General features: G+C 39.0%; 5 protein-coding genes across 13 annotated transcripts in view; 2 read left to right on the top strand and 3 right to left on the bottom strand.

The window, feature by feature from the left end:
* The window catches only part of grip2a (glutamate receptor interacting protein 2a), a 37,074-nt gene extending 25,774 nt beyond the window's left edge, over positions 1–11,300 (bottom strand). Inside the window, exons 1-4 of one of the 4 annotated variants that reach the window (XM_053625743.1) lie at positions 6,708–7,484; positions 3,949–4,218; positions 1,474–1,554; positions 327–462 (exon numbers count right to left, since the gene is read on the bottom strand). In XM_053625743.1, the coding sequence (XP_053481718.1) occupies positions 327–462; positions 1,474–1,554; positions 3,949–3,982 (251 nt within the window). In that variant the 5' untranslated portion in view covers positions 3,983–4,218; positions 6,708–7,484. Of the gene's footprint in view, positions 1–326; positions 463–1,473; positions 1,555–3,948; positions 4,219–6,707; positions 7,485–11,137 lie in introns of those variants that run through there. The other 3 variants (XM_053625744.1, XM_053625746.1, XM_053625742.1) reach the window with 3 other exon arrangements.
* A 3,839-nt stretch (positions 11,301–15,139) lies between these two features.
* ssuh2rs1 (ssu-2 homolog, related sequence 1) lies at positions 15,140–26,841 on the top strand. 2 transcript variants are annotated; one of them, XM_053625739.1, is made up of 13 exons: positions 15,140–15,526; positions 15,633–15,697; positions 17,709–17,801; positions 18,898–18,973; positions 20,231–20,360; positions 20,742–20,802; positions 21,867–21,988; positions 23,581–23,643; positions 23,740–23,822; positions 23,979–24,071; positions 24,617–24,722; positions 24,857–24,964; positions 25,231–26,841. In XM_053625739.1, exons 1-13 carry the CDS (start codon positions 15,504–15,506, stop codon positions 25,369–25,371), a joined length of 1,164 nt encoding a protein of 387 aa, XP_053481714.1. In that variant the 5' UTR covers positions 15,140–15,503; the 3' UTR covers positions 25,372–26,841. The 2 variants fall into 2 exon arrangements, with proteins under 2 accessions (XP_053481714.1, XP_053481715.1); XM_053625740.1 differs by lacking the exons at positions 15,140–15,526; positions 15,633–15,697 and adding an exon at positions 17,121–17,235.
* Positions 26,842–29,545: 2,704 nt separating this feature from the next.
* On the top strand, positions 29,546–40,276 carry pcsk1nl (proprotein convertase subtilisin/kexin type 1 inhibitor, like). Its single transcript, XM_053625738.1, has 3 exons — positions 29,546–29,823; positions 37,882–38,351; positions 39,738–40,276. Exons 1-3 carry the CDS (start codon positions 29,746–29,748, stop codon positions 40,123–40,125), a joined length of 936 nt encoding a protein of 311 aa, XP_053481713.1. The 5' UTR covers positions 29,546–29,745; the 3' UTR covers positions 40,126–40,276.
* Positions 40,277–41,343: 1,067 nt separating this feature from the next.
* lhfpl4b (LHFPL tetraspan subfamily member 4b) lies at positions 41,344–46,078 on the bottom strand. Of its 3 annotated transcripts, XM_053625737.1 has the most exons (4): positions 45,647–46,078; positions 44,310–44,543; positions 44,167–44,216; positions 41,344–43,240 (listed from the first exon to the last, which is right to left on the bottom strand). In XM_053625737.1, exons 1-3 carry the CDS (start codon positions 46,074–46,076, stop codon positions 44,191–44,193), a joined length of 690 nt encoding a protein of 229 aa, XP_053481712.1. In that variant the 5' UTR covers positions 46,077–46,078; the 3' UTR covers positions 41,344–43,240; positions 44,167–44,190. The 3 variants fall into 3 exon arrangements, with proteins under 3 accessions (XP_053481712.1, XP_053481710.1, XP_053481709.1); XM_053625735.1 differs by having other exon boundaries at positions 44,167–44,543; XM_053625734.1 differs by having other exon boundaries at positions 41,344–44,543.
* A 3,508-nt stretch (positions 46,079–49,586) lies between these two features.
* On the bottom strand, positions 49,587–68,502 carry hdac6 (histone deacetylase 6). 3 transcript variants are annotated; one of them, XM_053625732.1, is made up of 28 exons: positions 68,138–68,502; positions 66,693–66,809; positions 66,142–66,252; positions 65,478–65,563; positions 65,229–65,313; positions 65,002–65,042; positions 64,807–64,903; positions 64,582–64,679; positions 62,811–62,915; positions 62,651–62,719; positions 61,966–62,092; positions 61,792–61,857; positions 60,683–60,742; positions 60,442–60,531; positions 60,075–60,181; positions 59,915–59,982; positions 58,884–59,013; positions 58,592–58,720; positions 58,285–58,453; positions 57,538–57,740; positions 56,369–56,561; positions 56,119–56,268; positions 55,573–55,747; positions 55,086–55,486; positions 54,847–54,978; positions 52,382–52,528; positions 51,569–51,697; positions 49,587–50,865 (listed from the first exon to the last, which is right to left on the bottom strand). In XM_053625732.1, exons 2-28 carry the CDS (start codon positions 66,765–66,767, stop codon positions 50,797–50,799), a joined length of 3,312 nt encoding a protein of 1,103 aa, XP_053481707.1. In that variant the 5' UTR covers positions 66,768–66,809; positions 68,138–68,502; the 3' UTR covers positions 49,587–50,796. The 3 variants fall into 3 exon arrangements, with proteins under 3 accessions (XP_053481707.1, XP_053481706.1, XP_053481708.1); XM_053625731.1 differs by having other exon boundaries at positions 66,693–66,806; XM_053625733.1 differs by having other exon boundaries at positions 66,142–66,249; positions 66,693–66,806.
* Between the last annotated feature and the right edge of the window lie 2,885 nt (positions 68,503–71,387).

Below are 71,387 nucleotides of genomic sequence, written 5' to 3'. Positions count from 1 at the left end.
TATAGTGTCGCCTCATTGTATAAGCAACTTACTAGGTACAAAATACTGGGCGGATATTATTTTAACAAATTCCAATTGACCAGAACGTACTCTTGTGAATACGAGCGGTATTAAACATCCATGGACGGTTCTTTTCTGTGCAAACTTGGCTGAAACATTGATAGCTTGTATTATGTCCAGTCATTGATCAAATCAATTTGCAAACACCTGCATGGCTGCATTATTACAGAGGAGTGTGTGTGTGTGTGTGTGTGTGTGTGTGTGTTGAGAGAGAGAGAACGAGAGAGAGAGCGAGAGAGAAAGAGAGAGAGAGAGTAGCGTCTCACCTGGCTGCCAGGCCTCCTGGCCTAAGGTTTGATACTCGAGGCTTGCCATCTTTGTCCGAACCTCCAGAGATGGTGAGGCCGAGACTGGATCCTTCTCTCTTTATCAGCTCCACGGTGGTTAGCCCTCGAATCTCATCTACACACACACACACACACACACACACAAATCCGGACAGCATTTCAGCCTGCATCCTGATCATTTAGGGAAAACATTTAAGAAATTTTATCAACACTGCTTAGAGGTAGGAATCTCACAATATGATAGAGATGGACGAGCACAATAAATGCATTTTCATAGCTAGTCAATCGAATAGGCCACGCCCTTGTTCATGACATCACATTGCCTGACTAATACTGTGTCAAATGCTCACGATGTTTTTTTGGAAGATAAGATGGGAACGGTTGTCCGTAATTTCACCGGTGTTGCTTTTTAAAACAATTTACACCACAGCGCTGTTGAATTCTTGAATCTGATTGGTCAGAAGTTGATTCATTTAACATAACAGCAGCTCTGACAGTAGTTTCTATTGCAAGGTTTATATTAATGTGATTGCAGTACATGTACACAGGAACTTGCATGACAGATGCTCCACAGAAATGTGTCTACAAAACATGTGTCCACAACACACTACCTTGCCGCTGATTATTTTCCTCTAACCGCATGCCCCGTTGTGTTGATCCTTCATGAAAAGCACCAGGGTTATTGTCTTTGGATCAGAGATATCTGGTACTGTTGAGCGTTTTCATTCCGATATGAAAGTCAGAGTGTGACGTGTTATACATGGATTCGGAATACTTTGAGATCATTTCTGAGAAATGATTATTTTCCCTGTCTTTGCTGATCTGTAAACAGAAGCTCATTTGCTCTCACAAATCCTTCGAGAGCAAGAAAGCGTGAGAGGAAAACTGCGTGAAGGAAAAGGGGGATGAGCTGGGTGTAGAGCTACTGATTACTAGTTACTAAGCAGAGATACTGTAAAGAGACTCGAAAGTTCAGCATCAGTACCAGCACAGACGAGCTGTCTGTTCACCTCGAGCACACAAGACTATCATGACATCTGTGTGTGTGTGTGTGTGTGTGTGTGTTGAACCTCTCATAAGACATTTCATACAGAATCCTGTTAATCTTACTTAATGAGCATTTTACCTGGAATGCTACGCCTCTTTGAGACCACGCTGTTGTCGTTGGCTGAGCAGTCTTTATTCCCTTTTGAATAAGGGCCGTCATCTGGAACGATAAAATAATAACCGTTGTAAGTGCTGCAGGAACATCTGGCAACCTTTCCTCACTGATCCAGGGCATGAATTAAAGGAACAGTTTGGACAAAAATAAAATGTACACAATTTCCAATGTACCCTGGGGCACGTGGGAGACGTCATTTCTTCTCTGCAAAAAAAAAAATTACCTCAGCAAGTGAAAATATCTTGAACGTAGTAATAGATATCTAGTATTTTATAATATAAGATTACCGTAAGCCCATTAGAAGATTATTAACTCTTTTTACCAGAGACCATCACACTCCGCAGTAGTGATTAATGCCTCATATGAAACTAGACACTCGGGGCTTTACGGATTAGCCGTTTTTCATAAGTATTTCTTTTTTTTTTTTTGTTTACCTAGCGTGCTAGTTTTAAATATTATAATTTCATTGTGGCAGTTGTATACAGTGTTTAACTATCAAAAAAGCTTTAGTTCTGCTGTCCAGTGTTATTATGTAGAGGTGTGAACTGTTTGCCCAGCAGCTAAACACAGAGTCACGATACTCTACACACAGAAACCCAACAGTGTCCTGCTTAATCTTATAATCTTATAACACTTGCGTCAATAAATCAATTCATTTGTTTATACCGATTGAAAATATCCCGATAAGTCGATTTCCATACCGCCGGCAGAATTATTTCTAGATTTTTTTTTTTTTTTTTACAGCATGAAATAGTTCTATTTTCAGATCATTTTTGATTGGGAATAAAAAATTTTAAACCTTGAAATTAGTTGTAATGTCTGAAAATAGGTTTGGTAATCTTGTAGTTAGTTTACTGTAATTCTTTAATAGAAAATACTAGATCTATTTGATTATTGAAGATTTTCACATTTATTGCAGTGTTTACAGGAGATTTGCATCAGAGATAATCAAGTGATTCAGATGATAAAACAGTTCCACTTCGTTTTTGGTGGTTACATTTTTAATACCGAGGTATTCTCCTGGCTCATGAGTCACATGGTATAAATGGTGTTACTGCACCAGAGTCTTTTAAGGAGAGTGGGTGGGGATTTAGACATGCAGGTTGCGCAATGCTAAACTTAAAAAAAAATAAACCAAAAGTCAGACGACAAACATTTCGGTTTGTGAGTAAATTGTGTACAGTTCATTTTTGGCAACAGTATTTCTAACCACCAGTAAAACTCCCTGGTATATAAGGCAATATAAATAAATGCCCAGGGCGCCAACTTGCCAGGGGCGACACTGACACACCATGTTTTATATAGACACTTGTGAAATCTGCCCCGTTGTGCCCCAGTGATGCTGCTTACTGGATGCTGCCTGTCGCCTTACCCCGCCATACCCCTCAGTCTCCAGGTGAAATTTCACCAAGCGTGCCAAATAGGTCAGAGTTATCATTGCTACACACACACACACACACACACAGTGCAAGGAAGCACATATGAAACCTGAGGAACTCCAGACTGGCATTTTTTCTACATTAGAACAAACAAGAACTTATTTTAATTTTGATTTCAAACCCAAATCCAAAGTCCCAAACTATCCAAATGTTCCTTCAGATGTTCTACAAATATTACATTACGGCTTGTTACCCTAGTAAAACCCTATTAATACTAGAGCTATTTTATATTTGTATCTATTTATGATTCCTTTCTCGTTTTTTTTTTTTTTTTTTTTTTTTAACGTGCTGTATAGTATTTCATACATGACACAGAGACACAAAGTCTCTGAAACACATGCTTCATGAGTTCATAAAAAAAAAAAAAGTTTCATAATTCATTTTTGGCATGCACAACTCATTTTACAAGTCAATTAAAAAGTCACGAAGTAATTTAGAGCGTTCTGCTCCGGCAGCCCAGCTCGTGATGACACCATTCCTGATGTAGGTTAAACACCGGATGTTCCTACAATGCTGGTGGGCCTATTTTCAGACTTGGTTTATTTATAGAGCCGACACAAGACCTGGTTAATACTTCTCTCCCAGATCACCACAGTTTTCCATGAGCACCTACAAACATCAATGAGGAACTTTCTAGACAGATGGTTTAGTGGTTAAAAAAAAAACAATAAGTTTGTTTGATCAGTCAATAATGAGCCAGTCTAGTCATTGATCACATAGCAGTGAGGCTTTCAAACACAGAAAATGCAACAAGAAGACCCATTTTAGTGTAATAATCATCATAGTATTAATGGTAATATATTAATCTCAGTTTCAATTAAAAAGACTAGTAGAGGGTTGCCAGGTATGCAGTAAAATACCCAATCAGACAAATAAAACCATTCCAATACCAAAAACTAAAAATATGTTCAAATAAAGCTGTGTTATCACCTGTTTTGGTATAGTGAAGTGTGATAGGCAAATAGAGATGGATAGATGAAGATGTAAAAGATAGACTCACCATTGCGGCCTTCTCTCCGTAAACCGCACAGCATGGCTGCGGTGTCACGTCTCCATGCTATTCCACACCGGAGTATTAGACACGTCTATATGGTCTGCATACACTTTTGCTAACCCGCACTGCAGTTTACAGCATTACTTCCAAAATCACATTGAGCATGCTACAGCATACCCTCTCCAAAAGCACGCCAAAGCTCCTCAATGTGCCCGCTTTAGAATACATTTGGCTTGTGTGTCTTCGATCACATATCATCCATGGTACCATTCGACTCTGCAAATGTATACAAGGAATTTACACTTTTCTAAAAAAAATCTGCGGTCAGTTAATGGGTGAGTATTTATATAGTTTGAATGACTAAATGTAATCATGTATGTTTTTACATGTGCTTGTATTTCCCTCAAAGTGCAAATGATCTCATTGTCTAAACATCTCTACAGTATATATGATGGTCTCCTTTTTCAACTTCCTGTAGGCTACATCCAAGTACTAGTTTCTAAAGAGATACAAATTGGAGCAGTACTCACTATCTATACCTCAATAACTCTAGTCCTGGGAAAAAGTACTGGCTATTCATACTCAAGTACCGAATTGTACTTTCTAAAGAGATACTGTCTATTCATAATCTAATATCCAAACTCTAGTCTCTAAAGAGATCCTGTCTATACATAATCCAATATCCAAACTATAGTCTCTGAAGAGATACTGTCTATTCATAATCCAATATCCAAACTATAGTCTCTAATGAGATACTGTATATTCATAATCCAATATCCAAACTCTAGTCTCTAAAGAGATCCTGTCTATACATAATCCAATATCAAAATTCTAGTCTCTAAAGAGATCCTGTCTATTCATAATCCAATATCCAAACTCTAGTCTCTAAAGAGATACTGTCTATTCATAATCCAATATCCAAACTATAGTCTCTAAAGAGATACTGTCTATTCATAATCCAATATCCAAACTCTAGTCTCTAAAGAGATACTGTCTATTCATAATCCAATATCCAAACTATAGTCTCTAAAGAGATACTGTCTATTCATAATCCAATATCCAAACTCTAGTCTCTAAAGAGATCCTGTCTATACATAATCCAATATCCAAACTCTAGTCTCTGAAGAGATACTGTCTATTCATAATCCAATATCCAAACTATAGTCTCTAAAGAGATACTGTCTATTCATAATCCAATATCAAAAATTTAGTCTCTAAAGAGATACTGTCTATTCATAATCCAATATTAAAAATCTAGTCTCTAATGAGATACTGTCTATTCATAATCCAATATCCAGATTCTAGTCTCTAAAGAGATAGTGTCTATTCATAATCCAATATCCAAACTATAGTCTCTAAAGAGATACTGTCTATTCATAATCCAATATCCAAACTATAGTCTCTAAAGAGATACTGTCTATTCATAATCCAATATCAAAAATCTAGTCTCTAAAGAGATACTGTCTATTCATAATCCAATATCAAAAATCTAGTCTCTAATGAGATACTGTCTATTCATAATCCAATATCCAGATTCTAGTCTCTAAAGAGATAGTGTCTATTCATAATCCAATATCCAAACTATAGTCTCTGAAGAGATACTGGCTATTCATTATCCAATATCCAGATTCTAGTCTCTAAAGAGATACTGTCTATTCATAATCCAATATCAAAACTCTAGTCTCTAATGAGATACTGTCTATTCATAATCCAATATCCAGATTCTAGTCTCTAAAGAGATACTGGCTATTCATAATCCAATATCCAAACTATAGTCTCTGAAGAGATACTGACTATTCATACCCCAATATCTAAGTTCTAGCCCTAAAGAGATGCTGGTTATACGTACAGCAATACCCACACTGCAGTCTGTGAAGTGATATTGTTTTGTATAGTACAATATCCAAACTGTAGTCTCTATAGAGATTCTGGCTATTCATGCTCCAATATCTAAGAAATTGTCAGAGATGCACCAAGAGTATTTATACTTCAAGGTCTGAATCTAATATTCAACAGCCAAATTAGCTCGAGATGCTGCTGGTAGAGATACTGACAATTCATGCCTCGACACAACTAGTTTCCAAACGGGAATTCATATTCATACTCCAATGTCCAAACTCTAATGTCTAAACATTCACTATTCATACACCAATATCCAAACTCTAGTCTCCAAAGAGATACCAGCTGTCCAATGAAATATCTAGAAATCATATTCCAAAATCCAACCTCTAATGTCTGACTATGTATACATCAATATCTAAACTAGTGTCGATACTTCAATATCAAAAAAACTCTTGTTTCCATAGAGATACTGTCCAATACATAATATTCATACTCTAGTATCCAGACTTATCCATATCCGTATACTCCAATATTAAAACTCTAGTGTCCAATATGAAATAAATATTCATACTACAGTATGCAAAATCTAATGTACAAAGATATACAGACTATCTGTGCTTCAATATACAGACTCTAGTGAATATTCATGTTTGTTTATCTGAACTCTAATGTTTAGAGAAGTACTTCTCCAAGGAGACTCCTAATATCCATACTCCAATGTCCAAACTCTTGTGGATATCCATACTCTAATGTCCAAACTCTAGAGTTAAAAAAAAAAAACCCCAGCTATCTCTATTTTTCAATATCCAAACTGAGATATTGTATAGTCATACAACAATATACCTTAAGTGTCTAACAATGTACTAACTATCTATACTCCTATATGCAAATATGCAAACTACAATGTTCAGAAAGGTACTCACTATCCATACTTCAGTATCCAAACTCTATTGTCCAAAAAAAGGCTATCCATGCCACAACGTCCAAACTCCAGAGTCCACTGACTATTGCTTCCCCAATCCACAATATTATTACCAAAATTTAATATCCAAGCAGATTTTTCACCCACAATGCAACGTCCAAACTGTAGAATCCAAACAGGTAATGAATGTCCAGACTGCAAAACCACAACATCCAGTCAGTAACTGATCTGTTCCTCTATCTGTGCCTCAGTCTTCAAACTCTAGTCTCCAAACTCAGTGTCTTACTTCACACTGGCTGATCCATGTGTGGAAACCAGCACGAGTGGGAAGCTCCAGCTGTTACGGAGCTGTAACATGAGGCTGGAATAAAATCACTGCTGCAATGAGACTCCAAGTGACAAAGCAGAGTCTATCTATCCCCCTCTTTCTCTCCTCCTCTCATTCCTTTCGCTCCTCCCTCTCTTCCTCTCTTCCCAGGCTCCTGAGATGTTCACACTCATTTCTGTCCTTCCTTAATTTCCATATTAATCATCTCTGGTCACACACACACACACGCACACACACACACACACACACACACCAACATAAACACATGTAACATAGTGAGTTTCTTCCTGACGGGTGTTAGGAGTCATACACCTCATTGTGCTGGGTCACACATAATAATTATATAATAAGCATGAACACTTATCTCAACAGACCTCTAAAGGTTTTGGCATCTATAAAAAAAAAAGAAAAAAAAAAAGAAGAAGATATTTTAGAAAATAATAATAATAATAATAATATAATATTCTAGATATTTTAAAAGTAATTAATTTTTTTTTTATTCATTAAGTACAAATTACTTAATGAAATAGTTTGGTAAATGTGCTTTTTTTGGCCAAACTATTTCATTAATTAATTTGTACCTGGGACTAAAAAAATGCCCAGGCTGATCAACTACACTAATTAATTACTGCAAATGTAGTGGATTAACGAAGACATGTTTGCCGTCTGATTTGTGCGTCTTTATTTTTCCACTGGAATTATGAAGCTAATGTCATTAACAGGTAAGTCTGGAAGTCTAGGGTTAGCATTAGCAAGATTGTGTGACATCACTGTACTGAAGAACTGGATGCAGATTCAGATGAATAAAAGCTCTTCGGTGAAAAACTAAAGAACCAAACATCAGACAGCAATGATCTTGTCTGACTGCTGATGTAATACATTGTGTTTAATCCGCCTAGTCGATTGCTTAAACCAGTAGTTCTTAAACAGGGGTCCGGGGACCTAAAGAAGTCTGTGAAGTATAGCCAAGGGGTCCGGGATTTTTTTTTAAAAAAATGTTAAAATGGTAGAAATCATACAGTTATTAGCTTATTTGACTGGTCGCTTAAATGGATTTAATCCAAAACTTAATAACTCCAAAACAATTAGGCCTATACAATATATACATGGAGTCTAATGACAGTTTTATAAAAATGTGTTCTGTAGATAAAAAGTGCAGGAATAAAAATCACAATCACTACAATAAATAATAAAGCTACCATTTGAATAGCTGGATTATGCTGGTTTAAAAAAAAAAAAAATGTAAGTGCTAACGGGTGCCAGGATTTTCTTTTGTAGTTAAGCAGGTCCAATACTGCCTACGTTTTTATGCATACCCACTTTTTCCTTTTATCTCTATTAAATAGGTTCTCTCAATGCTCAATTACACTCAGGACTTACGAGTAAATTTTCATTGCTCTCACTATCACTATCAATTACACACATTATTGCTTTAAATTTCAGCCCCCTGGAGAACAGTAAAGTACAACTGCTGGATGGAAATTCACTTTACTCACTCTTACACTACTCTGTTTATCAGTGACTGCTCTCATGTTTCATTGTCTCAGAAGATCTTTCAGCCAGTGACAGCAACTGGGTTCTTCCCTGACAGTGTGTGTGTGTGTGTGTGTGTGTGTGTGTGTGTGTGATGATGATGATGTTGATGTAGGCTCTCCAGTGCTCACACCTGTCTTTCCATTTGTCCATTTGTCACTTGAACATACCAGACCTTCCCCCCACACACCCATTTCCCTTAACCACACATACACACAGTCAGCTCCAATACAGTCACTGCGTGCTCCCTGTCCTCTCTCTGACATGTAGAGCAAGGACAATGAGATCAAAGAGACATGTCCTTCTTCTCTTAGTTCTCTTCTGTGATTTTGTCAGACAGAGATCTGAATCTGCAGCTACTCCCTACTCATCTGGCTCATCCACCTGATCACTGGTTTAGTATTATGGGGAAAAAGCAATAGATCTTAAGAGACTTGTTGCAGTTCATTAATAAGAGGTACTGACAGAATGACTGAATGCTAGCTGTTGCTTTTGATCTTTATAAAGCATCTTATTTATGTATTTACTTATTTATTTTAGATATGAGAATTGGGGAATTGGGGAAAATGGTAGCAGCGCTAATATCTGAATGATGTCATGATATCATGATAAGCACTCTATATTAGTAAAGTGGACTGTAACTCTTTTATCACAATGTTGATACTATATTGTCGGATTGCCCAGCCCACAAGCCAATTATAAACAATCATATCTCATATCTCAGACATATGAGATAAAAGTGTGCCAAGAAAGCATTCCCCACACCATTACATAACCTCCACCAGCCTGGACAGTTGACACCAGGCAAGTTGGGTCCATGGATTCATGCTGTTGGTGCCAAATTCTGGCCCTACCATCTGTGTGCTCAGCAGAAATCGAGATTCATGAGACCAGGCTACATTTTACCTGATGTGGTCTTCTGTTGTTCCGCCCCAAGTTTCGATGCGTTTTGCATTCTGAGATGCTTTTCTGCTCACCACAATTGTACAGAGTGATTATCTGAGTAACTGTAGCCTTTCTGTCAGCTCGACCCAGTCTGGCCAATCTCCGTTGGCCTCTCTCATCAACAAGGCGTTTCCAACCACAGAACTGCCGCTCACTGGATGGTTTTTCTTCATTGCACCATTCTGAGTAAATGCTGTGAGACTGAGAGACTGTTGTGTGTGAAAATCCCAGGATATCATCAGTGATCACTGAGATCACATTTTTTCCCCATTCAGATGGTCGGTGTGAACATTACCTGAAGCCGCCGGCCCACATCTGCATGATTTTATGCGTTGCACTGCTGCCACACGATTGGCTGATTAGAAAGTTGCATGAATGTGTAGATGTAGAGGTGTTCCTAATAAAGTGCTCAGTGAATGCATGTCCCAGTGTTGCTTCAAACAACATTGTTAAGCATCATCAACTCATGAGGAAATTCAGGGTCTAAGATGGCCGTCCCCATAAGGTTACAGCGTTTAGATACACAGTTAGATTTTGTCATGTTTATATACAACGGTAAGTTCAACTGTATCCTAAAACACATCAGTGAGTCTGAGAGACTGAAGAACCGTATGAGGTTTGTGGTGAATATTTACAGAAAAGACTCATCACAGATGGGCTACACTTCTGTTACCTTCCATTAGCCTTGTAGCGCTAGTGCAAATGTAGAGAGTCGGAAAGAAGGTATTTTGGAGTTATATCTTGGTGTGTTCTTGGAAACTTTGGCCTAGGAAGTGAAGTTCTTCTAGGTTCTTCTCTCAATAATCTCTCGATTTAAAATAACAGGATTACCTGGTTCAGTTTAAGTGGTGAATATTTGATATATTTATTTTTTAATGAAACTCTGTGCTCCACTTAATTTCTTCTCTCAACATGAGAAGATGGTCCGGTGGTTAAAATTACAAGAACACTGTTGCTAGCCAGCTGGAACATATGGATGCTGAGCAGAAACTAGCTAATGACTGAGGCTAATGTTTTACCTAGCACATTCTGTAGCTGCTAAGTCTCTTATACAGACAGGATGTAAAGACAAGATAACTATCCAAAATATCAACATTTTCCACAGATGTGTTGGTAAATTATTATTATTATTTGTGTTTAAAAAGAAAAAGAAAAAGAAAAAAAAGGCTTAGCATGGCTAAACTTGTACTCTAATTACACTTAACAAACTCCCATAAGCGCCGCCAAATTGTAATTCCACACTAAGTTACAATTCAGACCATTTCAGCTACCAAAATCGTTGTTTGAAAATGTGAAATCTTTCCATAAATGTAGTAAACACCCAAACAAAAATGGGCACGTTCAAGAATTCTTGCTAAATTGATTGTTTTGGGATTATTTTGATAGCAACGCTGCCATCTTGTGGTATGGATGGACTCCAAAACAGGTGTGTGTTGAGACTTACAGACAATGAACATGACCTTTTACTTTCTAATACTGGGAGACATCAGAATGAAAGCATGAAAACTTTTCACACACACACACACACACACACACACACACACACACACTTATTTTTGAATATCATATTCACTCTGTCACCTTACCTTCATTCCCATTTCAAACACACATACACTCACAGGTACCTTTCACTCTTCCTTTGATGACTCCCATGCGGCAGCGCAGCGAGAAGAACACCCTCCTCTTCCCCTTCACTCCTCCACCCGATCCCTTTTTCACCGAGCTGACAGAGGAGGAAACTCCATCGGGAAAGCGTTTGGGGTTGATGCTGCAACTCAGCCGCCACATCTCAACTTAGAAGCTTCTGAACACACAACCAGGCATCTCTATTCTTCACACACTTTCTTGCCTCTCCTCCGTTTCTTTGTCCCATCTCACAGTCAGAAGATACACAGGGGATCCCACTTTATTTATTGTCACGTCGTCACTTGATGGGGAAAAAATGATCAACGTCAACTCCACAAGACAAAAATGCTGGTGGGACTGTGATTGTCAGTGTGCGCGTTTGTGTGTGTGTGTGTGTGTGTTTGTGTTTATGTGAGAATATTTCTGGCCTGTAGAGTAGAAAGCAGATGGAGAACAGCTTCTCTCTGCAGAGATCCGGTCTGGCCAAACCACAGGAGCAATTCCATCCTGAGAACACGGCTCACAGCTGACTTCATCTATTACACATTAGGAGAACCTGCACAGTAGAAGAACTGACTTTATTATTAGTAATATTAATATGAGATAATCTGTGTCAGTATTAGTACTACTAGTACTAATATGCTTATATTATTCCGCTGACAAAGATTCTAAACATAATGAATTATCAGAGGAATGTACACAGCTATTAAAGTTGTGCTCAGGCTTTTTTTTTTTTTTTTTTGTAAAGCCTAATATCTATATCAACAGTACTGCATGTGTAGCAACTGTGTGATTACCACAGACAAGAATTTCAACATGTTTTCCTGCACTTGAGGAAAGAAAAGATAACACATTTACGTCAACCTCACTTAGTCTTAAGGGCAGTTGGGACATCAGTGGCACTCATTCAAAAAACACATTTCTTGACAAATGATTTATGGTTATTGTGATTTGCGGCTCCTTTTGCGTATTTGTCCGAAATTTAGAGATTGAGCTTCTGTTTCAGATTAAATCATTTGGTTAGGCAATGTAGCAGTACGGCGGTGCGGATGCTAACGTTCGTTCCCCACTTCAATCATGAGCTCGGGTTACTGTCTTTGTAGCGTTTTATGTGTTCTACCAATATCCATTTGGGTTTCATCTGGGTTCTCTGGTTTCCTCCTACCTCTCAAAAACATGCTAGTAGGTGGATTGGCTGCTAAAAATTGCCCCTAAGTGCGAATGAGTGTGTCAATGTGTGTGTACATGGTACCCTACGATGGACTGGCAACGCATCCGGGGTGTATTCCCAACTCACATCCAGTGTTCCTTATTCACTGTGACACTGATCAAGATCAAATCTCTTACTGAAGATGAATGAATGAATGACCATCAGCTAGAAAAGTGTAAGTAACCAGAAATAATTTTACTGTTTGACTTCAGTGTTGGAAAGACCGTTATGAATGGTACTGAAGATCCCCAACACCTTTCACCTTTCCACTTTCCCTCAATTAAAAATGGGCGAATGGTGGCCACCCTGTTGACGTTGGCAGTGTCTGTTTTAAATACTGTGATAAATATGTGTCATATTTACTTCCTATATTGAGTTTGTATGTAGATTTTAGCATTATGATTGTAGTGTAATGTCCATGAATTTCAGTATCACGCTGTCCTGTGGACAATACGGACATGAACTTGTTATCTGTGTATTAAATGGATTGAATTGGTTATTTGGAGAGATAATAAACAACCATCTATGATTTACGTAAATGTAATATACTACAATTATTTGGCTGGTGGGGTTTTTTTTTAATAGATGGTATTACATTTGGTGATGAACAGACATAAGATTTGCATATTTTTGAAAAAGCTTGACTTGGTGGAGACAGTGGCGAAGAAATCCCCCAACACTCCCCCACTTCCTTCCACCAGACAACATGATCTGGGTGTGATTATAAATCATTACAGTATTCAAACAGTACTTCAAACAGTACTTAAGTGTCTTTTAAGAATGTTGCGTATAAGCAGATTGTGAATTAGAGTCCTGGGACTGACATGAGCACAGGACAGTAATGTAATAAAAGTGTGTGTAAGAGTGTATATTAAACAGACAAAACCACACTGGTGACTGAAATAAAGGAAGTGAGAGCTGTTCTGATTTCAACATCACTTTAATCACACGTGATTAAATAAAATCTCCACTCCTTACTGAGGTTATTTGCCACCAGGGGTGTAAAACACTCGGGTAGTTGTACTTTGCTACTATACTTAAGTGTTATTTTTGTATGTCCTGTATATTTTACTTGAAAATTACTGAAATTGAATGCATGTAGTCTTACTTAATTACATTGTGACAAGAAAAAGAAAAGAAAAAAAAAAACCTTTTTACTCCTCTCCTTCTTTTAATATTTAGACCTTCAAAATATTTGGTACAAATCTTGAAGGATTCTTCTCTTGTCCAGCCAATGACTGCATGCTACTGTATACATCAATCAAATGGGCGTAGTTTACATTTATGCCATTTTTGGCAGATGCCCTTATCCAGAGCGACTTACATTTATCTCATTTATTCAACTGAGCAATTGAGGGTTAAGAGCCAGAGCCTCTCTGCCCCATTTAGTATCCAGTCATTTAATTTTAAACCTAATACCAGGTTAGACTAGTATCGATTCCAGTAGTTAATAATAAGCAGTAGGTCAAATCCAAACTGAATGGGGTTATCAAGCAAAATAGCGTAATTGCTTTAAAACAAAAATCATCTTCTAACAGTTCTGACTACATTCGAACAATGTAATTTACCTGCGTCGTGTCTCAAGCATTTCAATGTACAAAACACCCTGACATACTATGTAAACGATACATAATATACTTTATAATGTTTTCTTTATTGTAGTAGAGAAGTACATGTATGTACACTGAAGGATGCGATTGGACAGTATGATTTTAGAGCTCTTATTCAATTAGAAGCCAGGAGTCTTGAACAGCATCTTAGTGTTCACCGGTCAATGAGCAAAGTGGATTTCTGCTTACTGTCGAAAAAATGCACAGACGGTTGTCACATCCGTGGCAGGAGCACAGGACAGCAATCGCTGGCCACATGATCTGAAGACACAGACAACCTATTCTATTCCTTCCATTAACTCAAAGTATTAGACAAGATACTGTTGTTCTCAGTGTAGGACACAACCTCGAGAACTATGATGAGCAGAGTGAGGGACAGAAAATTGGCTCATAACGAACTTATAGTGTGCAGAAATCACTCTGTATTTAATTCTCATCTGGTTATTGAACATGCATGATTTCCTGGTGTAAAACAATGTGTTATGAGTCTGTGTGTTCATAAAGAAAAGTTATACAAAAGGTGTGTTGTGTCCATCCATCCATCCATCTTCTACCGCTTACTCCTTTTCAGGGTCACGGGGAACCTGGAGACTATCCCAGGGAGCATCGGGCACAAGGCGGGGTACACCCTGGACAGGGTGCCAGTCCATCGTAGGGCACACTGTGTATTGTGTATATATGGAAATTGGGATAAATCTATGCTTGGATGTAAATAATTCCATCATTTACTGCATTGAAAACGCAGTTTTGTTGTTGTTGTTGTTGTTTTAATGCAAAAGAGTTTATGTTGTCCTAGATTGGCAGTCAATAAATTAAGATTAGGGGGTTCTCAAAGAAGGAAATAGAATTTTTTATTATTATTATTATTTTTTTTTTTTTTAAATCCTATAAAATAAAATGGAAATAATTTAAATTCCTCATAGACTTTAATCTGATTGGATGTGACTAGGGTGGATTATTTTCAGGCTCCAGTGGTTCCATGGTTTACAAAAAAAAACAAAAGTGATACTAAAACATCCTTTTTAGTTAAGATACTAAAGCCAACTTTTTATAAAAAATAAAAAAAAGAAGAAAACACCTTATCTGTTATATCAGCACAACAAACCTGAGACATATTCAAGATTACGAAGACGATAAAAGAAAAACAAAACAAACAAACAAAAAAAAAAAACAATAACCCCATTTCCTCTGGCAGTTAGTCAAGATTTTCATTGACATGCAAATATATTCCAAAACTAGCTCGCTGATTGGATGGAATCGCTCAAAGCGTCACGACGCCTACTTCCTTTAAAGAGTATACAGATCAAATTTGACTTTTATACACGTGATATATAGCACGGATACATTTATAAGCTTGAGATATATATATATACACATATATATTTTAATCTTGTAATGAATTGTAATCGTGTTTTTAATGTAATGTTCTGCTCTTATGCGTGGATGAGTCAAATTGTGGTCACATGAGTGAAAGGGAAGTTGAAGGACTTTCACACTGCAAACTTCTCCACACCAGAGTAGTTTAGATCTTCTGGACCTGAGGACATGGAGAGGAGACCAGTCTTTAAGTAAGATCAACACTTCACACATTTGTAGTGTGTAAATGTGGAGGTTTAAACGGTGATGTGATGATTTATTTTTTTACATTTTTTTTAAATTTTTTTTTTTGGAAAGTGATTATGGAGCCACACATGGCACAGACAACCCTGGCTACATGCCTTCAGCATCTTCAACACCAGGTAAAGCTATTTAAATTTTCCTAAAGTAAATATATGAAATGATCAGACCTCTCTATTTATTCTCTTTCATCTAAAATGGAGGACGCGTCATTTTTGCTTGTCAGCTTTACCCTTAAAGAGACAGTGTGCTCATGAGTGTCATTTGTTTTCACCTTTATAACATTTGTGTCTTTTCCGCTGTAAAGTAACTCGTGATCAGTGTGATCATTTGTTGTGCCCTTGCTTTCATAACCTATGATCATAACCGTCAGCCAGGTCGATCACGTGACTTGTAATAGATTTCCTGGTTTTTATTGCAGGTATTGCTGTAATGCATGCGTTATCGTGTGAGAATGGATTGGATTTTTAGGTGTTGCACAATTAAAACAGCTAAATAATAGCCCATTAATTATAAACAACATTCAACACAACCAATTAAATGCTAATAATAATAATAATAATAATAATAATAATGTGTGTATATGTGAAATGTGAATTTAATATGAAATATACATACACAGGTGCATCTTTTAAAAATTTGAATATTGTGGAAAAGTAATTTTTTCCCCCCCTAATTTAATTTAAAAAGTGGAACTTTCATATATTCTAGATTCATTGCACATGAATGATGATTACGGGTTACAGCTCATGGACATCAAAAATCCAGTATCTCAGAATATTCGAATAAAGAATTTATAATACCGAAATGTCGACCTGAGGAAGAGCTCTAATCAGCGAATTCACTCAAAACATCTGCCGAAGTTTCCTTCTGCAGCTTCTGAAATACTCGAGGCAACTTATCTGGCACCAACGTCCATGCCACAGTTTAAGTCATTTCAACAATTCGTCCTCATTCTGATCTTTGATGTGAACGTTAACTGACCTTTGCTTGACCTTTGTCTGCATGATCTTATGCATTGCACTGCTGCCACGATTGAATTATTGAATAAAAGTGCAGTTGTACAAGTGCCCTTAATAAAGTGGACTGTGTGTATGTATATGTATGTGTGTGTGTGTGTGTATGTATGTATGTTACTTTGATGAGGTCTAATCTGGCCCCCTTTTGAAAAAAGTTTGGACACCCCAATATACGATTTATAGTATATAATTATATAATATTATTAATAACATTTATCCATTCATAACTGATTCACGACTCCTCACTACCACTTATTTTGGAAATGCATAAAAAAAAGTTAGTAAGAAAATCTGCCTTCTTCCTATGTCATAATTTGTGATGCTGAACAATGAATATGCTAATGAGTCGGCGACGTCACCTAGCAGCTTATGGTGACCTTTTAAACTACTTTCTTCTGAAAACAGTTGTCAGTACTGGAGTGAGCTCTTCTCTTCTCTTCTCTTCTCTTCTCTTCTCTTCTCTTCTCTTCTCTTCTCTTCATTTCACTTCACTTCACTTCTCTTCTCTTCTCTTCATTTCACTTCTCTTCTCTTCTCTTCTCTTCATTTCACTTCTCTTCTCTTCTCTTCATTTCACTTCCCTTCCCTTCCCTCCGGGAGATATTTGTCTAGATTTCCAAGAGCTGATTTGTGATTTGAAGGTAAGTCATCAGATCATGGTGCATTTGACTAAAACGTGCGTGATTCTGTTTGCTTCCCAAAGTGTCTGTGGTGGTCTGTAAACATCACCAAAAAAAAAAAAAAAAAGCCACAGAAAGTGAAACTGATCTTTGGATATAATTTCTGTTCGGAAGTACTTTGATATGATTTACTCAAGTTATGTTTCGTATATTCATTGTAATTATGCATGTGAAGAGAGGCGGGCGCTGTGTGTGTGTGTGTGTGTGTGTGTTTAGCAGTATACATAAAATAAAACTGAAGATTTTTATTTTATGTTTGTTATGCTGTTTAATATGTCTGAAGACTTATTAAACGGCATGCTGTGGCCACACACTCATACAAATGCGGCGTGTTGTTAACTTTTTTTTTTTTTATTAAGATAGAACTATGTTGAGACTCGCCCTTCCAGTCTTCCCTAACAGGTTTGGTGTGTTTTGTTTGGCTTTTGTTTCAGCCATGTCTGGCGGCCCTGCAGCTCCTTCAGCGCCCCCTGCTGGATTTTATGACACAGTGCCAGGGTATGAGGGCACACTGGCCGGTGGAGGAGGTAAAAAAAAAAACAGGTTCTTTATAAAAATTTATGAATAATCGAGAGAGAGAGATATCATTGTAAAAAGAAAAGATAAAATGTCAACCTACTTCAACTGTGGAATAAATTCCCATGACCTCTTCAGTACAGATGTATCTCATGAACATTATCCAACTTCTCAATCATTATGCTCATTATTTAAATGTATGCAATAATATATATATGTGTGTATATATCGGTTGTTTATTGACGCTTTGCATTGCTGAAACTTCCACCTACGGAGCACATTCTTAACTGTTGACATTATTTCAAACAAGCTCTAAATATACTCTAAATCTGGTGACTTTCTAATCAGAAAAATATTCACATTTGGATTTATCACATATGTTTGTTTCATATTCTGTTTAGGAATTGTGACTGTACTGAAATTCTTTTTTTTTTTTTTTTTTTTTGGAGGAATAACCAATACTCTTGATCGTTAATGCGTTAACAGCATCTCAACAACTTAATAAAAAAAAAAAAAAGGATAATTTTTCCCAGGATAATGACACTATAAAATTGAGATCTTGTTAAAATAAAATACTGAATGTTCAGTAATGTATCGAGACTTACCAGTAAACCCTAAGATACCCTAAAACACTTTTATCTTGAGATAATGATTATCTCGGTAAAAGACATTAATAACTGTAGTTAAACTAGTTATCACAGGAATGTGGAGTAGATAAAAGGTGAGTTCAGAGTGAATAAAAGGTGAATACATGGCTTTAGGAACCGCTCTATACAGCAGTGTTGACATTGTATAGTGTATAATATTATACAGAATAAGGCCTTTATTTCTGTGTACCTGACAATCAAGATTCGAGATTTTTATTTGTCGCACACGGTTATATACATTATATAACGTTCATAGAAATGCAAATATTATTTTCATTTATCATTAAATATCGTCGAATATGTTCGTTTCTATTGAGAACATTATTAATGTCTGATTATTTATATATTTATTTATATTAGTTTGAGATCCGTTCTACAGTCCAGGTTGTATCGTACAGAACAGACTGGTGAAGTCGAGTCTGTTTCTTACTCCATCTTTTCCTCTCTCTGGTTTTTGCAGGAGGGTTTCTTCCTCCCCCGATACCCTCGGCGCCCCTGCCTGCACAGGACAACCTCCCTGCCCAACCCAACTGGAAGTAAGCACCATTAACAGTTAAAATTGTATTGCTTGTCTGTAAAATAATCTCAAAGGACTCTCTGTGTAGGCTCTTTAAAAAAAATGGATTTAGATTTATTTTTTTAACCCTTTTTGTTGGTGCCACAAACAGACCAAAAGTTTTTTCAGCATAATTGTTGGCGTGTGTTATGTTTGAGACGTGCGGAAGGATCTTAATGGTGGAAAATGATTACTCGGTTTATTCTGGCAACAACAAAATATGTCTTTAAAAAGTGTTTTAGGTAGTTAAACCTTTCATACATAAATCCTTTATACACTCATCCAGATTGTTTTTCTTTCTCTTCTTTTTTTTTTTTTTTGCTAAAAATGGCATATATGTAAATGCTGATTTTTGTCTAAATATTACATATATTAAAAAGTAAATAGATGCCTGAAACAGTTTTTTTTTTTTTTTTTTGGTCCAAAATTTGGACAAAAGATTGTTTCTGAACATGCAAAGTTTATACTGTTTAGGACAACTGCGTGACACGAGGAGGTTAAATTATATATATATTTTTAAACATTTTTAATTTTATAGAATGCTCAAGTGATTTGAAAGTGATTCAAATAAGAAAAAGAGCCTCAACTTGAATGTCCACAAGTGTGGAAACTATGCATGAAAGGGATAAATTGTCTCTTTAGGAAACCAAAACATGTTCTTTTCAGCTGGATTATCCAGCTGTTTCTCATGTATAGCTCCTATACAGTTTATCTCTGGTAGCATTGTTGAGTCTGCGAACAGCTGCATATGGGCATTGGGTCTTGACTCACTTGTCATAAAAGAAAGAATGAATAAAAATACACCCACGTACACAACCCCCACTTGTGCAAGGTTCTCTTGTTTCGAAACGCATGGCACACCCTCTGCGCTGCTTTATTGTCTCATTCAATCATCAAATTCTTCTCGTCAGGTAAAGAAACTACTGATTACTCAACCTACGTGTCCCTGTTAACTGTTAGACGCAAAAACGAGCAAAAGGAGGTTAAAGTTCAACCAGCTTCAATGATAAAATTGGGCAAAATTGAGATTTCACAGGCGTAAACACTGATAATTTATCGTTAAATGTTCTGTACGGAAACTGCATTCGTGAACGTGAGCTGTATTATAAACACGCGAATACTGACGACACGCAAACATTTAGGTTTACACTATACACTGTTATTGATTGATTGATTGATTGATTGATTGATTGATTAATTGAATTAACCAGTGTTGTTGCCTCTTCTTTGTTTCCAGTATAACTTCCATTACGGAGGAAATTGCGCGTGAGGCCTTTATAAGCTTCTCATCCAGTAAATGCTGTTACAGCTCTGCGCCGGCCCGAGATGGAGTCATCACCAACTTGGAGCCCTTCAACACCTACAGGGTGGGGGGGACAAAAAAAATCTAATTTATATGATTTTTTTTTAATGTAGATAATCAGTCAGTTTACGTGCAGAATTTCAGAGGAAAATGCTCCCTGTCTCTCACTGCAGCTAAATCGTATTCAGGACAAGTTCTGGTAGTGCTAACTGTTTTAATACTAATTATTATTATTATTATTATTATTATTATTATTATTATTATTATTATTATTAAAAGCAGTCGTTTAGGGAAAGTGTCATTTTATCCAGGTAAATGATAAGGTTTTTAAGGTTCATAGTTCATTTAAAAAGGTTCATGTAAGCAACATGGTATCATGCACGTGGTGATTATGATCTAATGCTCTTGACTTTTGCTTTATTCTCCTCCTGTTCCTTCCTCATAGTATCGCTTGGAGACATACACCGAGACGAGAGCTACTGAATGGAGTCAAGAACCGTACACAGGTAAGGAGCGGTCACCAGGTGTTTTGGGTGCAGTCCACTTTGTGATTTCTGATACGCCTCACTGCTATTGACCTCACTGTGACGTCACCGTGGATAACCCTGTCAGTGACGTCACTTCCCAATGCTGAAAAACGCATTTTTATGAATAAAACACGTCTGGAAAAACAGCGGAGCTCACGGAGTGAGCTGCTGAGGGAAAAGTGCACGATCCGGGTCGTCCAAAACGTGAGAATGTTTTATATTAAGCGCTTCGAACGGACTCGTAACTTATTGGCTCGTCGTGTCGGACGCTGCGACAGACGCGTGCGCTGTTTAACGTGTTCCAGACGTGTTTTCTTCAGCGCAGAAATGACACTTTTACCTTTATATCCTTATCTGATGCTAGAATGCTAGAAATTCACACCAGGATTTCCATTTTACATAAAGCCTCGTCCTGACAGCGAGAGAGTCTCCGTTAAACTTCACTGGACGAGCCCGAGTCCACGCATACGCGTCAATCAAACAGCGCGCGATGGAAAGGAAGCGCAATTACTCTGACTAGAATATCCATTTTGATCAAATATGTTGTTTGATGCTATATTTAGTGATATTTATAAACTAAAGTTATTGTGTTTTTTTTTATGAGAGCAGTAACTGTAGTGGGGTTATAACATGTCATTGTATAGAAATGTAAGAAGTGTCAGACATTTACAGGATAAAGGAACATGTTACTGTGTTTAAATGAGTGAATGTGTGTGTAACTGCAGAACATTCAACCTCTTACCAGTTAACACTTAGTTTTTGCTTTTGTGTATATATATATATATATATATATATATATATATATATATATATATATATCTCCTTGCTTTTTTAGCTAAATTAACCTCGGAGCTTTATTTCAAACCTGATGATATTTTTCAAACAAAAAACGTCTTCAGACATGTCTTGGCTGGTGGACTACATTTAGAAATGAGATATTAGTCATGTTATCCCTATGGTAACAGATGTATTATAATGAACTTTGCCTTAAATAGCAATTAAATATCATTCAGATACTCCAGCTGGTGCGTGATGTGTTTCAGGCCAGCCCGTGGATGCGTTTATCCAGCCTGCACCAGCACCGTGGGCAATAACAGCCCAAACACCCAATTTCTTCCAGGATCAAACGCAGAACATCAGAGTGCCATATACCGCCTCGGTCAAGGTAGAGAAATCAGAAAACTTCAACTCGCTGACTTAAACTCTCATTAGAGAGTCATTAGAACAGAACATGAATACTGACCTACTGCTCATTATAACTCCTTATAACTTCCTAGCACTGTCCCAAACTCATTATAACCTCATACCACTGTCCCAAACTCATCACAGGGACTTACCTCTAGGGGTGTAATGATGCAAAATATTTGCACGATGTGCATTCTGGGAATGTGCGATTCACTTCATGGGAATGGGCATTCTATTAATTATGCATCTAATGCAGTTGCACTGTTTGAACACCAGAGGTCCCAGTCTGCGCAACCCATAGAGTTCAAATCTAGTGAGTGTGCGCTGGAGAATGTATACATTTATTTACAACCTGGTGAACCTGTACTACATTTCTGTTTTACAATATTAAACCTCTGTTTGTAGTTATTTTTGATTGATTTAGCTTTATGCAGACAAAAATACACATTGTTTTGCACTGTTTGAGTCCCAGACTCATAATTGAGACATACCACTGTCCCAGACTCATTATAGAGATCTACCACTGTCCTAAACTCATCATAGACACCTACCACTGTCCCAGACTCATCATAGACACCTACCACTGTCCCAGACTCATCATAGACACCATCACTGTCCCAGACTCATCATAGACACCTACCACTGTCCCAGACTCATCATAGACACCTACCACTGTCCCAGACTCATCATAGACACCTACCACTGTCCCAGACTCATCATAGACACCTACCACTGTCCCAGACTCATCATAGACACTCATCACTGTCCTAAACTCATCATAGACACCATCACTGTCCCAGACTCATCACAGACACCTACCACTGTCCCAAACTCATCATAGACACCTACCACTGTCCTAAACTCATCATAGACACCATCACTGTCCCAGACTCATCATAGACACCATCACTGTCCCAGACTCATTATAGACACCATCACTGTCCCAGACTCATCATAGACACCATCACTGTCCCAGACTCATCATAGACACCTACCACTGTCCCAGACTCATCATAGACACCATCACTGTCCCAGACTCATCATAGACACCATCACTGTCCCAGACTCATCATAGACACCATCACTGTCCCAGACTCATCATAGACACCATCACTGTCCCAGACTCATCATAGACACCATCACTGTCCCAGACTCATCATAGACACCATCACTGTCCCAGACTCATCATAGACACCATCACTGTCCCAGACTCATCATAGACACCATCACTGTCCTAAACTCATCATAGACACGTACCACAGCCAGTTTTTTTGTCTAGAGTGCCCACAGTTGTTTTTTGTTTTGTTTTTTTGTTTGTTTAAGAAACTGTAGACTAGCTTGCAGTAGAGTACGGGTTAGTTATCAACATGATCTTGCTTTGAATTTCATTTACTACATTATCTTACAATGTCTCAAAGGTTTACATGAAAGCAGTCAACAAATGTGTCCCATCATGGCCACCAGTTGACCTGATGGTTTTAAATTAAATAAGGAGTTTATCATTGCTGTGTGTGAGATATTTATTTGTGTGTGTGTGTGTGTGTGTGTGTGTGTGTGTGTGATTATCCATAGAACTGTCATGTCTGTTTGGGCATGGGAAGAAAGCCATGTAAGGATTGTGCAGGCTCTGGGAATGTGAGTCATATTTCAAAAGTTACTTCAGTACATGACTCCATATTTTAACATGCGCTGACGATGTGAATGATGTATGTAAATGTGATCCACTTTCAGAAAGTCTGCTGGGTGTGTAACGGTAGTGGGTTTCGCCACGGAACTGACCGCTGCACGCACTGTAACGGCCGTGGAAGAGAAAAGTAAGATTCCTAACTGTTACAGTAAACAGCTGTTCCCAATGCAAGCGTATACTGAATTGCAAACATAACTTCAACAAGTTTATGTATTTACCATGGGGGGGGGTTATGATGTTATGTTTTAACCAGTGTGTGTGTGTGTGTGTGGTGTGTGTGCAGCTGTACCTGGTGCCACGGACACGGCTCCCGCGAATGTGAAACATGTCGAGGGAAGCGTCAGCTCCTCGTCTTCATCACACTCAAGATCCAGTGGTGAGATCTCCAGCGTTCAAGAACGTTTTTTTTTTTTTCAATAGACTAGACATTCGTTCCCAAAGAGAGTGAGGCGGCATGAAATATTCCGAATATGATAAACACGCACGCCTATGTAACGGTTTTCAGGACGTCAAAGTATCTACGTATTTTCAACTTTACATTGCCAGAAAGGATTAAAAAATGACTCTATAACCAGTCGTTGTGTTATAAAGCCTGACCAAATATGCTTTAAATGGATCCGTTTAAATAATTACTCTCCACCTTCTACAGTGTATACAAATAAACTAAATGTACCGACGTCTAATTAACCGTTTAGAAATGTAGCTTTCTCAGATTTTTTCCTAGTTTGCTTTACTTGTTTAATCCATCTTGCAGCAATGAATCCACATTGAATTCTCAGAATTCTTCTTCTAACAATGAAAACACACCACTGAAGTTTTTTTTTTTTTAAATTATGACCATTTAAAAATTTCAGTACTGAAGAATTCATTTTCAGTACTGGATCTGAAGTGTGAGGTCTGGTCATGTCTTGCTCTCCTCAGGACTACTACTAAAAATGATTACGTGGTGGAGCAGTTGAGCGGTCTGAAATCGGAGAATCTCAATCAGGTCACCGGAAGGGCGATGTTCACAGACTCCCAGCACATGGTAATAATAATGCGCGCACACACACACACACACGCACCATAAACGTCCATAAACGCCTTCTGTACATATGGTAGAGTGACTAAATTAAACAGTTTGTTGATTGTGTTTTGTGTGTGTGTGTGTGTGTGTTACAGCTTTACCCGGTGATGGGTTTCCCCAACCCTTCGTTGAACCAAGCATCTGAGCGTTTAATACGAGAACATCAATCCAAATATTTCCAGACTTCGCGCATTCTGCAGCAGGTACTGCTAGTCTTTACGTCTGATGTAGTGGTACCACTAATATTACCAGAGAATCAAAATACAGTGCAATTTTATATAAGATTTCATGCAAGAATTAGAGTAGTGTGTGTCTGTTTATCTTTACTCCGCCCCCAAGTGTTTTACTCTTAACTAATCAGCTTTGTTACTGACACTCGAGCATCATTTGAAATGAAATTTTATCTGCATTAGCGCTTTTATCAGTAGTCATTGTGGCATTACTGATTTGAGAATCTTCCCTACTGCAGCGTCACACCATCGAGCTGATCCCCATCACCCGGGTGCACTACGCTTGGAAAGGGAAGTCCTACCTTTTCTTCGTGTTTGGGAACGAGAACACCGTGTACACTGACGACTACCCGGCCAAATGCTGCTGCTCGGTCATGTAATCCCATAATTCAGCATTTTTACCCGACAAAAACACCAAATGAAGACAGATCATCTTTACACTGTGATAGTCTTCATTGAATCTTTACAGTACGCATGTATGTAATTAACAACATTTAGGGAATCGAACACAAATTCTCAGCAAAATCCTGAAAGCATCTCGTACAGCTCTTCACGCGAGTTGAACCCTAGCTTTCGCTTGAAAGAGCCGGTTCAAAGAGTCGACTCGTTCACAAAAGACATATCACTGCTAGCTGGCTACCAATGTAGGCTAATCCAGGGGTTCCCAAACTTTTCCAGGGCAAGGCCCCTCGAATGGCATTAACATTTGACTGAGGCCGCCCTTTTGCAAGATGTCTTTAAAACATTAAAAATACAGACTTCTGAATATATCCCATTTTTTATTAATAATTACATCTTACATCTTTACATTACATTACATTACATTAGGAATTGATTGTGTGTGTGTTTGTGTGTGTGTGTGTGTGTGTGTGTTTGTCTGAGAGTGAGAAAGAGAAAACATACTAGTGGGAGGGATGGGCTTAGTGGCTCTGACCAAATTGTTGAGGCCCTCTGGGCGCCCCCTGGCGGCCCACAAGGGGGCTGCGGCCCCCACTTTGAAAACCACTGGGCTAATCAGCTGATTATTGCATCCTAGTAGGCTATAGTTACATATCAAGACAATTCTCTGCTTTTCGTTAACAGTTTCTTCTTGGCAGTCTTTTAGATTCTCAGCCGCAGTCTGTTCCATCACATTTTAACCCGATTTGTTTCCACTTAATATACGTTGAAATATTTGGTCCGTCCTAGGATTTCACAAGCTGTGAATATAAACCATACGGAACTCGTGTTGCCTTTACTTGCCTTAAATGAATGCTCCGTCACAAACCACATACTATCACGGTAAATAATTCTCCACTGGCCTATATGAAGTTGTGTACTATTTTGACATTTTATTTAGTACAAGTATTTAGTTTAGTACGTACCATATAACCTATCTCATTATTATTATTATTATTATTATTATTATTATTATTATTATTATCATCATCTTTAAAAAAAAAAAAAAAGATGAGCAGCTCTGTAACATTACTGGCTAGTAATGGGAAATCTGGCTTGTTTTTAAGCGAGTCAGATCATTTGGCTCAGACCGACTCACTCGGCTCTCGAACGGATCATTGCCATCGTTTTTCTTAATATTTTGACCAGTGGTTGTTTTTTCTTTGCCTAAGTATGACCAAAATTGTGCCATAAAACCTTGCATTTTATCAAATATATTTAATTGTGAAATCAGCAAGGTGTTTTTTGTTGTTGTTTTTTTATTAATTTTTTTTTTTTTAAAAAAGGTCAATGAAAGCATGGCTGCATTTAATGGTTGTGTGCTGCTGTGGCTGTGCTTCATTTGCTTCATTTCCATTTATCCTGAAGCATGGAAGCATTTTGATAAAAAAAATAAATTTTTTTAAACGGCATCATAATGGTGTTGTCTACATGTTTTAAAAAGAAAAAAATAAACAACTTGCACTATATAAGAACCAAAAGTTACCAACTAGTGGCACTTTAATTGTTTTTTTTTAACAAAATGTTAAATTTTAAGCCCTGCATTTCTTCAGGATTGTGATTAATTGGCCTAAACGTGTGTGTGTATATATATATATATATATATATATATATATATACACACACACACACACACACACACACACACATTTGTCTTATTATCCTTGCATAAAATCTGCTCTACTACCAGATAGGGCATGCATGAAACACAAACATTGTATTGTCACACCCAACATTAAACTGATCACATTAAATACCAATCAAGGATTTCTAACAAGTATTTTTTATGAATAAAACTTGCACGCTGTTAAATCGTCATGACAACTAGCAGCACTAATGCTAGAAAAGGGCTGAATATTATTGTATGGTTATAAATGATACTTAGTAGCTCATTAATTATTCGTGTTGAATGTGTTGTATTAGTCATTTTAATTCTGTTTATTAGTCTCTGGCGTCTTAACCAGTGTACTGATTTTATAATATTTACATTTACACATTTGTGTGATGCTTTTATCCAAAGTGGCTTGCAGTTAAGACAGGATGAAGGTGAGCGTTTGTGTGTTAACGGTCTTGTTCAGGATCCAGCCATATATATGGTTACTGCTTATATATGGGGCGGCTGTGGTTCAGGCGGTAGAGCGGGTCGTCCACTAATCGTAGGGTTGGCGGTTCGATTCCCGGCCCACGTGACGCCACATGCCGAAGTGTCCTTGGGCAAGACACTGAACCCCAAGTTGCTCCCGATGGCAAGTTAGCGCCTTGCGTGTGAATGGGTGAATGAGAACCAGTGTCAAGCGCTTTGGATAAAAACTCCATATAAGTGCAGACCATTTACTGCTTTCCAATCAGTAGCCAAAAGTTCTTTGTTTTGTCTGTGTTGACCGACTTGAAATCAGTTAAATATGCGGACTCCATGTTTTTTCATCTAAACATGTCAAAGTTGCGCTATTATTAGCACTCGCACCGCAGCGCTGTTAAATTCTCGATCCTGATTGGTCCAAAAAGCCGATTTTGGTGACGTTTTCAGAAAGGAGGCATTTTTTTTGTTTAGCATGTAGGGAAGGAGTCTCCAGTGTCGGTGGTTTGTAGCAGTCAGAGGTAAAGCTGGATGTTTTCAGACACAGGAAAGCCTTTAGGACAGAGGAGTTCATGCATTATGGTTCCTTGGTAACATGACATGATGAATTTTTTATTTATTTTTTATAACAGAGAGAAAAAAAAATATTACAGCTGTTCTATTATATCTGTGGTATAATAGAAATAAAGAACTTTGGAACATTATCGATTTGCAGTTGATTGCACAGGTAATTCCACTTCATCACACCACCCCGAACATTGATTCTTTTCCTATAACAGCATGCCCAAAGTGATTTATTCCTTACTTGATGATCTACTAGTGTCCTTTTTGTATTGTGAACTTTCTTATAAATGAATGTATTCTTCATTGTGTATGCATGTACTCACGGAAATCTTCTGAAGTCACATACCAATGGATAAGATTCCATTTATATTGCTATTTTTTGTATGTTAATAAACATAAATTTGGAGGCTCTCACTATAACAGTGCTGCATTATTGCTTCCTCTTAAGACGAACTCCAGAATGTTTCCCAGTTTGAAGCGTCTCCAGGCCCCAGCAGTTAAATCTTGTTCATAAATTGTTCTTATGATTAAAACCCCACCCCACCCACCTACACACAATATTTATAATCATTCATAATCATGTTTATAAGGAGATTTAACATGTGCATCCTCCTATTGGGTCAAATGCAGCAACATGGATTGTAAGAGCGATTAAAAAAAAATGTCTTTCCACAGAATTTTGTTTGCATTTATTTAAAAAAAAAAAAAAAATTATCATCATCTTTATTGTTATATTGTTTTTAAAAGACATTACGCATACTTTTCCCAACAGTTCAGTGGAATATTTGAATTATTGGGCTTATTTATGACTTTTTATAAGTACTTGGTTGGTTTTGCAGAACTGACACTGAAATTGTTTGCTTATAATGTTGATCAGTTTCGAGCAGGAAAAAATGAATGTGCTTTAACATAGTCCAGCATCTCTACCATGAAGAGATGAGTATTTCTCTTCCTCTGAGAAGGCAGGATTACAGATATGAATGAATAAGGATAATGAGTCTTTATTGGTCACGGATACATTACAGCATAGTGAAATTGTTTTCTTCGCATACCCCAGCATGTTAGGAAGTCGGGGTCAGAGCGCAGGGTCAGCCATGATACAGCGCCCCCTGGAGCAGAGAGGGTTAAAGGCCTTGCTCAAGGGCCCAATGATGAATGGTTTTCTGCTGCATGATCGACATGAACCATGAAATGTTTTTCCAATCAGTTTGCTGCTTATTTTTATCCATGTTAGGTTAAAAATATCTAGCATTGATTTAATATGTACATATTTTAATATGTAAATTGTTATATACATTTCACACTAATGTGTCTTTCTTGAGCCCTGATATTGCGGCAAGGCAGTTCGTCCACAATGAGTCTCGCCTTGCTTCTCGTTCTTCAAGGTACACGTCTATCTCACGCAACCCGCATTCACACGTTTATCTTTATTATTCTCTCTCTCATGTACTTTCTGTCCTGCTCATTCTGCCTCTCGCTTCTCCCAGGAGTGCTTTCTCATCCCTCTTTATTTAGAGACAGGCTCCTCCCCTTCTTCCTTTCTTCCTCGCCCTCCCTCGCTCGCTCTTGTTCACTCTCTCCCCCTCCCTCCTTCTGGATCGCTCCATCCGTGGTCCAGAGCTCAGTGGCGGTGTATCTCTCTGTCATAAGGGGCAGCTTCATTCTCTCCTGCAGGATGTCGGGCCCTCACACTAGCTCCATACTGCTCCTCTTCTGCGTGGCTTTCCTCCAGAGTCCGCTGCTGGAGGCCAAGGTAACACACACACACACATCACACACTTATTTATGATGGTAAGCACACCACACATTCTATATATTTTTTTCTATCTTTGCAATGAGGTGTTTACAAAGTCATTAATAGGAAATGAGCATTTGCTTTACATCCCATTAAGTATTATGATTTTTGCTTAATATTCAATACTATTTAAAATATACAACAGAATTATGTTACTAAATATCTATTAGATTGTAATCACCGTACATGTCAAATGCTTCTTTTCTTTTTTCTTTTTTTTTTATCAGTGTCTAAACAGAAGAAATGATGTATAAACTATCTGAAATGTGCATGAGAGAAATGGCTTGTATTGAATATTAATTCACAACCATGCATTTCATGGCATTCACAAATACGTACGCACATAAACCCCATCTAAAACGCCTCTCAGGGCATCTCCAACCATTCACGGTAATGATCCGAGCACGTGACCATCTGGTCGGTCGATGGTGGTCATTTGTGCTGGGTGGATATTTGACTTGCGAGGTGAAGTAAACGCACCCACGTTCATCACCAGGCAACACAGCCTTGTCGCCTCATGAAGTCTGGAAAGATCTGGGAGGCAAGCTCTGTTGTTTCCAGCGGACAAAAAGCGCACGCAGGTTACAAAGGCACATGATACTAAATTTAGACCCTATTACGATGAAGGTTAAATATCAAGCCCGAGGGTTATTAATGATTAACAGGATTTGTTTGTTTTGTTTAAAACGATGCTCCTGGTTATTTCATGGATGTCAGTTATGATGGAGTTATCAATCTCAGGACATGGAATAACAAACATCATTTTGTGTTCAGTGATACTGGATAGATAAGTGTGTTGATTTACTGTATGCTGCTCTGCGTAATAGCATCCTGAGTGTAAGCACAGGATGAGAAAAAGACAATGTATTTTAGGATTATTATTATACAGGTTAGATGACTGGAAATAGGAAAACATCAGTTTTTATGAGGATTATGCCTCTCATTATCTAGCATTAAACGTCTGTGGAATGGCAGACCCAACCCAAGTCAAGGATTGTGCAAGATTTCAAGATTTTTCCATGGAATATAATGGTAATTATTTTTTTAATCATCACATGAATGATGATGCCACTTATTGTATGCGTATCATGTTCAAGCAAAGTGCTAGATCTGCATTATGATAGAAATCTCCATGTTACAACCAAATTTTAAGGCAAGTTACCGTTTCACAATATATAAAACCACATACTTTATGAGGAACCCTTATAATGTTCACCTGTACATTTATGCAATTATCCAAATCAGCCGATGACGTGGCAGCAGCGCAATGGATAAGATCATGTAGGTACGGGTCAAGAGTGTGTGAAAACAAAAAAAAAAACATTCAGTGAGCAGCGGTTCTGCAGGCAGAAATGACTGGAAGGCTACAGTAGCTCAAATAAGCACTCTTTACAACCGTGCTGAGCAGAAAAGAACGCATCTTAGAACGCACAACATGTTGAACATCGAGGTGGATGGGCTACAACAGCGGAAGACCATGTCGAGTTCCACTGCTGTCAGCCAAGAACATGAATCCGCGGCTACAGTCGGCGAAGGATAACTAAAACCGGACGATTGAAGATTGGGAAAGTGTTGGCCGGTCTGATGAATCTCGATTTCTGCTGCAACATGCAGACGTTAGGGTCGGACTCTGGCATCAACAGCATGAATCCATGGGCCCAACCTGCCTTGTCCAGGCTGTTCAGGCTGGTGGAGGTGGTGTAATGGTAGGGGAATGTTTCCTTGACACACATGGGGCCCTTTAAACCAAACATCATTTGAATGCCACAGCATGAGTATTGTTGCTGCACTTTATGGCCAAATCCAGCACGATCATGCAACACAATCACCTCAAACTGTTCCCATGAACACGACAATGAGTTCAGTAGAGCACCTTTGGGATGTGCATGCATGTGCAGCTGACAAATCTGCAGCAATTCTTACGAAGAAAGCATGTCAACATGGACCAGAATCCCCAGGTAAAGTTTCCAACACCTTGCGCAATCCACTCTATGCAGAGTCTCCCCCAGGTGTTCCTAATAAAGCGGACAGAGTGCGTATAATGGTGTCTTATTATCTAGTACGGAAAACATATACTATTTCACTATATCGGTTCTTCCATGTGAATCGTTATGACCCGTGTATATATATGAGGGATCCTTCCTTTTCATTAAATGAAATTAAATATAATAAAAAAAAAGCGAGAAACGAGGCAAATGTACAGAGTATACACGATTGAGTAGGAAGCCCCGGAGCTGCTGTACAATCTAATTAGCTACAAACATACCGTCGCGAGCCGAGGAGCTGTGCTGTCATGGCAACAGCTTTCAGTGGATGCACAAACACTAATACGAATACACACACTGATAAGTGCTGTGAGGTAATAGCCCTATAATTGTACTTCTTCCATTCCTATTTAATCTTCCTCTGGGTAATTCTACGTAAACAACTGGCTGACCTTTTTCTGTCTTCAAAAAATAATCAGCAGCAAAATGTGTAATAATAATAATAATAATAATAATAATAAACATTTGAAATATCTAACTAATGTGTGTGGCATCCTCACTATAATACCAATATTATATAATACCAATTTTCTATTCCGTATAATACCAATATCACAGCATGATACTGTATTATTCAATCTGATCCGATACAATCCAGAGCTTTGGATCAGTATTAGCTCTATACGATATTCCGAATAAAATCAGTGCATCCCCGATAAATCTTTTTAGAGAATTAAAAGTCATTGTAGCGTGCTCCTTAATTTCGTGTCAGCTTCGTAACCCTTATACAAAACCTCACTACAACATAACGGAACGTTCCTGAGGGACAAGATTAGCAGGAAACAGTACAAAGAACTAATCTGACATTAATAATAAAGTTTTTCCACTATATAGAGTTTTTATTTTTTAATTTCTTGACTGGTTACTAATCTCTCTTAGTGATTAAGTAAGTGTTTACTTAATCACTAAGTAAACACTTACAGTTGGTGATTTGGGTAATAATTTGTTCAAAGGGTTTGGTTTCAGTCCGTTTCTGTTGAACAAGAGTGAGTTGACTGAGAGTAGGCAGAGTGTATGTGCAGTAATTCATCACCACAGTTTAATATGGTTTCTATGAAGAGATAAGATGATGTGCATGTGGTGGTCTGGGAAACCCATCTCATTCCCACAGGTACTGCTGTGTCTGAATAACAACAAAAAATTGTAGACCAAAAAAAAAAAAAAAAGGATTTTTCTGTCTATAACATACTCTGACTCTCGACTTTAAGCAAACCGTAAGCAGTATATGTCACCAATATGACATGGAATTCTTTCTATTTACTTTATAGTCTACCGTTAGCGATCATGTTGTGTAAGGAGCTAGTTAAAATGGCCGCTGTATGTATCCTGCGGTTGTTTGGCACGCCGCTTGTGCGTGTCCTCAGAAATTAAAGCGATGCGTCCACATTTGTGCAACACCACAATAAATACTGGAAGCAGGACAACACAACGTGACATAATGTCCGCAGTAATGTTGTATCTCAAATTGCATGCTTCCATTACATTACAGATCTACTATTCGAGACTTTTAACTGTTATTAAAACCTCTTAAACCTACCGAAAGGTCTGTTTTGAGTGCCACTCTTCTGGATTTTCTAGATTCCTACATATTTTTGAACGTACAGTGAGGGTTTTTCGATTTGAGACGCGGATCATGACAAGAGTCAGGCCAAAGGCAGAAGGTTTTAAAGAGAAACGGAGCCTAGCCTGGCTAATCGTCTGAAATCTAGCCGGCTAACTGTAATCTGCTCTCAGAGTGAATGTGAATCTTTGATCTAGTTGTTGCCACATCACTCGCCATCTCGTCACCAAAGTCATTTAAACACAAGCCTCGTTGTCGTCTCTTCACTCGAGTGAGCTTTGTTCATGCTAACGTCGGCGGGGAAATAATCGCTGATTCGCTCAGTTCTCTTCTATTGGATTCATTTCTTTTTATCATTTTTTATTTTTTTTATTAGGTCATTTAAACAATTTTTTTTTTTTAATGTGCGTGTAAGTGATGCTGCCGCCACCATGCTTCACTGCGGAGATGGTGTTCAGTGAGTGGCGAAACAAATTCATACTTACAAGAATAACTACATACCTATCTCTTGTAACAACATACCTTACTCATAGTTCTTGTGATGATGACGGTGACCCTCCTGAGCCGCAGTTTGGAAAAAAATTATTTGACACTTTTGAGAATAACCAGACTTTTAAACACCAATAGAGTTAAATCTAGAGTTTGTATATTATACTTAAGGAACTCTTCTACATTGCGAAATAGTTGGTTAGGAAAGAACACTAGGAAGTCAGGACTTGGATGTATTATATGAACAGATTGAACTCGGTGTACATTCACAAACACGTACTTGTGCACTCACACACACACACACACACACACACACACACACACACACACACACACACACACACAACCACACATATATATTTCTTGCGAGGCACAGACGTCATGCGCCAGAGTGACTCACCAGTGACTCATGCACAGCCTCCTTCTCTACACCTCCATACGTCAATCGCAGAAGAATATGCTATTCGTCATCCTGTTGATTCTAAGAAACCCCTCAAAGCCACGGTGTCTTCATTAGACACTTCAAGTGAAACTCAAGAAAAACAACACTCTCATCCAACTGAAATTATTAGAGAAGCCGTGCATTCGGTTCAGAATTTTATGTATTGATTGCGGCTTTTAAAGCTCTGGGCTTTTTGCTTTTTCCCCAAAAGCGAAGATGTGATCGTTTTAACTGGGAGAGAGAGAGAGTGTGTAGTGTGATGCTCGCTCTACCATTTAATGATCATCTAATGGTGCTGTGAAACTCTGCCCTGCTCATTAGAGTGGAATGGCTGCTCCAGACTTGAAAAGCGGATGCATATTTTTTTTCTGAAGTGTTCATTTTATTCCTTTTTTTTTTTTTTATACACCAGTTTTCTATGCTGTGAAGTTTGAAAGCTTATTAGTTTCGATTAGACACACGAATTTAATGAACATTTTGTTACTCTCAGTCATTTATTAATGAATTGAGAGAAAGCGATCCAAAACGAGTCAAATTAAAATAAAATCTGATCAGCCAATTCGATTAGGACAAACGTTATGGCGCCTAATAAAAGGAGGAGGAGTTAGTGTGTGCCTGTGCCAGCGGACAAGCTGCAGTGGCTGAGCTGCATTACTGGAAGGTTTCGTGCACAGAGATCAGTTATTACTTTTACAAATAGTAAAAGGGCAGTGGTAGCTCAGTGGTTAAGATGTTGGACTTCAAATCGCAGCACTGCCACTGCCGGGCCCTTGAACGAGGCCCTTAACCCTCAACTGCTCGTTTGTATAAATGAGATAAATGTAAGTCGCTCTGGATAAGGGCGTCTGCCGAATGTCGTAAAAGTAAATAAATGAAAGGTTTGTCATTTTGACAATGAATGGTAGAAATCTGGATCCTGATTGGTCCTGAGAGTTTAAGGGCTTTTTGCACATCTCGGTATTTTATTTCGTTTTCCTGAGGCTCACATATTTCTGTACCCAGCCTGTGAAAAATGAAACTAATGGAAGATTTCTTCCTGTAAATCACAGGCTTAGACACGCAGCCTATAAAACATAATGTGTGCTGTAAAGGGTTTTTTTTTTTTTGCCTTGAGCTGCAATATTGGATTAAACCCACTGAAGCATGGTGCTGGCTGATGTATTTAAGGAGCAGCATTGTGGCTGTGTATGAGGTTGTCAGAATGTGCTTGCTGTGTAAATTAGGTTGATTTCAGGTTACAGGCTCTTCCTGGCTGAGGGAGGAAGGGAGGGAGGAAGGAAGAAACAAACAAACAAAATAGAAGATGGAAGGAAGAAACAAACAAAAGAAAGATAAGATAAAAGAAAGGAAGGAAGAAAGAAAGAAAGAATCCAACAAATAAAAAACAAAACAGAAGAAAAAAAGACAAACAGAAAGAAAGAAAGGCAAACAAACAAAATAGAAGATGAAAAAGAAATAAAATAGAACAAAGAAAGAAAGAATTAAACAAACAAAATAGAAGAAAGAAAGAAGAAAGAAAGAAAGAAAGAATCCAACAATCAAAAACAAAACAGAAGAAAAAAGACAAACACAGAAAGAAAGAAAGGCAAACAAACAAAATAGAAGACAGAAGAAAGAAAGAAAGAAAGAATCAAACAAAATAGAAGATGAAAAAGAAATAAAATAGAACAAAGAAAGAAAGAAAGAATTAAACAAACAAACCAGAAGAAAGAAACAAACAATCTCATACATATAAATGTACACTATTCTTCTGCCATATTGTTTACTGCTCTGAATGATCCTGATCAGAATATTCTAGAATTATATACAATGTGGCTAGCATTGAGAAAATCCCGGCTGTCACTACCGTTTAATGAATTTCCACACTGAAAGCCAGCGCTGATAACAGAGATGCACAGCTCCGTCTCAATGAATGCATTAGCCTTCATAAAAGCCTTTTCATCCTCTCTGAATCAGAAGTTTGGTTTAATGTGTTTCAGCTCATTCAGTCATTCAATATCCTCGTCCTGCAGCAGGAAACCAGTCCTGCCCTTTACTGCACGCTTTCACTCTGTAAACACTTCGCCCGTGTGTGTGTGTGTGTGTGTGTGTGTGTGTGTGTCTAGTTAAAATTTTTGTTTAAAATCACAAAGTTTCAAATTAGAGTAGAGTCAATTTAAAAAATTTTTAGCTCTGTGCAATTTTAAGGATGTGAGAGTCAAAAAATAATGAATGAATTTCAGAAAGAATGACCTAGTTCTATAGTTAGGGAAGAAAGAAAGAAAGAAAGAAAGAATGAATGTGGAAGAAAAGAGAAAGACAGAAAGATAAAAAAAAATAACAGAGGAAAGTAAGAAACAACTATAACTATATATTTTATATTATGACTATTTCCATAATAATGAGTGGTTTCATAATAATTAGTGGTTAATTAGTAGTTAATTTGTGTATTTATGGTTACTTAGTAAGTAATTTATGTGCTAGTGGTTAATTTGTGGTTAATTAGAGGTTGATTGGTTAATTAGTTAATTAATGGTTAATTAGTGCATTAGTAGTTAATTCATGTATTAATGGTTAATTAGTAGTTAGTGTACTAGTGGTTAATTAGTGGTTAATTAGTGGTTAATTGGTGGTTAATTAGTGTCTTAGCAGTTAATTAGTGTCTTAGTGATTAATTAGTGTATGAGTGGTTAATTTGTGGTTAATTAGTGTATTAGCAGTTAATTCTTGTATTAGGGGTTAATTATTGTATTTGTGGTTAATTAGTGGTGAATTAGTGTATTAGTGGTTAATTTGTGGTTAATTAGAGTATTGGCAGTTAATTCTTGTATTAGTGATTAATTATGGTATTAGTGGTTAATTAGTGGTTAATTATTGTATTAGTGGTTAATTAGTGGTAAATTTGTGTATTAGTGGTTATTTAGTGGTTAATTAATGTATTAGTGGTTAATTAGTAGTAAATTTGTGTATTAGTGGTTAACTAGTGGTAAAGTATTGTATTAGTGGTTAATTAGTGGTTAATTATTGTATTAGTGGTTAATTAGTGGTTAATTATTGTATTAGTGGTTAATTAGTGGTAAATTTGTATATTATTGGTTAATTAGCATATTAGTTAATTAGTGTATTAGCAATTACTTTGTGTATTAGCAGTTAATTAGTGTATTAGTAAATTAGTGGTTAATTCGTGTATTAGTGGCTAATTAGTGCATTAGTGGTGAATTAGTGTATTATTGGTTAATTAGTGGTTAGTGTACTAGCAGTTAATTAGTGTATTATTGGTTAAAGAAGAAAGAGGCTTTGTAAGCAAGTATACACTAACTGTACTAATCTCTACACACAGACTCTTAAGCATCATGCAATGTCTAAGAGAATTTTTACTATAACGAAGAGTGTATGGTTTTGTGCCTGGTCATGGAGTGAAGTGAGAGGGGAATTTTATACAAGTCACTTTTATACAAGTCTTCTTAATATTAACTTCTCTCTTTCTCTCTGTGTGTCAGCCTCTCTCTGCCATGCATGGGGGCGGAACTGCACGCCTTCGTCGTGACCTGCGTGATGCACTGCCTTACGAGGCTCAGATGATGTCATACCCTCCTGCTGGCTTCAGTGGGCGGGGCAACGATCTGTACTACCAGCCAGAGGCCTTGAGAGCACAGGGGTTGGGCCACGCCGTGCATCGCCTGGAGAACGACCAGAGGCAGGAGCAGGAAGCGGCCTACCTGGCAGGTCTACTGCGCCTCCTGAGCGAGGCAGAGAAAAACGGCCAAGTGAGACCAGAGGAAGAGGAAGAGCAGGTGGAAGGTGACTTCCAGGAGTCGTACCCTCCAGACTATGACGAGACAGAGCAGACAGTGAACATGGCGAAACCCCAGGCACTGCTGGACCCACAGCTCACTGAGGCTCTGCTCAACCGCTACAGGCAGGAGAGGATGCTTCAAGCAGGGCAGGACCGAGACCAGGAGGTGCTCCGGTGAGAAAAATACCTTTTAACATCTTTTAATCTTCAAATACGTTTTTGTTTCTATAGCAACAGCTCGTTCACGGGCACTTGCATGGAGGAGACTCCACATAGTCTAACCCTAACATTAAACGGACTGCATCACATCACCCTGTTGTTGATTTATTTTTCCATAACAGCATGCTCCCAACTCTCTCTCTTGGTACACTCAGAGTCAGTAGTTTGTATCTCACGACTGACTGGTTGGTGATTTGGCTGTAAAGTGAGTCCTAGTGGAAGAAATATATTTTCTGTCGTAAAAAGGATCAATAAAGCATAAATTAAACTGTTCAGCCAGACATTACGGCCTTGAACCACACCTGTATGTTTATGACATGCCTATATCTTTGCAGAAGATAACAAGGCAGTCAGAAAATAGCCTACCAGAGTGGGAAAACACCTTCGTGGTTTTACACTTCTAAATATGATGTTCTGACTGGCTGTAACTAACAAAGATGGCAGACAAAAGCTTAGCTACATACCGAATGACAGAGTGAATAATCCATCAAGCAGTCAGTTTGTATGGGAGAGTATGAAAGAAGAAAAAAATGCTACACAATGATGACCAAATGACTATTTGCTAGTTAGACCAATGTCTGTAGTTGGACAGGAAACAAATGGCTTGTCTCTCCATCGAAGACCTGAGAAGCAGCAATGCTGTAAACATGATGGTGATTTCATCCCGCTGCCAGGATAGTAGTCCCTTTGGACCTGTGATTACCTCAGCTTCCATCAATAAGTATAAGAGGGCTATAATTCAATTCAATTCAATTTTATTAATGTAGCACTCTCAACAAAGCAGCTTTACAAATCTCCGGTAGATTTGGATCTCTAATAAACGAACCAGAGGCGACAGCGATGAGGAAAAACCTCCTGAGACGACGTGAGGAAGAAACTTTGAGGGGAACCAGACTCGAAAGGGAACGCGTCCGACACTAAATAGTGGGATTATAAATCATTATTCTTCTGCAACTGTATATTCTAGAAACAAGCAGTCCTTAGTGTGCTAAAGGGATGTTCAGTATGAACAGACTGTGATGATTTTTTGATTACAGCAGCGGTTCTTAAGTACAGGTCTACAGTATCCAGGTGAGATTATCCTGTTTTGTGGAAAGGCCAGTATCGACTGTATGTTGGCTCATCCGCAGCAGCAGAAGGAAGGATACTATATAGTAATACTGTATTCGATATTGTATGGTAATGGTAATCTTATTTATCCTCAAAGGACAAATTGGTTGCTGAGCTTACTGACTATCATCAACATCAACTGTAAATGGACATAATTTAAAACTTTTACCTCACATATGCATTGTAAACCAACATTTATGTCCTCATCCTCACTCCCGGTACTTTACCCAGGTACCTGGTGGAGAAGGTCCTCTCGAGTCTGGTATCTGAGAACCAGCTGAACCCATCCAACCGCCGAGGCAAATGGGAAGTGGCAGCAGCAGCCAGCATCGGACGTGACAGAGCTACGCCTCCGAGACGAGCTAGGCGCTCTCTGGACTCCGACCCCATTGCCTCCCCTGATGCCGAGGCCTCGCTCCTGCGGGTGAAGCGAGTGGGTGATCAAGACCACGATGATTTTACTGGTCAGAACAACCGGTCTCCCCATGCTGGCCTGCAGAGGATGAAGCGCATCGACACAGATCTGCCTCCACCTGCAAAGAGCAGCCGCAAACGCCGCTCAGTGACCTACGACCCCGAGCTCATCGCTCAGCACATCATCCAGTACCTGAGAAAGTGAGAGAGAGAGCGAGAGGGAAAGAGAAGAAGACAGAAAGATTGCAACAGTTCACATGCTGACAGATATATGCGAGAACTCACTGTTAACTGCTTATGTCTGGCGAACCAATGTATCTGCTTCAGCGCTATAATAAAATCCTAAACACATTCAATTATCTGTTCCACATGCTAATGCATATGAGCAAATCAAATTTTTATTCATGGGTTTGCAGTAGATGCAGTGATACACTTTCAACCTGTCAGTCCTGATAGTTCAGATATTGGGGTTGACATCACTTGAGTTCCACTTGAGTCTCAAGACCAAATTATCCTTAAACCACTTAAATCGATTTTTCTTAATCTGAATCACCATCAGTGAACAGTAAATCATTCCCATTGCTCGGCACACTGGCCATCATCAACACAGTGGATCACACAATATCAGATTAGCACCTTATACTTTTACCTGTTTTATCCTTGAAGGGTCTGGACTTTCCAAGGTCACTAGACCTTTTACTTGGATTGAATAATGCTACACTTTTAGCATGCCAGCAACTATTTTAAAGAAATCCTTTCAATATACGACATCGTTAAAATCCTGGGGTATCCTAGGAGTGCCACAACCCAAAGTCTTTCCTAATAGCAAATGAGTAATGGGCCATCATGGTCCATACTTACCACTTTATCTAGCCCACATAATCCTTGAGGAATGAAACCGATAAATTTATCCCAATTTAGCTGCCAGATCACCACCTTAGCATTCATGAGCTAGCATGTTTAAAGCTGGGTCCAAAATTTTTAGAATTTGTTCCATTTGTGCCATTCCCAAAGCTGTTTTTGGATTGTTTTTGGTTACTTACTATTGAACAATGCGTTTGCCATAACTGGCCCTTATATCCTTAAACCCAACCATATTTGGCTTGATTTACAGCAAAATTAAACCCCAAATTAGCTCTAGTTGTAGGGTTAATTCCAATCAACCCCCTAGCACCAGTCGATTATTGACCAAGGCACTGGGAGACTGACTGAAAGGTTGTGAGTTTAAATCCCAATATCACTATGCTGGCACTGTGTGTGTATATATATATATATATATATATATATATATATATATATATATATATATATATATATATATATATATATGCGCATCCAACCTTTATGGCTTTGATTACTTGGCTGTCTTTCAAGAGCAACTGATGTGTGGGTAGATCTCAGTGTTTTCCCTGGTAAGGGGGGGGGGGGGGGGGGAGATTTTATCCATCAGTGTAATTAATTAGGATTGTCATTTATTTAAACCTGTGATGTGAACTTTATCCAATTTGCCCCATCTGTACCAAAGATACCATCACCCAGTGGATTATCAGCCTTAGATATAAGGAGCTAGATTGAATGGAAGACTGAGTGAAGGACTCTTTTAAACATTTCATTGGACCAAAAATCCAAACAAGAGCCACCAATTACCAAAGTGCTAACTGGTGTTATCCAATTATCATTGAGATAGTTGATCTTTTAAGCGGAACTGTTTATAAAGCAAACACTAGGACAGACACTGTTTTCACTGAAAACTCTTTATTGATCAAACTATGAGATATTTTAATGTAGTAGTAGGAGATTTAATAATGACCACAAAACACCAGAGTTCACACAGGAAAACGTCTTGGCCCTGGCTTTTTCTGTAGCTTTATACAGACAGACTGAACTTAAGCTAGGCTAGGGTTGCTGTGAATGTTGTCCATTAGATTATTATTTAAACATATCAAATTTCAGTCAACTCAATGTATCAGTCAATGAGCCCTGAAATAGCAGAGCTATTTTAAGACCTCAGACTTTGGCAGTGCAACACAGCAAAATTTCCAGCACTGAGTTAAACTCTTTGGGTCTCTGCTCTCTTTCTGATCTCGTGTTCGGACAGCGTTCGTCCTGTGTGTATTACTGAAACCTACTCTCGCTGTGGAAGAGTCAGTCGCTGTTGTTCTGCTTCCTTTTGCTTCTCCAGTGGCTTTAGTACATTAATGTGCCAAAAAAAAATTTTACAAAATGATGACGCTGGCTGTTTTACACATCACCTCTCCTCTGGAGTTCCCTCTCTGATTACTCTATGTGAGAACATGTGCAAGAAACCGTGTTTTAAATCATAATTATACGTGTGGGTTTTTTTTGTTGTTGTTGTTGTTTCCTTATCTGTGTGGTTATGAAATCTTAATCTTATTAATCTTATGCATCTGTGAGTAGCCGGTGGGATTGTAAAATAAAACGAGAAAAAAATGGTCGTTACAATAAAGAAAAAAATTGGATGTCGATATCAAAATCTTGAGTCAGTTCTTTGTTTCTCTGTACTCGTCGTTCACGTTAGAGCTCGATATTTGCTCACGCACTGTGTTGCTTATGCGACGTGTAATAAATGTTCATTGCAATGCCTGAAGACACTAAGAATGATGTAATTCCTCTTTTAATTGCCAAAGATGAATATTCATTAATCACCTTGTATGTGTTATTAAGATGTTGTGATTAACGCTATTAAAACCTCTAAAAATAATAATAATAATAATAATAATAATAATAATAATAATAATAATAATAAACTATATTTAATCATTTAACTTTCAGATATAGAAATAATTTTTTAAAAATGTAACCTGCTCTTTAATCAAAATCCTATCCAGAGTTATGTTTTTTTCCCCCTTAAATTAAGGCCTTATTGTTGGTATTGCTTCATCTGTTCTATATTTATCTTAAATAACGCAGACTAATGAGAACATGAAGAAACCTAAAATTCACACCACACAGTGGCACCAGACAAGGAGAGAATACATTTGATGGTCTCGATACAGGACAATGTGGAGAATTAACAGAAAAAGTAAGTAATATCTACGATGACATCCGCTTGCTAATCAGGAGGCGCCAGAGAATGAAAAACAAGTGTCCTTGTATTTCCCTGCCTCCACTAACAGCTGGAGAAGTCATCGGTTGCGGTTGCCAGGCGACCGTCTCTAGTTTCTATGCGCAGTTTTTATGTAAGCGTCGGGGACATGATGTCATGCTGTGGGGGAGGAGGAAGTGAGGTTTTCTCATGTCGTCTGTTTTTCTCCAGCTTTCCGATGAGGACAGAGAGACCTGCCCCAGATTAAAGGAGTCTAATGAAGAAAGATGAAAGTACATGGGGGGTAGAAATAAAAGAGAAAGCTAGAAACATGAAAATATCAAGGAAGACGTTAAAGAATATCAAAGCAAGGACAGCGGTGCTTTATCAGGGACTCCTAGCATATAGGTCTCTTAGTATACAATTTTTATGAAAGGGGCCACTATAGGATGCTGTCTGAGTGTCAGATCAATGGTGGTCTTCAGTGCGGTCTTTTTGTTCATTGATGGAGTCAGGGTGGGGCTGACAGATTATTTACACCATCAGATGAGCTACAGTCACAACAATATGTGATCACCTGAAAGATTAACACGTGGGGAAAAAAATGTGTAAACAAAACGCATGAAAAGAAATAATAATAATAATAATAATATGTGAACGTAAATGAATCGTGTGGGGAAATCAGGTGTGAAAATGAATCATGTTGAAAAAAAATCCCGTGAAAACGAATCATGTGGAACATAGATGAATCTCGGATAATCGCATTCGAAAACAAATGAATCGTGTGGAAAGTCAAAAATCGTGGCTAATCACATGTCCAAATAAACGATTCATGGATAATGACGTCCAAATAAATTTAATCATGTGGAAAAAATTAAAATCACATGAAAATAAATGAATCATACATTAAAAAAAAATGATTCATGAATCCTTTGAAAAAAAAAAGTAATAAATCATTTGAAAAATCACGCGAAAATAAACGAGTCATGTGGAAAGATTCCATATAAAAATAAATCATGTGGTAAAACATTACAATAGAAGACCGTGGGGAAAAAATTGAATGTGAAAATAAACGAATCATGTGATTATTCACATATAAACTTCATGTGACTTCTATAAGGGTACACCGTATGTGAATGGCCAATGTTTATTCAGTTGTACCTAATAAACTGGCAACTTATTTTATCTTAACACCCGTACCTGTAGTATCGCTTCATCCCCAGGCTACGCTTCCAGTAACAATCCGGTCACTGAGGAAAACAGGAGAGATCTTTGCTCTAATTTAACTCTACTTTTACTTTTTAACTCGTATTCAGTAAAGTTTGATGAATGTCCTGTTTTACCGTCACCATCCTTGGCGTCATCTGGGAGCAGTGCATCCTGTCGGTTGCCCAGGACGAAGGCAAGTGTGGCGAGGATCCCGGCGTCCAGCACTCCCAGCATGGCCAGTACGTAGGCCCAGTGCACGGAACAGTTCCCTGGAGAGAAACTCTCAACGCTGTCTCCACACAGTGCACGCATCTCAGCACACTCCCACGAGTCTGGGAAGAGCACGCAGGCCAGCGCCAGACAGAAACCTGCAGCACAGAGTTGGATGAAGCATATAAGCCTTCTGTTCTGGTTTTTTTCCTTGCTTGGTTTCTAAAAACATGAAAACATGTTGGTTTTTCCCCCTCGTAGGTTTATGCATTGTGGTAATGCTTTAAAAGACTGTCCAATAACTCACAGGGACTCAGCAGGAATGAATGAATAGTTCACACCTAAGTCATTAAGTACTAATAAATACTGGGTAACTGCTCAGTGAGTAATAATGAAGTAATACTTTGGTAGTTCTTTATGAACTCAGTCCTATACTTATACACGCATATATGTATATGTATATCTCCTGGAGAACTACCTAGTTATTAAAATTGAGCAGGTTTGCCAGGGGGATCAGTTAAACAAAATGTCTACGACCAGGCTTGGGGAGTAACGGAGTACATGTAACGGCGTTACGTAATCAGGACACAAAAAAACCGGTACCGGTAATTCGTTACAGTTACGTCAAAAAACAAAGTAATCAGAAGACAGGAATGTTTTGTATTTTTAAAAAAATTGTAAAAAAAAAAAAAAAAAAAAAACAGGATTACAATTTTTTTTTCTTTTAAAACCAAAGAAATGAATCTTTTGACATGACACAATGTAGACAGCTGCATGATTATAGTTCTGGTTCTCTCTTGCAAATGCATTTATTTAGTTTATTAAAACAAATCCAAACACTGAACATGATGTTTTTAAGCTCGAAAATAAGCTCAAAATAAAAGTATTTTAGATCATATTGCTTTTCTCTTGACTTCATTTACATACGTGACCTTGAAGTCATCCAAAAATAATCCGATTACATTACTTTCATGTTGTGATACTTGGATTACGTTACTGATGGCATGTTTTATGAAGTCATTTGTAACTGTAACGGAATACATTTTTAAAGTAACCCTCCCGACCCTGTGTACGGCTATCAAGATCTTGTTTTAAAGCAAATAACCTGAGTTAACTCTAACCAATTTCAGCAAACACTGGCTAGAGCAAACAAACGGAAATTGTAAAGGCAGACAGTGTGTCTATGATGTGGGATTACGATGGCTTCTTTGGTGGACATACTCAAAAGTTTTCCAATGAACCGACAAGTCAGTGCTCTTACCAGCGGTGAGCTGTAGCCAGGCACAGATCTTGTACACGGTTGCGGCGTTGCAGAAGCGAAACAGACACAGACAGCCCACGCTGACCCAGACCATGGTGAGGGAGATGCACACCAGCACAGCCGGTGACTGGAAGGCTGGAATCGGGGTCAGCGTATGTAGGGAGCCTGTGCACTCCGGCACTGGCCAGTCTGACTCCACACACACCTCGAACAGGCCCAGCGTACCAGTCTGAGGTGGCGCCTTTCCACCGACACTGCTGGCTGGATAACGGAGCTCACGCGTGCCCACCCAGGACGGCTGAACGAGGATGACCACCTCGATGACTGCGAAGCAGAGCGTGCAAATGGCCCACAAGACACCCATAGCCCGCGCACTCCGGACGAACTCTGTCTGGTAGAGGCGTGCCACCTCCGCCGCATGGGGCTGCATGACTGCTGCAAAAGCAGAGCTAAATACGGTGCATTATGTTTTAAATTAAACTCTGATACTTGCAGGTATTACGCAGAATATGCAGTTATGCATGATCACCAACCATACCCCTAGAGATCTACATTTCTACAAAACTCAGCTCCAGCGCTCCAAATAATTCATCGCCTACAAATCCAAGGTAGGCCTTTATGGATTTGTGCTGGAAATTAATTCTGTAGGAAGGCAGATGCACGGTGCTTGACTTGAAAAAAAATCTTAACGTTGCTTAATGTACAAAAACAACGAGAAATCTTATAAAGATTAAAGACTTATCAATCTTATAAGTGCATTCGGCCATTGTTTTGATTCTGTCGATTGAGTCATTTTTCATCACAGAACTCTTAAGGTCCAATCGTTGTTCCAAAGATGACCGTTCAGCTGTTTTAATATACAAAAAAATATGTTAAAAAATCAGATTAGAAAATGTCATTGGATCCACCAAAAAACAGAGCAGAGAAAAAAAGTGTAGTGAACTTCAGCAGATATTATTGCAGACATTATTTTTGTATGTCAATACAGCAATCTAAATCGTGACTGAAAATGTTAACACCCTATAATAGAGAATAAAGCATGAAGCTTTATAAAGCGTAAAGCATTTCCTTCTTAACACTGCACCTGTGATGAGAGGAATGACAATAAAGCCTACTGCACTTTGACCCTATCTTTAACAATATATATATATATATATATATATATATATATATATATATATATATATATATATATATATATAAAATCAGTGCTGAAAAGCACTGTTCCAGCTGAAGGCTAATTTCTGGGCCAGAAAAAATTTAGACAGAAGTCTGAAATGAAACAAACAGAGAGACTGATTGTGTTGCAATGCTGTGAATAATAGTTTTTTAAACATATATTTAAAACAGTATAATAATTATACTATTAGGACCACTTCTAAAAATGACTAACAGCACCTTTAACAGCATTTCAGTTGTAGCTCAGCTTGGGCTTCAAACATGGCTTAGAACAAAGCAGAATATTCATGCATTTCTTTTTCTCCTGAAGATATACTGCTATACAAACTCTGCAGTACCGATAATAAATGTATTATTCAGCTGGAAAGCTGGTCTTTGCAGAGCTGTGAAGTCTGAAAGCACAGCACACGGCCTCAGGAGCGAGAGCTCTTAGAGAATCCAGTCATAACAGCCTCAAACAATGCAGTGAAAACAGCAGCACAGCGGGGGCTTAATGACAGGGAGAGACTCATGAGGATGTTTTCAGACACGGCTAGATGAGAGAGCGCGAGAGAGAGAGAGATGATGATGATGATGCTCACAGAAAGGATAAAAAACAATCAGGATCTGCATGCTAAGACAAATGAGCAGAGAGGAACGAGATGAGAGCATGGGATGATGGAGATCACCTCTCTTCTCCTCAGGCTGGTCGTCTGCGACACTCTGTCCTTCAGCAGGAAGCAAAAAAACATCAAAATTCAATTACCGAGATCTGCATTATCGGCAAGTGAGGGAGCAAGACGGGGGGGGGAAAAACGAGATTCTCTCCTCCTCCCCGTGGGGTTATGGTGGCAATGATGCACGACATTAACAGCAGGCCAACACCAATAGCAAGCGATGTTCCTGCAACACGTACTGAGGGAGGGGTGATGAGGACGAGTCAGGAGGGATGGAGGCATGGAAGGAGGGGGAGAGAAACAGAAAGAGCGCGTGATGCTTTTATACTCTGAGAAGAGGATTTCAGACAGAGTACTGGTGCAGGGAAAAATAAATCCTCCTGTCAGAGGAAAGAGGGAGGAATAAAACAGACGACCAGAGCAGCGTCAGTATCCTCCAGGAGGGAAAAGGAGAAAGAGAAAAACAGAGAAGGTAAAGAACGAGAAGGGAAGGAAAGAATGGAAAACATTTGTTATATTAAACCAGGGATGTCCAATCTTATCCGGAAAGGTCCGGTGTGGGTGCAGGTTTTCATTCCAACCAAGCAGAAGCCACACCTGAGTCTATTGGAAGCCAAGATCGACTGATTAAACAGGTGGAATCAGGTGTGGCTCCTGCTTGGTTGGAATGAAAACTTGCACCCACACCGGACCTTTCCGGATAAAATTGGACACCTATGTCTTAAACTATAAAAAGCTTACTAATTACCCATTAAGACATAATGAGGGAAGCTGTTATATGCCGCCATGAGTCACCATCATAGTTTACGTCCAATGACAAAGATGCCATGTTATCATGACCAAATGATTTCAAGATATCCATGGCATCAGGGCTGTTTCTCTTCATATGCAGTTCCATGTCGCTCCTCCCTTTACCTGTGCAATGTTTCCTGTGCCACACAAACCAGAAGTATATCATCTTCACCACCATGATTAATAATTAACAAGATATACTTTTCATCAAATGCTTCTCCTTCATTTTTCCAAACATACCACTGGTGATGGTAGTGACCGCTCCATCCTTACTTCATCAGTCCATAGAAAGTTCCAAAATGCCTCTGGCTTATCTAGATAACGTTTGCATGTATCAGACGTTCACTTTTGTGACGAGGTTGCACGTAAAGTGTCTCTTCTGATGACTCTTCCATGCAGACCATATATGTACAAGCAGCGCTGCACTGTGTCAGCTAAACCTTCCTGCAGGTCTTTAGTGTCATATGGTGGTTTTGCTTTGCTTTTCTTGCCAGCATACTATATGAGCCGTTTCAGATCTTGCCTTGACTTCCACAGTTCCCCCCGAACTGCTAATTCTTAATGACATTTCGGACAGTGCAAATTGCTACCTGGAAGCACTTCTTTTCACAGCCTTCCTTTGCTTGCAGATCCTCAGTCAGCTGATTAGAGGAACCCATGGGTTGTCGAGTGTTAGCACACGGTTTGAAGAGTCAGAGAATTTATTACGCTCTGGAATAGTTATTCATAATGACAATTCTTGGCCTGCCAAACGAGTTCTAATGAGTCAATTAAGGCCTAACGAGTTAATTAAAGTTCTGAGACTCTGATTCTGGAACGGGTGTCCAAACATTTGATAATTCATTTTTTTTCTATTTTGTAAGTTCATCAAATATAAAAAGTAACTGCGCATTAACATTTCTTGAAAGTATGTATTTTTTTAAAAAATAGTTTGCTACAGAGTTTATTTCCTTTTTTTTTTTTTTTTATAACTAATTATATATATATATATATAATTTATATATGTTACATTTTGAACATGATATTCGGTGTAAATTGTTATTATTTTGTCTTCTGGAAAATAGTAAATGAAAAAAAAAAAAAGATCTTTAAACAAAATAATTTACACCGTTCATCCTGTTTAAAAGTTTACACCCCCTGGCTCTTAATATATCGTGTTGCCTTCTTGAGCTTCAGTGAACGTTTGCACCTTTTTTAATAGCCGTGTACGAGTCCCTCAGTCGTGCTCGGTGTGAAAAGATGGATTTAAACTCAACGTCGTATGGCCGTTGTTGGAAAGGAATCAAATATGTAGAAGATGCTTGAAAAGTAAAGAACGTGCAGGACCTGGAGGATTTATTCTGAAGAACAGTGGGTAGTTTAACTGCTCAGGACAAACAAGGGACTCGTGAAGAACTATCACAAAACATAAAAACATCATGTCGTTGATTATCCATGTAACAACACTCGGTATTAACAATCGAGCGTGTGTAAACTGGTTAATTTATGCAAATTCAGTATTATTGTGGACTATATGCATGTAAACATCTGTTATGTCAAATAGCTTATTCAGGGCTCTAAATAAACAACAAAATGCAATTTCTATGATCCCTCTTATTTTTTGAATTATTAACATTTTGTGTATATAAAGCGTATGTAAAATTGCGACCTCAATGTCATTTAAATTTTTGGACATGTGGACATTTTTGTTTTTGCTCAAGAAAGACGCAAAAAAAAAAAAAAAAAAAAAAACCCACACAAAATAATTCTTCACCTTTAAAGTGTATTGATCTAACAAAGTTTACAAAAGCTTAACTTTTAACTTATAATACAGATACAGAATTTGTTCAAAGAAGAACACAAGTGAGAAGTTAACAAAACAGAACAAAAGAACAGTGAAATTTACAGAGTTGAACCATCAGAACTACTTTTTGTTTGAGGAAACTCTGGTATTTATTGCTTGCGAGTTATATGAAGTAATACGTTTTTGGTCATGTGCCTGTAAATAGTCCTCAAACAGAGACAAGATTAAGTGAGATTAAGAGTGTGCTCAAAGATCTGGCGCTGAAATTCAGACACCTGGCTGGTGTTCGTGCCGATACGACCCGCCGGCGAACAACCTTCTTCTTTTATTCGTTATTAAAACCTTGTTCGCGAGCTGCTTCGTTATTCACTATCAGTATTAGAAGGATTAGAAAACTGGTTCTGTGCTGTTTCTATGAAGAATAAATAAAGAGTGGAGCGATTCTGTGAAATGAGTGCTGGCACGAAAGCAGCGCAGGGGAAATGTGTGGTTTGACGGACACGGTGTAATTAGCACAGGTTGATGAGTTCGGTTCTGCTGCAGAGAGGAGGACGCGGATGAGTTTGGATCGAGTTCGGAAATGAAGATGAGCGTTCAGTGTGAAAACAGTTCCTCACACACGCTCGACTGCGTTATGTAATGCCAGTCTGTTACTTCCTCATGCATGCATGCACACACACACACACACACACATCCCTCTTGGTTGCCTGCACAGGAATCTTCTCATCTTCAGTGCTAGATTAGTTGATGGGGGGAATCTCCTCCCCAAACTTAGCAAGATGAGCAGCATTCTTTGCTTCATACAGCACCTACACAGAGACAGAGAGAGAGAGAGAGAGAGAGAGAGAGAGATGGGGAAAGGGAGAGAGACAGAGAGAAATGGAGAGAGAGAGACAGAGTGAGGGACAGTGAGGGAGAGAGAGAGAGAGAGAGACGGAGACATGGAGACAGAGAGTGAGAGAAAGACAGAGAGGGACAGCCAGAGGAACAGAGAGGAAGAGAGATAGAGAAAGAGAGACGAAGAGAGCGAGAGAGTTAGAGAAACAGAGAGAGAGCGAGAGCGAGAGAGAGACAGGGTGAGGGAGAGACAAAGAGACAGAGTTAGAGAAACAGAGAGAGAGAGACAGCGTGAGAGAGAGAGGGACAGAGAGAGGGAGAGAGCAAGATGGAGAAGAGAGAGAAAGAGGGACAGAGAGAGAGACAGAGATAGAGAAACAGAGAGTGAGAGAGAGACAGATATGGAGATAGAGAAACAGAGAGAGCGAGAGGTGGGGAGAGAGAGAGGGACAGAGAGAGAGAAAAAGAGAGAGACAGAAAGACAGAGATAGAGAAAGAGAGAAAGGGAGAGACAGAAAGAGACAGCGAACGAGAGAGAGAGAGAGAGAGAGAGAGAGAGAGCTGTATATAAAGCTGTATAATATGAGGACTCATAAACATGTTCAGAAGTGAAGCGCGCTGATTTGAACTGTATTATACGGCACTGTGTGAAGATCAGAGCTCATATGCACCCACCTTGTTGTGCACGTAGGACTCGCAGGAGTAGCACCACACTGATAGATCAGCAAAGCTCAGGACCAGAGGGTGAGAGGACAGCTGACCGTGGGCCACCATGTGCTCGTTCACAAAACGCCCACACAACACCTGCACAAAGACGAAACACACCCACACACACACACACACACACACACACACACACACACACACACACACGAACGACATCGCACTGTGCACTGCGGATAATTCTGCTTCACCCGTTCATCCGTTTATAAAAATCAACAACTGATACCACGATCACATTCAAATCTGCTTTATGTCAAGACCAGACCACGTCATAGTAAACAGTCTTGCTGGGGTTTTTTTTTTTTTAAATTACTTTATAATCTACCACTATATGTGCTTTTGTGCAGAAAACTCTGGCTCTAATAAACAGACAAAATAAGTGTGTACACATTTAAACGATAATTCTAATATTTCAATTGTTGGATTAGGTTCATAAAATAAACCAGTACTGAGGATATGAGAGGATTTTTGTTTTACAGTCAGAGGGTTCACTGGCAGGTATTCAGCTATTCGATTCACCATTTCAGCAGCCTGAAACACTATTTCAAGTATTCGTTATGGTTTGAAACATTGCGCTGCTGCCATGTGACTGGCCGCCTGGATAACTCTAGGTGCACAGGTGTTCCTTTTATAGTGGCCGGTGATTATATATCTGAATAATTCATAATAATTAAGCAGAAGGCTCGTTCAGTACTACTTAATAATGTTTACTAAAGGCACTGGCATTTCGATCTCTCTCCTACAGCACTGTCCTGTGATGAGCACCTTATAGCAGCAGAGGCAGATCCAGTTCTCCGTCTCGGCGCCGCACTCCTCGCACGGCCGGAACACGTCGATGCCCCCTGCTGGCACCGCACGCACTGACTCCAAGTGTGGGCACCACGCCAAAGGGTCCACTACGTACATCGTATCCTAGAAGGAGACGCGACAAGATGAGATCCTGGGATGCAGCAACAACATGGGTGACGTTACACACGAGTCACATGGCAAATCAGACACGGTGTAGGACAAGAGGAACGTTAACCACAACGCTCAGTATATCATTTTATACTGATTTTTCCAGCATCCCTGTTACCACTCAAAAAAATGCTTTATTCCTCTTATACTAAAAGCATTTTGCACACTCATTACCCATGGTACTTTTTTTTTTATCCATTTACAGTTACATTTAGCATTGTGGAACCTGTTAAACAAGTTCGCTTCTTCTATCACTTACATTACCAGCCTCTCTTTTTTGCATTCTTAAAATTAATAAGACAAAAAGAACCGCAGCTTGTCATTGTACTACATTACCCATCAGCCCCAGCACGTCACATGACCATGCTCACACGTCCCACTGATCACTCACACCTGTTCTGTGTTACCCCTAATACGCACCCCTATTTAAGTTCTGGTTTCTATGCGTTCCAGTGTCAAGCTCTTTGTTGTCGTGTGTGTGTTTATGGGTTTTTGTTTTCATAGTCTTAGCTGGTTTATCTGTACTTCTCACGACAAATAATCTGCGCTCGCACCCGCCTTCGCCTCCCGATCGTGACGATCACCCACCGTATCACTGGTTACAGCTTCTAAATCTGTCCCTGTCAAGAAGCTATCATATATCAGAAGTCCCCGTGTAAGCTGTTACTATAAAAACAATAACGTTTTAGAACGAAGGCATTCATTTAAACCTTTGTAACCGGATACTACTTTAAGAGCTGCCATTACAGAAACTTAAGCAGATTCGAGATCTCAGCAGCGCTGTTGTGTAACGAACCACTCGAGCACTTTCCGATTTATTTTTTTTAAACATACCATGAAAAGTTAAACAACTCGACTTACAGACATCCTGACTCGTCCAAACGCTCTGCTCTGTACAAGAACAGCAGTATAGCGTCACTGCTCACTGTCCTCTACTGTCTATCCTACAGACATCCACGTCCATATATACCATTTCCTAACGCCTTCTGGAGCAAACAGAGCCCCTAGGAATTGTTCTGGCTGGGTCTTTGTAGTGTAACACACACGGCGATTGTGGACAAAGCTAACTAAAGCCCTCGAAATGAACCCACTGACAATTGCTTTTGAGTTCTGCGATTCACCCGAAACGCAACGTCAGCAGGAATTCGAGTTGTTTATCCTCTCGATCCTCGAAGTGCCTCGCAGGCATCTAGTGCAGCGCTTTCCAGCCAGTGTACCGTAAGGTATTTTCAAATGTGCGTTTGGAAAAAAATGCCTAAATATCGATAACATGTAATAAAACCAAACAGTTCTTCATCATCAACCGATTTATGTGCTCTCACATGATCGTGTAAACGCAGCTACGGTACACAATCCCTGTTGCCAGTGTAGAAATCGATTCTTTTCCAATATCAGCACATCCTGAAGTGTTTTGCTGGCAGGCAATCCTATATAGTATATGATGATACATATTGTTTATCATTCAAATAGTCTTTAAACCAGCCCCAGCAGATGGCTGGTTGTTGACTGGATGAATGAATCAATTTATCCACTGACTGATTCACTCTTTCTTTCATGGAAAAAAAAAAAACCTCGGGAATCACTACTGACGTCAAATTTCCACGTGAAACCTTCTGATATATTATTGAAACAATTCAATTCAGTAAGATGATAAACTGCGCATTGATGGGCAGTTACTGGGTGTGCTGTGAGCGATTTATAAAGAATAACGGCGTAAATGAAGTGCATAGAAACAGAGAGATCTGAAAAAAAAACCTGTGACTTCCGGAAGAGTAAAACCGCGACCGAAACTTGTCACGGATATGTGAAATTACTCGTCGAGTTTAACACGAATGAAAGGCAACGAGACGTGTCAAAAATAAGCTTCGACGATTTTAATACCTGCCCTTCGGTCGTGTTAATTCACACACGTAATTGTTGCTCCCAAAGACTGCGATAAATCACGATGTAGGAGCTAAATGAATCCGATTTTTTTAACCACCGTTTTTCCTCAGATTGCACACGGGTTAGTGCAAACGCTCAAAATGGACAACACCCGATCATCCGCAGACCCTGTTAGTGAATCGTCTCACGTGGGGTTTTTTTTTCCCGATTACCTTAATAATAAATCATCCGTTTTACATGTTCAAGCGCACATCACAAACTCGTGCACTTTTAACTGGTAAAACCTGAAAATAAACTGGAAATCTTAAGGAAAATCCTTGTTAATTAAGCAGTAGATAACACACAGGGGCCGAAAACTTTTCATCACCACCCGGGGAGAGATATCGTACCCCGGCCATGTCCACGGCGCCACACACGAGCTCGAAGACGGATTTCTTCGTGTAACCACACGCTCCCTCCAGCGCAGGACTCTCCTGATCACACACTGCCCCGGCGTCCGATTCTTCCGCCTGTGGTTCTGACTGCAAGGCGTGAAAACAGAAGCCATGAAGAAATGAACACATCCCGCATCAACTCAACTTTCTAAATTAAGTTTACCCTTTAAAAACGGAATGGCGGTGCTGTTTACCTGTTCCTCCTGTTTGCTGGGCGCGGACTCGGCTTTTACATCACCGTCTACTATACCGCTTTCTATCACGGGGACAGGCGACACCTCCTGCACTTCTGTGGAGTCCCTCTGTGGGCTGGGCTTCACTTTAGGTCTAGCCCCGCCCACTGGGACAGAGGCGGGGCTGGAACTGGCAGATATGGTAGATGTGCTGAGGTCCAGACAGCGCAGGCCTTGAGTGAGCTCGTCTAGCCCCGAGTCCTCCTGATCAGTAGTTGGAGATGCTGGTGAAATTGGCACAGCGGTGCGTTGGTGCTGCTGCTGAGGGGTGACCTGAGGAGGAGAATTTTTGTCTTTTCCTGCTGGTGTGTGCTTGGTCTTGGGTTTAGGAGAAGGCAAGGACAAACGCAGAGACTCTGGAACTGAGAAAGAATAAAACAGAGAGGCGAATAAAGTGTTTTGTTGGTGAATTAGTCTTACATTTTGCCCTTTATGGTCTCGGCCTCACTCTGTATTCTGAGAGATCTCCAGTAGGGGGCGTGTGCTCGCAGGACGTTGTTGATGCTAATGGAAGCGCTGGGGTGTGGAGGGGGCAGGGGAGGCAGCAGCGGGGGCGTGTCACCCAGGAGCATGCTGGTGCACATGGCCATGGATGTGGAGATGGACGTGAGGTTATAACCTCCCTATTTGAAAAAGGAGACAAGACACACTGCTTAAATTGAGTTTATACGATCAAAAATATACGTCCAGGTGCAAAACAAAGCTGCTCGAGCATGATTAGTCCGACTAATGAGATTTTGTTTTTATGTTTTTAGTGTCCCCGTCACTATACTGGGGCATTAAGACCCACACGGACCACAGGGTGAGTGTATACTACATATACACATTGCAAAGTCGGTAATTACTGAGGCTATAAAGGATTCAGTGCCACGGAACAGATCTGAGTACTGAAAACGAACTGTTTGAGTACATTTCAATAGAAAAAATCCAGGATCAGATTTGAGACGTGGACTCACGCGGCGTTTTGTGGAGAAAGCACTAAACCGTCACTCACCTCTAAAATGACAAGCACTCGTCCTGCTGCTAGACTCAGCAGCTGGTGTGTGAGGTGGGCGTAGCACTCCGGGGTCACCTGGTACTTCCCTAACGGATCACCCCGAGCGGCGTCAAACCCGGCCGACACCAGCACCAGCTCCGGAGCAAACTGCAGCAACCCGCGAAACAGGAATCAGAACTTCTTTAAAACGCAATTGATTAAGATGCGATCGAGATATGTTTGCACGTGTGTGTGTGTGTGTGTTCACCTCTCGTGCTATCGGCATCACCACATGGTGGAAGGCTGCTAGATATTCCGGGTCGCCCATCTTGGCTCTGCTCCAGGGAATGTTGACGTTGTATCCCGTGCCTTTCCCTCGGCCCACTTTATCGTAATCGGCGTCTTCTGAGCAGGGGAAGAATGTGCCTTCATCATAGCGATGGAGAGAGATGTAGAGCACACTGCAAGGAAAACGGTGCGGTCAAGTCTAGCTACTGATTTTTCACACACACACACACACACACACACACACTACACCTCATGGGACTTCTCATCTCACCTCCTTATTTTAGAACTCGTACACACAAACAACAATTCTCATACTGCACAATACTGCACAATGTGTGTGTGTGTGTGGACAAAAATAATACAAGTAAAGAATGAGTGTGTCTAAACTTTTGACCGGTAGCGTATGTGTAAATGTTTTATAGGCCAGTCTGATTTATAGGCCAATCCCTCCAGATTTATGTACAATGTGTAGTTAGCTGATTTTTTTACCCCCCATACTCACATGAATATTAATAAACGCACAACACCATTAAATTACCAAGAACATTCCAGGCACATTTGATTTATATTTACATTTATTGACGGCACGTGAAGTCACAACCAACAAAGCGCCGACGAAACCGTGAAAGAGCGCCTCCTAAGCACGGCATGCGCTAAAGCTTCCAGTAATGCAGCTCAGCCATCGCGGTGCATCGTATACCACTAACTCCTTTCATAGGGTGCCGTTACTTAATGTCTTAATTGAATAGCTAGTCTTATTCGTTTGAAATTCTGGGTTTGTTTTGGATAGTTTTCTTTTAAAGACATTAATATGAAACACATAAATTTCACACAAATTAAATTCATGCAACTTAAATAAATAAAGTGATACGAATATATATATATATTTTTTCCAAACGAACTAGATTTTCATCAATACTGTGTTAACGATCCTGCATGCGTGTTACGAATGAATTTGTTGCGTTGCCCAATGTGTGGGCATTACTTACTGTACTGGGAATTCTTCCTAAGGCTCTGAAGCATGACTACTTAGTGAAGCACTAAATCGTGAATAATGTGCAGTTCTGCTCACTTGACTTGTTGCTTAACATTTGCACACGTACAACAGAAGTACCAGGGGTCTGATACAAGACCAGAATCCTTCCCCACCTGTCATCATCCTCAAAGATGTGTTGTGTGCCGTTGCCATGGTGCACGTCCCAGTCGAGGATGAGGACGCGCAGGGCGTTGTGGGTAATGCTCTGAGCATAGCGGGCGGTCAGGGCAGCCGTGTTGAAGAAGCAGAATCCGCAGGCGGTGTCTCTCTCTGCGTGATGCCCAGGGGGGCGTACGATAGCCACACCGTTCCTCACCTACACACGAACGCAGGACACACAGACGTAAGCCACGAGAGGCAAGATCAGAGGAACTAAACCATTTCACACACCGATGTCCTGCTCTGAAACTCTCAATACCGTCAGTATTCTTCCAATATAAACAGTCAGCTCCAGAATTATTGAAAATAACAATAATAATAATGTATATACACTCACACATAAACAGCAATTTAATAGGAACGCCTGTTCATATCGAACGTCGGAACACGGGAAAATGTGATCTCAATGACTCAATGGCTTTCAGAAACAGCTGATCTCATGAGACTTCCTCTAGAGTTTACACGGAATAGTGCAAAAAACGCAGAAATGCCTGGTTCAAGAGAGAGGGGTCAGAGGAGAATGGCCAGACATGTTCAGGCCGACAGGAAGTCCATCGTAACGGAAACAACCAGTCTTTTCCAATCTTCAACCATCCAGTTTAAGTGATCTTGTGGCCACTGTAGTTTACATATATACTATATTGCTGCTCTGTGTGTGTGTGTGTGTGTGAGTGAGTGGTGAGTTAGTGAGAGAGACCCACCTGACCAGTGAGGATGGACTGAGCTACACTGAAACATGCTCCAGCTGCCAGCAGTGCACACTTATAGCTCTCTTTACTGATGTAGATGGAGTTATATTCGTCTCCGAGCCTGTTCAGGTCTCTGGGCTTCATCTGCTCGGTGCTCTTTATCGTAGCGATGTGCTCTGATCTGATCAAAAGAAAGAGAGCGAGAAAAAAAAATGGAGTGTGAGAGGAAAAGAAATACGTCCAAAAAGACATGAGCAAAGACGGACACTTTGTGTACTCGGTCTTTTTTCCTGCATTTATTCAATTTCTCATGTTTTACCCGTGACAAAGTGCGAGCTCGTCCTCTGTGGCTAAACGAGCCGGTATCCGCTGGCAACGGTCCACGAGTCCCAAATCCTCATGGTGGGAGAAGATCCGGAAGATTCTCTGAGGGAGCTCAACGTGATGGCTGAAGGGGTGGATACACACATATGCACACCATACTCATTTTTTTTATTGATATAGCAATATATATATATATATATATATATATATATATATATATATATATATATATATATATATATATAAAAATATAAAAATATATAAATATAAAGAGTGTGTTTTCTCACCTGTCCCACATGTTGTGATGCTCCATCATACGCTCGTCATAAACGAGTCCGGTAACTTTCACGGAAGATTCCAATTTCTCCACACATACGGCTGAGGGTAAGGGCTCTGCCTCGGATAGAGGGCCTCCCTCTGAGGGGAAACACACACAAACACACACACATATATATACACAGAGCAATGAGAAGTTCCATCTACACAGCTCTGACTGAGGTAATGTACAAAATGGTGAGAAAACAAAAACTGTATTCATTCAGTGTGTCTCGTACAAGCATACAGTAAAAACTATATCGGTGTACAATTACTGGCCATACAGCTCATCTATTGCTAAATTGGTTTTTAAGCACTACTGACTGCTTTATTATTGTTAGTGCACCTTGAGAGCTCATCTTTTGACATGTACAGTGTTTTAGTTGTGCTCTAGCATTCATAACAGTCATAACAACGCTTTTAGCGGTCCTAGCAAGTATCAGCTAACTAGCCTAGCTTGCTTTATAGATTAGATTTAGCATTATCAATAATAAACATAAGCTAAAGACGTAAAGGTGTAGGTAAAGGTAAAGGTTTAAAGGTGTAACTCCGATGATGAGGAGCTTGTTTGCCTCCGAATTTGAGCTGCTTGTGTGACTTATCTGTATGCGGCCCCAGTTAAAGTGGAACGTCCCAAATATTCGCAATTCAACATGTCGTAAAATATATGCTACGACCTGTTTGGTCACTTCTGTGAAAAGTGTGAAAGCAGTCTAACTGCAGTTGGCTGGAGATTTTCACTTCATGGACTATTTCCCAAACCGGCAGCGACACTGAGGTGTTTAAATCCTCGGTAAACACGGCTGTACCTGATACATTTCTAGCAGCACCGCACGTTCTACCATGTCAGTGTCACTGCTGTGCTGAGAACGAACCAACACCCACATAATATCCGCTTATTGATGGTCATCTGGTGGTAATTTTCCAGTATGAGTCTTCTATAACTGACAAAACTGACAGCTTGTAGTAAACGTACTGTAAATGTAGACTGGTTCAGACTTACCCAGAGTCTGCAGGCTGGTCCAAAACGGATACAGAGCAGAAACTGTCTTAGAGATGGACTTTAGAGCACTGGAACAGACAAGCGCAAAGAGAAATGAAGCACGGTGGTGGAGGCATTATGTGTTGTAGAGAAAGAACAAGGTGATGTAGCCATGTCTGACCTCTCACTCGGAGCTCCTGGCGAGTTCAGATGAGGGCAGGGGTCACCCAAGAGTGACCTCAAACTAGCACAAGCCGCCTCTGCTGTGGCCTGCAGGTTATATCCTCCCTGAACAGGAACATACACAAGCAAGGTGAGTACGAGACAAAACAAGCACATCTCAAAAAATCTGTGTGCTTTTTCGAATACGTTAGTGCTCCTATAGTAACAACTATGTGTAGATGCACAGGGTCTTGTACGGTGGACGCGGTCATTATTCAAACCTAAGCTTAAACAGATTTATCAAAGGAAGACATTAACAAGTTGCTGTAAGGAGAACATTTATTCATCATTTGCGGAGTCCTTCGAGATGTTGTGAGATGTTGTACCTCCAACGCGAGCACGATCCGGCCCTCGGCCAGACCCATCAGCATGTGGGTCAGTACAGAGAAACACTGGGGACTCGCACACATCTCACCCTAAATACACACACACACACACGCACACTATTCAAGAGCAATGTTACATTCATAGTGCTACATGATACATACATGATATGCATGTGGGATATATTTATTTATTTACTGTAGAAAGAGAGAAAAAATTGTGGTTTTAATAAGCACAGCACACCTTCGTATCACCAATCACAGAGTCAAAGCCAGCGGCTACTAACACAAGTTGAGGCTGAAACTGTAACACACACACACACACACACACACACACACACACACACACACACACACACAGATGAATAGAGATGAATAATGGATAAGCAGTCATACAAAAAAAAACTAAATAAAGTAAAAAATAAAACAAAGTAAAAAAAAAAGTAACATAAAAAGTAAAGTAAATTGATGTAAAGAAAAACAAAGAAAAAAGTAAAGTAAAATAAAGAAAATTAAGTAAAAAGTGAAGTAAATTAAGGTAAAGAAAAAAGTAAAGTAAAATAAAGTAAAGAAAATTATTAAGTAAAAAGTGAAGTAAATATAAGCAAAGAAAAAATTTAAGTAAAATAAATTAATAAATATAAAGAAAAAAGTAAAGTAAAATAAATAAAGAAAATTTTTAAGTAAAAAGAAGTAAATTAAGGTAAAGAAAAAAGTAAAATAAAGTAAAGAAAATTATTAAGGAAAAAGTGAAGTAAATTAAAGTAAAGAAAAAAGTAAAGTAAAAGGTAAAGTAAAATAAAGTAAAGAGAAATGTAAAGAAAAAAGACAAATAAAGTAAAAAAAAAAAAGTAAAGCAAAATAATGTAAAGTAAAAAAAATTATAATTAAGTAAAGTAAGAAAAAATCATGAACATAATCCAACTATTGAAATACTGGGAAAATTACAAAAAATTACTATTACAAAATAGTAATGATACATTTATGTATTATTTACTTATTAGATTAGAGGACTCTTATTATTTCTGAACCTTTAATGCACAGAACCCAAACCAGTTACACTAAATTATGAATTTAAAACATTTTATATCTGATTAAAAAGCACTTTTCCTAATTTTATTTCCTGTAAGAATTCAGTGACGATTTAAATCCACTCAACTGACGCAACCAGTGAAATAGACTTAAAAATAAAATAATAAATTAATATTTACAACAATTATAACAAATTTGAGAGTAGCTAATTGCCACCTTCCTCATGTCATTGCAGTAATACTGATAAATAAATAATAATAAAATCATAGACGGTCTGGCGACACGGCTGTAGGTGAGAGATTTGAGAAGTGTGCTCAGTACCTCGTAGGCTACAGGCAGCAGAATTCTCTGGAACGCTGAGACGTAATCTCCGTCCTCCATCCCTGTCTGAACACCAACACACACAGCGATGAAAAAACTGAGCGAGCTACTAATTCGCTCTGCACATCCGGGTGTGTGTTTTATACATGAGCAAGCTCGCGTTCGTTTTTTTACCTTGTTCCAGGGCACGTTGATGTTGTAGCCCTCGCCTGGTCCTGAACCCACAGCGCCGCTTTCTCCCTCGGGCAGGTGAGGCCAGAACAAGCTCTCCTCGTACCGATGTACGGAGAAATACAGGACACTGCAACGGGAAACAAAGACAGTGACAGAGAGAGAGAGATATAAAACACCAGATAAAAGTAAAGTAATAACATACTTACATAATAGCATCATATAATTTAGCATGATGCTAAACTGATGCTACACTGCTGGCTTTAAAGGACAGCTCCACTCTGAACACATTAAACATGTTCAGAATTGAGATATTCAGTGCGAGTTTGTTAGACGCTGCTGTATTTTTATTTTAGTCTGGACAGACTAAAGCGCCGCTGCACTGCTCTCTTCATGTAGAGATGAAGCGAGGGCTAAATCCCACTGCACCACTTTCAGCAGGTAGTCGAACGGGATTGTGGGTGATGTAGGACACCAGAGTGAGAACACACTGGCATGTTGATTAACTGATAAAGATTAATATGCAAGTGATTCAGGGTGGAATTATTTTACTGCCCTGAAAGCTGCACTCACACGCTGAACGTTTTGTTGATGATCGATGGCGTAAGAGAAGGTAGAGAAGGAAGGGTGTAGATTTGAATTTTGGTGGGACTGTTTATTTAACAGAATGCGACAGAGCTGCGTGTACCTGGGATCCTCCTGGAAGGCGTACTGGACTCCCTGACCGTGATGCACGTCCCAGTCCACAATCAGAACCCTGCGGCACAAAGCCACACACACATTATATAAACTGTTTAAATCTGAACAAAAGCTCATCACAGAAGAATTCCAGGAGAACCCGCCCTTACCGCTGGACGCCGTGCTGTTTCCGAGCGTAATGCGCTGCCACCGCGACGTTATTAAACATGGAGTATCCGTTCATCTGCTCAGCCTGGGCGTGATGTCCTGGAGGCCTGCGACGGAGACGATAAAAATCACAAAACGCAGCGTTTCCTGCTTTAACACACCTGACTGAATCTCGTCACAGACTGAAAGGAAATCTTCATGGGTTTATGGCCTGATTGCTATAGGGGAATCACAGTGTGTTGATTAATTAAAAGAACTTTTTTTTGCTCTCTAAAATATGTACTGTAACTTATACAGCAAAGTAGTTTTGGAATTAAGACTAAAGATATTATCTGCATTTCTTTTTAAACACACAGTAACAAAAAAAAGAAAAAACATTATAAACCAATCGATCTGTGACATGAAGATCACAGGTGAAACACTGTCTGAATGAGACGAGGCTATTTTAAATGCTAATCAGTTAAGAGCTGATTAGCCAATGGGTTTAAAAAAAAAAAACAAACACATTATCAGTGATATCTTAATTTTTCATGACAAAACACTAAACGCTAACTAAAGAACACACCTCCTACTCCTAATATATAACAAAACGTAATGAGAAACTTTTCACAAAAAACAGAGTGATCTGGACAAAGGTGAATCATTTAACTTGTACGAGTTGAACTACAGTGATGTTATTACAAGCACACCGTGTACGAAAAACGTGCTCAGTACAATATTGTTCTTAAATGCTGCTGCTAAAAAGCTGTTGTAGCTGTGAGAGGTTCAGCCAGTGCACAACGTTTATTTTGCCAACGTCAGAGAAGAAGAAGAAAGGCCTGTAATGGCAATGCGCATTTGCAAGACATTTGCATTTAGGAGACAATTCATTTAGGAAGGAAATGATTGCATTTTGGAAACATAAAAATATATTAGGGAAATTTGAAGAGGACAACCAAAGAAAAAATGAAAACCTTCAGTTTTTACTCAGTAACACCATTCCAGCTGTTCGCTGTAAATTTTTATCTGGTAAATTTAGACTAAAGTGAACAATAGCCAAATAACAAAAATTTGAGGAAATATTACATATTAGAAATTTGCCTAAAACTATTGTGTTTTCAAAGTAAAACTAAACTAAATCCAAAGTTAATTAAAACTGAAAACTCTTACAACCAAGAGACCATGTTCAACAGCTGGATTTAAGTCAAATAAATACAAAGTATTAGAACAACAATATAAATTGTTGTACTGGCTACGCCCAATGCTTGTGCAATTGCTCTGACAGCTTTTCCCTCTTTTCTCAGCTTCAATGTGGCTTGATTTTTTTTCTCCCATAGACAGCTCTCTGGTCTTCATGTTGGTTTAATTCTTTTAACAACAAATGCAGTCTTCATGGGTGAAACCTAGGGCTCAAACCAAGAGTAGACATTCAGAGCTATTAATTCTCTAAACGATCGATTTAGCAGGACAAACCTGGGCAGCAAGAAACACCTATCAGTCACACGTTCCAATATTTATGATCACTTGAAAAAAATATATATATGTGTGGGTTCAAATTAAAGGTGCCGTGTTTTAAGTTGTTTAACATGTCTAGATGTAAATATGAAGGAGTAAAAAAAAACTGAAATTCTGATCTATATGATCTATCTCATATTCATCTTCTGCTCTTAAACCCAAATGTTTTCAAAGTATAGCGAAAACAACAGAATTGGCCTGGCTGTTCCAATACTTTCGGAGGGGGCCGTATAGATAATAAATTGATATGAATAAATGAGTAAAATATGCGACTGAAACCTGCACACGGCGAAGCCATTGCGAAGCTCCGATGTCATCACCTTGTCAACCAGCTGGAGGACAGAGCCGGCGGCTAGACAGGCACATGAGAAAGAGTCCTACACACACACACACACACACACACACCATACAGACAAACACAACACACCCCAAAATGAACCCACTCTGTCCAACACACCCCATCCCCGTACTCAGGACATGAGACGTGTACGTGGAAGGTCTTACAGGATGGAGGTAGATGGAGTCATAGCACTCAGAGACACACTTCAGCTCCTCTTCCGTCATCTTCTGAGTGGACTTCATGAGATCAACGTATTCCTTCCTGACACGCGTAAGCAACGTGACAAACATTCAATACCACCCACAAAACACACAGTCGTTCCAGCACTGTTACTGATCGTACATTATCAGAAGACTTACGTGTGAACCAGAGACAGTTCCTCGTCTGATGCAGCTCTTGTCTGAAACACGAACAGAAGCAGCTGAGGAAATGTTGAACTTACTGTAGCTAACACAGTTAACGTGACCTACAAGTTTTCCGTCACAATGACACGGACAAAACAACAGCACACTGTAACTGTACTGCTACACACTGTGATGGCGATGTGTCTTGTCTGAGACGCGTGAGCAGAAGCCATGTTTCTCACCTCCACCCGCACGCAGCGAGACAGCAGCCCCTCCGTCTCCATCATCCCTACTATAGCGGTCACTCTCTCCGGACACTCGGGGTGACTGGAAGGACAACAGCGCCCGCAAAATTTCATAAAGGATAAGCTCAAGTGTCCGAGTGATTAGACGGCAAGAAACCGAATGAATATTAAAAGACCTCGATGTCATCTGATATCCATTCTAAAGTGTTACAGTTCATATTAGAGTGTATCTCTGAGCAGAGTCACCTGGAGTCCCACAGGCAGCGATAACGGGCAAAGACGTCGGAGTAAACCAGGCCAGTTCCGGTTGCCTTCAGCTTGTCGTGCAAATCCTACAAACACATCAACGCATCTGTAAGTACCTTAAGGTTTAACTGCCACATCTGCCATCTATTAAACATCCCCGAACAAAGCTTAGAATACTGTATGATGATAATAATAATAATCGGTGATATGAACAAAATGCACATTTTATCATATAAAAAGAACCGTCTTGAAGGTCAATCAGAAGGTCTAATATAAATCTAAATCTAAACAGAAGAAAAGGGAAGAAACTGAAGAGTTTAGAAAAGGTCCAGTCTCCACTCCAGACTTCATTCTTCGTGGGCGGCTGTGGTTCAGGTGGTAGACCGGGTTGTCCACTAATCGTAGGGTTGGCGGTTCGATTCCCGGCCCACATGCCGAAGTGTCCTTGGGCAAGACACTGAACCCCAAGCTGCTCCCGATGGCAAGCTAGTGCCTTGCATGGCAGTTCTGCTACCATTGGTGTGTGAGTTTGTGTGAATGGATGAATGCAATAGCACTTTGGAACCACTTAAAAAAGCGCTATATACCATTTACCATGTTATGACTAATGACCAGAATAAGGTAGCAAGGGAAAAAAAAGCGAGCTCAAAACCGCACTACGTACCATGATTTTGAGTTTGCTGGTCATCTCCTCTTCTGCTTTGCCTCGGTTCCGTCTACCTTTATTTCTAGCCTCCTGGAGACTTGGTTTATTGCTGCGTTTGCTGTTTTCCTGCTGACACACATGAGTTAATCACAAACAAAAGCCACATCAGATTAACATAAGGGTTAGACTTTGAACCCTGATTCTCGATCAACTGTGTCAACCTGCGTCACTGTGACTTCTTAAATAGTTGTGAAAATAAACAAGGGCTCTAAAGCTCAGACTGCGTTCACCATGTGGGCAATGAGAGGGTAAGCTCTATGAAAACTCCTGAGCAGCCTGAGCTGATACTGACTCGATTTATTATTTAACTCTTTCTTAATATACAGTAACCCATTAACACCTTCAGCAGGATCATTCCAGAAAATCCTGAAACCCTGCAGTGCAAAAAAAAAAAAAAGAAGAACGGCTTCCACTACAAAACTCAAGTCTGAACATTCGAACTTGTTGTGCAAATAAACCAGATATAAGAATACAGTTTAATTCTAAATAAGACAATAAACGTTTCTTACCTTGCCAGAGCTCTGTGGTGTTTTCTTTGGAGAGCGTTTCAAACCCTTCGGAGTTTGATCTGATGCAGAATCCATGACGATGCCAATTCCACAAGCTGTCAGCAAATCTAAACCCTGCTTAGAAAAAAAAAATTAGCCTGGTTATGTCAGGATTAAAACCAAAACCGCATTTCCATTGTGGGTTGAACTGCACTGCCCTCCAATAACATTGGCACCCTTGGTAAATATGAGCAAAGAAGGCTGTGTAAATTTTTCATTATTGAAAAAAAAAAAAAAAATTATCATGGACACAAGCAACAGATATTAAATGAAAACCTGTCCAAGTATTTTATAAAACCTGTATTTTAAATGAAAATACTGCCTCTGCCAGAAAGCTTCAAATGGGCCGAGGCTGGATCTTCCAGCAGGACAATGATCCAAAACATACATCAAAATCAACACAGAAATGGATCTGGAGAGATTCTGTATGGAGGAACGGTCTCAGATCCCTTGTCATGCATTCTCCAACCTCATCAGGCGTTATAGGAGACTCAGAGCTGTTATCTTGGCAAAGGGAGGTAGCACAAAGTGTTGACTAAAAGGCTGCCAATAATTGTTGCACACCCACATTTAACAAAGATATATATATAATATATATATATAAATATTTTTGATAAATCTGTGTTGTGTCTGCAATTGTTTGATATCTATGAGCGCAGAGTATTTTTGTGAATTTTTTGAACAAATGATTAAACAACAAAGACAATTTTTCACAGCCTTCTTTGCTCATATTTACCAAGGGTGCCAATATTAGTGGAGGGCACTGTACATCTCTATGAATTATAATTTTCATGTATTTATTTATTCTTAAAGTTGTTATTTATTCACTGTTGTACTAACATGGTTTGGAATTTATCTTAGCTATAATTCCTTGTTTTGCTTTTTTTTAAAAAAAAAAAAAAAAAGTTTAATCTTCTATTTTAGCTTCGATTATTCTAATATGCAGTGTTTACATCAATTATTTTTTGTCAATTGTTTTATTCTTTGTCTTTGGATTAAGATTAGTACTACTGTATCATTAAATAAAGGAATATAACATAATATAATATTATATGCATATATATATATATATATATATATATATATATATATATATATATATAAGCATGCTGTCAAGGAAATGTCATTTCACATTTCACAAATGGAAATATGGAGTTTATTGTTTTGATGTTTTGAATGACATTGTGCATGGCTGTGTCTTTGACTAGGACCTAAACAAAATGCACGCAATAATAATAATAATAATAATAATAATAATAATAATAATAATAATACTTTCAAAAACCTTAAGCTAGAAATATCACTAAATACACTTCATGTGTGTTCCTGTTTAAGCGTTAATGTTAAATGGAAAGATCATAATTAAAATAATCATACACTAAGTAACAATCTCTAAGATCACTTACTATTTTTCAAATTTAAAAAAAATGTCTTGCTTGCTTGACTTTTCACTTGCGTTTTACCAGCCCCTCCAGCAAAAATGGGGTTTGAAATCCATTGTTTTAAAACCTGGGGATAACAGTTGAACGACAAAGAGTGCATAGAAATCTAACCCGAAATGAGACACAAATAAATACAAATCGGCAAACAGGCCAATAAACCCAGGAACTGTGTTTTCCGGCTAACGCGCTCAAACAAGTTCACTCACAGGCTGAATTACAATTCACAATATTAATCCCTATTGAGGACGCATAAATATTATAATTGTGTATCCTCCAAAGTGCGCGTATATAGGGAATATCGCTGCTTTTTGAAATTCAGCCGTCATGTCGCCCAGCTTTGTACGTAGGCATTTGGACGCGTAAAGATGACGTAAAAAGCGACCGTTTACGCCGCTAGCAATGCTGTAAGGGAGGGTTCAATTGAAATTAAACTCTTCATTAGATTATTATTATTATTATTATTATTATTATTATTATGTAGATATTATTAGAGCTAATATATTTTTTGTAATAGTTTTTTATAGCTAGCATAGTTAAATAACAGAAACCATGTATACGCTTCCTGGAACTGTAGAACTACCCGCTAATTATATTAGCGATTGCTAATTGTATTTAAACGTATTAACATTAAATTGCTGTTATGTTCTCTGATATCTCCAGGGTTAAGCTCGAAGACCATTTAGTATTTTAATTTAATTTTTATTTATTTGTTGTTATTGTATTTATTGTTGTTATTATTATCATTCTCATTATTTACAATTTTATGTGTCTTTAAGCCCCGCCCTAATTTAAACTAAAAGCTCTCTTCGGATTGGCCAAGCCGCTAGTTCAAACTGCGCGCGCGTCTGAATTTATTTATTTATTTATTTGCTTTTTTTCCCTCTCCTTTTTCGTTCTTCATGATTGTTCCAGAAGACTTCGAGTTTTTTCTATTTGACCAGCATGTTACGAAAATGCACCATATTCACTAATATAGTCAATTAAATTGGTAGTTTTGCCACTGTCTGGTCCAAAAGATTAGTAGAGAACGTGTTATAGGCTCGTGAAATCCCACAATGCACTGCACTGGTCAGTGTTTAAACGACCTACCCTTTAGGAGGTAGTCTGTAGGTCCTCTTCTTTGGGTACATTTGAAAATAAAGTTATCCACCCGAACCTTTCCTTGTTGCTGTGCTGGTATCATCAGTGATACATTTTTTAAACCAGCAGTGTGTGTGTTTTTTTTATATATATGTATATATATCTTATTAAATAATAAAAAAAAAAAGGGTTCAAAGTGGGACCTTAAGGACTACATATGACCTTTTAAAGGCTTAATTCAAAAAGCTAATGGCACACTATGTGCACCCTGTCCAGGCAAATTATATAAAATAATAAAAGTACAAAGATGTACCATCAACAGGTAGCTTGGTACATTTATTTCTGAGAGTTTAGGCGTACAAGACAGTAAACATGCAAAACAGGTCTTCAAAATAAGAATAGTTCCCTTAAGAATAGTTACAGGCAAAATCAATTATCAAAGTAATTTGCATGCAAAACATGGAAAAAGGGAGGAGATGATGTGGGGTAATGAGAAACATGTGTTTCACATCCAGGAGCTGGATAGATTAGTGTGGGAAAAGATTATTGGCACACTGAGTTCATACTGGGCATTGTGGTTTAAACATTGCCCAGTTCTTCTGGACTTGTAAGTATAAGGAAAGTGACTAGCTTGAAACAGTAAGACGTTTTGTGCTGCTATGATATACAGTAAATGGTCTCAGAAAAAAAGGCTTAACTGTATATTGCCTTGTCACTGAGGTGGTACCATCAAAGTTACATCTTTTGTACCTGTAGTATTTACGTTTTAAATAATAACATTAATGTAGTGCACTTTTAAAAGTACAAGAACAACAACCTTAAGGACCACTGACATAATTTTAATTAGCTTTTAGAGTCATAATTTAAGCGACATGCATCTTTTCAAGTAAGAAATGAAGACTAAAGGTACAGGAGATGTATCCTTAATGGTACCACCTCAGCAACAAGGAAAGGTATCATTTAGTACCCTTTTTTCCGGAGAGTGTATGAGAGATTTCAGCAGTTTTGATAGGATAGTGGATACTACCAAAAATATCTCTGAAGAGCTTGCTGCAGTGTCTGAAAGATAAAGTGTACAGGAAGTGTCATCGTTTCTAAGAACTACATCCTTTATTCGAAGGATTCAAGGCCCAAGTGTGATGCTCTATACTCCAGTCCAGTTGGTGGCAGCAATGCACCAAATAACTGGTTTCCCAGCTGTCTTTAAAAGTCTGCTAGAAAAACAAGAGGCATACATGAACTGCAAAACCACATGGGGCCACTATTACTCCAACACCAAGTTTTTAAAAATGTAAATCATTCTAAGCTTTATTTCAGTTACTGTAATAAAATTAAGGCTGCTTTGCTCTTGCTTATGCTCAGAAAGGTAAGCTGTGCGAAAACATTTTCTCAGATGTGACCCCGTGATCCAAAGACACAGTAGATAAATTAGAATTTAATATATACATCAATATTGATCCATTTTTTAAAAAATATGACATTGATGTTTAGTGTATCCATTTGAATGATTTGATGAATAATTTCATTTCAGATTGCTCAGTGTCAACATTTTGTACTGATGAGTCCAGTACATGCTACAGTACCAAAGGTCAGAAGGTCAAGCAGCCAGAAAAGTGGACAGCAGAGGGACAGCAGAGGTTTGTTAAGGAGAGGGTTATGACTAACCACTTACCACATGTCAGTTTGCATGGTTGTGCATGTGTATGTGTGTGTTTGTGAGTGAGTGTGTGTGTAAAGAGAGAGAGAGCGAGACAGTGTGTATGCGTGTGTGACAGGCGGGGTTGACAGAGCGAGGGGAGTGCTAACGGTCGTGCCCATGCGTCCGCCGGACCTGGCCTGTGGTTGCTAATCTCCATGTGTCATTCTGTTCCATTTCCCACTCATTTGGCCGCCCAGATAAACCCGGTGCACACTGAATGGAGGAAGCCAGCAACAGAAACCAGAGTGTGATGTGACACGCATGGCACCTCGAGAGAAAAAAAAAACCACCTATAGTGGCACATGACATCGACTGATGCCTCCTCATGTGCATCTCTCCTTCCCTTCTGCATTTTTTTTTTTTGACTCCGGAAAACCAAAAGCTGCCTGCATTGCACAATGGGGCACCAGTATAGGCCTGAGGAGCAGAGCTGTG

The sequence above is a fragment of the Ictalurus furcatus genome, chromosome 5, assembly GCF_023375685.1.
Source record: "Ictalurus furcatus strain D&B chromosome 5, Billie_1.0, whole genome shotgun sequence".
Lineage (NCBI taxonomy): Eukaryota > Metazoa > Chordata > Actinopteri > Siluriformes > Ictaluridae > Ictalurus > Ictalurus furcatus.
This window is presented reverse-complemented; position numbering and strand designations above follow the sequence as displayed.

Coding starts and splice junctions, on each gene's coding strand:
- hdac6 (XM_053625732.1), bottom strand. CDS start 66,767: ATGGATTCTGCATCAGATCAAACTCCGAAGGGTTTGAAACGCTCTCCA. Junction 65,043..65,228: donor CTCGCTGCGTGCGGGTGGAG/GTGAGAAACATG, acceptor TTCGTGTTTCAG/ACAAGAGCTGCATCAGACGA. Junction 64,680..64,806: donor ACTCCATCTACCTCCATCCT/GTAAGACCTTCC, acceptor GTGTGTGTGTAG/GACTCTTTCTCATGTGCCTG.
- ssuh2rs1 (XM_053625739.1), top strand. CDS start 15,504: ATGGAGAGGAGACCAGTCTTTAA. Junction 15,527..15,632: donor GAGAGGAGACCAGTCTTTAA/GTAAGATCAACA, acceptor TTTTTTGGAAAG/TGATTATGGAGCCACACATG. Junction 24,072..24,616: donor ATCACACTCAAGATCCAGTG/GTGAGATCTCCA, acceptor TGCTCTCCTCAG/GACTACTACTAAAAATGATT.
- pcsk1nl (XM_053625738.1), top strand. CDS start 29,746: ATGTCGGGCCCTCACACTAGCTCCATACTGCTCCTCTTCTGCGTGGCT. Junction 29,824..37,881: donor GTCCGCTGCTGGAGGCCAAG/GTAACACACACA, acceptor TCTGTGTGTCAG/CCTCTCTCTGCCATGCATGG. Junction 38,352..39,737: donor CGAGACCAGGAGGTGCTCCG/GTGAGAAAAATA, acceptor TACTTTACCCAG/GTACCTGGTGGAGAAGGTCC.
- lhfpl4b (XM_053625734.1), bottom strand. CDS start 46,076: ATGCAGCCCCATGCGGCGGAGGTGGCACGCCTCTACCAGACAGAGTTC. Junction 44,544..45,646: donor CTGGCTACAGCTCACCGCTG/GTAAGAGCACTG, acceptor TCTGTGCTGCAG/GTTTCTGTCTGGCGCTGGCC.